Source organism: Cupressus sempervirens, chromosome 11, assembly GCF_028749045.1.
Source record: "Cupressus sempervirens isolate cs-2001-9-10 chromosome 11, ASM2874904v1, whole genome shotgun sequence".
NCBI classification, from domain to species: Eukaryota; Viridiplantae; Streptophyta; class Pinopsida; order Cupressales; family Cupressaceae; genus Cupressus; species Cupressus sempervirens.
This window is the reverse complement of record NC_143128.1, coordinates 734,353,076-734,420,007: the sequence shown is the minus strand read 5'-3', so window position 1 is coordinate 734,420,007 and position 66,932 is coordinate 734,353,076. Positions and strand designations below refer to the sequence as shown.

Sequence of the window (66,932 nt, the reverse complement as noted above, 5' to 3'; positions counted from 1 at the left end):
ATATTGAATATATTATTTAATTTTTACTTGGCTGTATTGTTTCTCGAGCATCTATGGCCATCCTGCTAGAGAAAAGTGGCCCTTCTTTATTATTGAACTTATCGAGCTCAATAATTGCAGCACTGCTATCCTCATCAGTACTCAACCTTTGGACCACTGTATATAATCTAGTGAGAACCTACTCATCTTCCTTGAAGTCAGGACAAAAATGAAATGTCAGATTCAAAAAGTAAGTTGCTGCATGGATGGGTCTGTGGAGCAGATTCTGCCATCTCCTATCAATGATGTCCCAAATAGGGGCATACTTCTCCTGCACTCTTGCATACTGGCCTCTAATGGCCTCCTTGGCCCTATCCATGCCCTCATATATGTAGCCCATAGAGGGATTCTCCCCATCACCAGTTCGTAGGAGAGATACAAGGGCTCAGTGGCCTACATATAAAGTAAAACAAAAATTTGAGTCAAAACTTAAATATAGAATAATTCAATAATATAACTTAAGGTAAAACTAAATCATTAAACAATTAGCATAGTAAACTGTAAAATATTAAATGTTAAATTGCAATAAATTTACCTTAAGGTTTTCTCTAGCAGGTTTTCAAAAACCATCATCATCAAATATGCAATCCACCACATCTATCCCTGCAGTGGTCGTAGCATAGGAAGATGAAATCCACTCCCGCCCAACAAACATGCTCCTCAAATAATCCCTTGATGTCAACAATGACTGCAAGGTGATGAAATTTGAGGCAAACCTCGTGATCCCTGGATGAGCTAACTCTTTCTCTCTTGTGTACTTCGTCATTGTGCTAAGGACAAATGAATGATTATAAATAAACTTGCATATGTTTTTTGCCCTTTCCACACATGACTTGACCCACTCAAGTTTGCCAATTTCCTCCAACATGAGGTCAATGTAGTGTGCCGCACAATGAGACCAAAATATGGTGGGGTTCCTCTCCATCAAAAGTTTACCTACAACAATTTTAAGTTAATTAGAAATTCAAATTTCAAACATTTTAGAACTTAGGAAAATTAAAAATTCTAAGTTAGAATTAGAACAAGTTCAAAATTCAAATAAATTTATTTTCAAAACTTGAAAAGTTTAAAGTTTACTTGTAGCAACATAACTTGTTGCATTATCTGTCACCACTTGCACCACATGTTGTTCCCCCACCTCTGCTATAACTTCCTCAATAACCTCACATAAGTATGTGGCATTTTTTACATGAGCAGAAGCATCAATAGATTTGAGGAACATGGTATATCCTACAAGTAACAAAACAACAAATTATAATTACTATTAGCAATCAACAAATCAAAATTTGAAATAGTCAATCACGATTCAAAATTATGTATGTAGGAAAGTAGAATGATCAATCACCTCCACAAGATACAAGAAAATTGAGGAGTGTTCTTCCCCTCCTATCTGTCCAACCATTAGTCATGATGATGCGACCCTTTTCGATCCACTCCTTTCGGTTGTCCTCAAGCTCATGCCTCATATCCTCAACCATTTCATCCAAGAGGTATCCACTCAACTCAGCCTCAGTTGGGGCTTTAAACCCTGGACCACAAATGGCAACGACATCTATCATGTTCTACCAATAAGGAGCCCTGTCACAAATAGATAATGATATTGATTAGAAATTTAGATGTCAAAAAATCAAATCATAAAAAAAGTAGATATAATTAAAGTTTTACTTTTACTTTTAACTTTAACTTTAAAGATAATAAAGAAAAAAGAATCAATTACCTAACTGCAATAAATGGAATGTTGCAAAAGTACCAGAATTTGCAAATCTCTTTTCTGGTAGCATCATGAATCTCCTTGTTCAAACCCATGCCCTCAAGCGTGGGTTGGGAGCCAGGAGTAGTGCGGGGCACAAAGTAACTATCCATTCTATTTTTCTATACTCTAGGCCACAATAGGTTGGTGTTGGACTCTGTCTCAGTATAAGACCGACTACCACTAGCACTAACACTCGCATGAGCACTAGCACTAGGATGAAAAGGAGGCCTGGAAGAACCCTCTCCAACACAACCTACGGATGCGAAAGCTAATGCAGATGCAGATGTAGATGCGGTTGCGGATGTGGGAGCACGGGAGCCAATACCTTTTAACCCTTCAAGTTGCATTTTCCTATTCAACTTGTCTTGTTCAATTTTTTCTAATGCCACTAAACAAGTGCATTTTGCCTCAACAGTTTGATGAGTGCAAACTGTGACATCATGGCTAGGTATGCCAGCAATGTGGTATTTCAATCTATAGATACCTCCCAAATTTATTTTTTCTTTGCAAAATATACATTTTGTTTGATATTTGGTTCTCCCGGGAAACTCTTCATTATATTTCCAGCATTCATCTTTTTTACCCATTGTGGAAATTGGAAAATGAAAGCAAAGGGCTGCTGCAATAAAAAAATTCATGTAAAATATCAAAGTCTGCAACTAATAAACAAAAACTACAAAACAACAAACCCTAGTCTGCAATTTAATAGAAATAAAAAACATTAAAGATTTGCAAATGAACACTAAAAAATTTTAACAAAAAATGCATAATACACTAACATGCAAAAAAAAAAACCAGCACTTACCTCTTGCAAATGAGTTGAGGAGTGTTGATATTGACTCCTTAATGCTCCCAATGCAATTTATGGCCTCCCCAGATGGACTTCTGATCTCTTTGGTGCTCTTCCTTCTTGCCAGTTGGAAACCTATGGATTTTCTTTTCTCTTCTTCTCTCTCACTCTTCCTCTCTTCTACTCATGTTAAGCAAATAGAAGGCTCTTTAGGGTTATAACAAAGAGGAAAGACAAATTAGAAAGCCACTAAAACATGTTTTTTTTTTTAAAATCCAACTTTTTATGCTTGCTGGCGCGACCGATATTTGGAGATACCCAATGGCGATTCTGGTGATTTTTTCCATGAATCGCCAATTTGGGCGATTGAGGCGATTCACAAGAAAAAATCGCCTTCAGCGATTTTCGATCCCAAAAAATCGGGAGTCATGAATCTTATCGCCAAATCGATGATTTTGACGATTTCAAGGTGACTTTTGAAACTATGATATATATATATATATATATATGTATGTATGTATATGTATGTATATGTATGTATATATATATATATGTATGTATATATATATATATGTATGTATATATGTACATACATGTATATATATGTATATACATACATATACATATATATATGTATGTACATACATATATATACATGTATGTACATATATACATACATATATATATATACATATATATGTATATCTACATGTACATGTACATGTACATGTATATACATCTATATTTATATAAATATATGTATATATATATGTATATATACGTATATATATATATATATTTATATAAATATATGTAAATATATGTATATATGTATATACATATACATATATATATACATATACATATATATATATACATATACCTATACACACATATATACATATACATATGTATGTATGTATGTATATATATGGAGGTCATCCACAAGCAAGTTTTAGGTACCTGATACAGGCCGACGTATGCTTGAAACCTCTTTGACTAAGAGTCAAGGACTAAGGAGTATCCACACTGCCAAATTCGCCGAGGGCACGATCCTGACCTCATCCCTTATGATGTCTTTGGATCTTGCACTCAACAAGACTTGATCTCTGGTGGGCTCTTTGTGAGCCATTCAACTTCACCAGTAGACCAAGGGCTATTTAATCATGTGCATTTGGCTATATGTTTTTTGCATGCATAATTTTTTTTGCCTGAGCTTTTTACATAAATGACAAGTGGTTTGATATGGGTGAGTATGAATAGATATATCATATAAATGATATAATTGAACTTGATATACAAGTGGGAGAAAATGTACACATTCTATATGATTTGGTGGTGCTTTATGTACATTTATTTTTGAAATTCTTGACATATTTAGAAGAGACAAAAATATTTTGTAATGTGAGAGACTACACATACCATTGTATTCTTGTTCTTGATATATATGCACATAAAATTCAATAAACTTAAATTATTTCCTAAAAGTCTCTAATAACTAAGGCTCTTTCTTTGAAATACATTATATGATAACTTAAAATAATATCATCCAACTTTAATTTGATATCTCCTTTCACCTAACTCTTATTTGCCCCCCACGATTATTATTTTTTAAGCTTTGTTTTTCCCCTTACATACATCATTGCTTTTTCACAAAATACTTGTTTAATCATGTCTTTCTTAACCTTCATTTTGTCCCCCTACATCAATATTTTAAGTGTTAGTTTAATGTTTTCCCTTTCTAATTGTCTTCTTCTATCACCTTTTTAACAAAAATATTTAATCTAATATTCCTCTAAACTTTTCAATTAAAAATATGTTTAGATATTCCTTTAATAATTTCTCTACAACATATTTATAGATGACATGTCATAATTTAATATCAAAATGTAGTAAAAACATTTAACTACTAAACTACCCAAAATAAAACAACCATTAAATATATAAATAATTTTAAAAAATTAGAAACAAGATTTTTTTTTAATATGGACATTAAAAAGAAAAATACTTCACACAACCACTTTGGCCCCTTACATCACTTTATGTAACAAAACATGTTCTTTTTAGGCACGACCTTTTTAACCATCGTTCTGTCCCCTCCATCTTTTTGACCAAAAGATTTGTCCGTACACGCACGTTGTATTTTGCATATTAACATTTAGTAAATGACATATTTTAAGGTGGAAATAGACTCGATAGTATTAGAATTCCTTTGGTCACATTCAGCATATTAAGAGTGTGGGAAAATGACGAGGACCTATAAACTTTCCAAAAAGTGCCAAAGCTTCAAACATTTTTAAAGGGCGTTATGAATTTAATAGTGAACATACCTACCTAATGACATGATATAAAGTTAGATTTTTGTAGTCTTGTTGTTTGGCACAACCGAAGAGTTGATACCTTCCATTCAATTTTGTGAACTTTATGGTTTGTATAGTAAACGGAAAGGAAGAGAACTACTAATTGTTATAGTAAATTTCTTTTTGGGTTGTTAGTCCCTCACGTTAAGGCAGAGGCTATAGCTTTCATTTGAAATTTCGGTATTAGTTTGTTCTTAAAAATTGTGTAACATTGTTATATCTATAGTCTTAAGCGATATTTTTATTAAAGTATTTTTTTACAAAGAATTTTTATTTTTTCATTGGCTCTTTACTTTTTTCTCGGTAGTCTTTTTCAAATTTAATTAGAAAATTGAAGAAAAAATACAACCATTGGAAATGTAGTAGTCTACGTGTTTGTTGCCCAGGATTCAATATGCTATTTAGCAAAGTTCCAAACACTCTTTTCACATGTAGATTTCCTAGGCTATTCTCTTCCCACGTGGCTTCTACATGCACCATTGCCCCCACTTCAAAGACTAAAGGCCAAGCTTTTATAAAATCATTTACCCTTTCCTCACTAAGAAAGAGCTTTATTCATGAGAACTATCCCCATTGATCACCTTGTGTACAACTAGGGTTGCAGATTTATGGAGATATCAGTAAGCTTTATGTAGGCCTGTAATTTTGTGTTACTATTATTGTAATTCTTGCACTACTAAAGTGTGTAAAGGTTAGTAATAAATGTACCTCAATTCTAATTCTGCTATTCTTATTTGATGAAAAGCTTTGGCATTTTAGTGTGTCCATTTATAAAAGATATTAGTAATCTTATTTCAGATATTCAATCTTGTTTCTTTTTTCTGAGTTGAGAAATCTATTTCAAGAAAACTAACTGAATAAATGCATTCACATCAACAAAGAATCTATCTAAGCATGAAAATTGAAATTTATTTGGAAGCTTGCATTTAACGTTTATTTAATTTATTTGATAATAGATTTTAACTTTTCAAAGACACAGTTCAATTGCTTTATGTGACTGAATTTTAATTGGTATGTTCTCTTCTTTACTATGTTTTGAAACTCTTTTACAAAGGACCTAATTTTTAAAAAATTGTATTTTAAATTTATTTTCTGGGACACAATTTTCATCAAATTTTTATTTCATTAAGATTTATTGATTGAGTAATTCACTCAAGAAACACTATGCTTCGTTGAGTTTGTAAAGTATTCATTCTTGAGAAAAAAATTCATAGTAGTCAAATATGAACATTGAATTATATTCGAGCACTTTAAACTTCCTTTATCCACAGAGTAGTACAATTGTGTGTTGGCATGACAATTATGGTGGGAACACTCATTTATGACAAAATCTGGGGAAGGAAGCTTCAGTGGCACTTTGAATGATTGCTCCCAAAGATTAATGGCTTGTAAGAGTAGCTGTATTAAATTGAATCTTCCTATCTCGGGTAAATCTGTTGTTGATTTAATGCCCATTGAGGGCTATCCATAGACGACAATGCTATCTCCACCAACTCGATCTTTGGCATAGTCTTCCTTTTAATATTCTTAGAGGATATTTTGAGACCACGACTAAGAAGGACCTCTCTAGGAAGGGAGTTATATGGCATTGTGCAAGCCAAGGGAACATCACCACATCCAGCTATCAATGATCTACCATTCTTTGCAAGTGTAAGCTATTTATAGTAACCAATCGGTTTTCAAACCTCTTTTTAAGATGAGAGAAATTTTAATAAGCATTTTTGATTAAGCAGGTATTTTTAGTTCATGCCTAAACAAGAAACTATTTCCTAGGCCTAGCTATTAAACAGTTATTAATATCTTTTCTTCCAGCTAATCAATTTACAAGAAATTTCTTCATAGATTTATTTTTCCTTATGTGATATTAGAAACTTGCATATATTTTAAGAAAAAAATTATTCAAACCATTTTGGCCACTGCTAATTCGCATTGTAGATGTTGGGTAGTTGCTTTTATATATATTAAGATAAGAGAATGCACATCCTTCAAAGCCAATGCCTACAGAATAAAGTCTTAGGATATTATATTTTCATGGGATTCTGAATCAGAATTATGTTCTCTTATGAATGTTTATGGTTCTTGCCAATGAAAAGGACCTGTAACTGAACCTCTAACTATCAATCTTTGTTAGTGGACATCTATTTCTTTGTGATTTATAGATAAGTATTAACCCATTTTAATAATATATTTATTAATTTATCTATGATTTAGCTTAGTATTACAAAGATTTGTTCATTTTTATTAAACAGTACCAATTAAAGTTGCTTACTTTCAAGGAATATTCACTTTAGACTATGTTAAATAATTTGTTTAGTTTGCATGAGACTTTGTGATATAAGTTATTTCAATTTTAACTTAGGTGAACTAGTGAATTATAATAATCACTGCTATTGGTGAGTTATTATGGTATTTTGGTCATTCATTTAGATTTTTTTTGTTTTGTTTCTTTTTTATTGAAGTTAAATTAGTAGAATGTTTTATTTACAAAAGATTACATATGGCAGTGTTATCTTTGACTTCAATATCATTTTAAATTAGATTAATTTATAATTATGTTATTATGTTGTACTCATGAAAAGTGCATTAGGTCCCATGCTATTGTGTATATATATAATTTTGTAAATGGTATATAGCTCATGATTTCTTGAATAGATTGAGTAATCAGTGACTACTTACCCAGTTTCCATTTCCCCATTGGTCATCCTTTAAAGTTTAATTAAATTTGAAATTTTTTGGGCTCCTTTTTAGTGGTGCACAGATTCAGACCTGCAAAAAAATATTGTAGCACCTTTGTACCCACAACATTTGCAGATGTAGTGGTACAGATCTACCATGAGCATAATGATGACTTGGTATGTAAGGGTACATGCAGTGTTAGAAGAAATTATATATGGTTGACTAAAACTAATCACAAAAAATTGTAATTGGTTAGTGAAATCTATGAAGCTTATTTGGTACAAAGAATTGACATTTCTAGTAATTTTCAAAGAAAAATTAAAATTAAAAACTGTGATTTGACCTAAATGGCATTTTCATTTTTCAAAAACTTATTGCCAAGAGCATTGAGTCAGTAGGTCTTGACTTCTCAAGATATGGTGACACATTTTCAAAGGTTTGGATTTGTTTGTTTTTCTTAATATGTCACTTTGCTCGAGTTATTATTATTATTTGGAAGGAAAAGATGACAATATATGCTTTGAAAAGTGGATTGTGCACATTATCGTCCTTTTTATTCTTGGTGATTATTTTATGAGGTCTATTTATGGTGGAATTTGAGTGTTGGCATTATTTGAAAGCTATAGAAATTTAAGTCTTTATTTTTAGTCCATTATCACTTCTTTTTCATGGATTAACACTCTATACCGCATGGTAGAATAAGCTTCTCTTTAGAATGGTAGTCCATTTTATTATTTTGATGTAGAAACTAAAAAACTATTTCTTCTTTATGGACACTTACTATATGTGCATCTACTAAAGTTATGTGTGTCACCTTGTTTCCTTTGTTAGATTGTTAGACATTCAATTAAATTACAAAATTCATAAGATTTACACATTTAGTAGTAAATATTGGAAAGAATTTATAAATTGGGATTTATCAGAAAATAAGTTATTGATAATTAGTTCCTACAAAAGCATTATATATCATATTGATAAATAATTTAATTAGCAGACAACCATATTTAATGGTATATGCTTCAAACATGCATTTGCCACAATCCTTTTTTTTGGAAAAATAACTAGAGGTTTCTATAATAATGCATCCTTAGGTTTTCTTTTCTAATTGTTTTTGCTAACCTTTATCACACGTCTGAATATTTTTCAGGTGATCTTCATAGGAGGTCACACACAACCTCATACCATAAAGCTTGAAGAATATGTTTGACATACCTTTGTAATGTTGAATTCTAAACCTTTTAAGGTAGAGTATTTTTCCATCTATTCTTCAAACATAGAAGATATTGTGCAGGAGGACTTTTCTTAACAAGAATCCTTTTTTTATCAAGAATCTTGAAAATGTTATGCGAAAGTTCTTGTAGTCAACTTAAACTGTTCAAAGAAAATGAAAGAAAGAAGCTTTCAATTTTCACTACATTCACTCTTGCTGGACATATCAGGACTACCACCATAGAATATTTTTCAACCTCTCCTTGAAATATAATGGCTAAAGGCATTGTGTTTTCAACTTTTCATTCATTGTGGACTTTTTCAAGGACTACTTGGTGGATAAGAACCTTTATGATCTTATAGGACTACTAAAGAGAAAGAAGATGGAATATAATCTCCTAGAAATTTTTCCAATGTAGAAGCGTACTACTAAGGCATTTGTAGAGCACTTCCTGTGGAAAAGTATTTGTCATTGTAAAATATTGTTATTACTTAGCATTTGTATTTTTCAAAGCTGATTGTTTGTATCCATATTATTCATTATAACAACAAGGAGGGTCTTGGAACTCTTGTTGAGTATAATGTAAAGAAAACATTTCATGTGAAGTTGAAGGCTGCCTTAATGACCCTGATTACTGAAAATAGTGACATTGATGATATGATTGAAAATGTTAAACAAAACCATAGATAGTCAAATTTTCCTAACATTAAATTTGTGCATCTCTTTTGGGATTCTATATACTAGTCTGGCAATAATCAACAAAAAAATACAAATTTGGCCTTGCATAAGGTTAGTAATTATCAACCACTTATATTATATCCCTCTTTGTTAGTTCCTTTCTTCCTTGAACCAAAAAAATATTAAACCTATATAAGATAGGGATGACATTATGAACAAATACAGTGTGCTTGGTGATAAAAAATTAAAAATAATGTGAAGTAACAAAGTATAACCATCATTAAATCAGGTGTGTGTAATTACAGTGTCAGTCATTTGCATCAAGGGGTACATCACATTCTAGGTGAGAAGACCCACTTTAAACATGATGTTGACACTTGCCAATGCATGTGCATGTTAGTATCAATGATCACATGCTCAAGTCTCCCTTGAAATGGCATAGATGTTAGACTTATGACAACAGTTTGGCATCATAGTTTAGGGTTCTAGCAATTAAATCAAGAAGCATATAGATGATATTGACATCAGTATGCAAAATACATATTTGGCTACAAAGATTATGCTTCACAAGATAACTCTATTTTCTATTTCTACATTTTCCAATCCTTTCAATATAGCCGACTGCCAATGAATGTTCCTTGATAGAAACCTACAAATAAAATCAAATAATCCATTATGTGACTTTCATATAACTAACATTTTCCTAATAATGGTGTAATCTTGAATTGTAGGATTTTTTTAAGCTTGTCAAAAGTGAATTACAATGGTGTTGAGGTGCAATGTTATTTAACTTGGTGAATTTATGCAGATTTTCAATCTTGTAGCAATGTGGTTTCAGCTAGACCGATTGCTTATGACATTAATGTTTTTAGTATATGGAATAATAGCATAATCACAAGCCCATATAGGAAATAATAGGGATGGGGGAACATGATTGTCTCCAAGCAAATATATTTATAAAAATGAACTTTTAGTGAGCGAATTGCCATGAAGGAATTTTGCAAGGCTTCAAAACATGTAGTCAAAGATTAAAATATATTCATCTTTAGATTCCTAGTAATGAGCTCTAAGGAAAAGGATTTTAAGATCAATGTCTTTTAAAGTTTATTGCCTTTAGGCAAGAAAAAACAAAAAAAATAGGAAGATGATCACTATAAACTTTTGTTTTAATTAACTTTAACTTTTGTTAATGTTCCTTCTATTCATACTTAGTTGAAATTATACATACTCTCATACTCTCTTTTAATGTTTCTTAGTTCTTCTTCCTTGCATAAGGCAGGGACTTGAGCTCCATAAAGCCCTTGTTTGTTTATATTATTTAAATATGTGCATTTAACCTTTTAAATGGTCTATTGGAATTTTGTTATGAAAGTGTATCTCAATCTTATATTTATATAGGATTGTTAGTTTTACTAAATTTTTATTTGAGCATAATTTTTTCCTATCTTTCTTCAAAGATTCAATCCAGTTAGATAAGTGTGTTAGTAATTTCTGTTACAAGATTATGTCTCGTTTTAAATATATTAATATTTTTTCTCTTAAAAACTTCTAGAAGAATCCCACAAAGATAAATTTGGAGGCTTTAGAGGCACCAAAATATTCTCAAATGTGGTTAACAAATGTAGCGAGTTAGAAGATAATAGAGCACTTTTTGATCTTTCAAAAACATCAAACAATTTGTCATTCGACATCTAGTTTGAAAGTTATGACCTACGAAAGGTTGGTCTATTAACATAGGAAATGTAAAAATAGCTTGAAGACACAAAATGACTTGTAAAGGGGAGTTACTCATGTTGTGTGTATTGACACATTACATGATATATTTTGTTGGAATTCTATTGGGAAAGTTAGATATAGAAATTCTAGGGTGGGGGATTGGAGTAAGGGGTAGTGGTGCATGTAGAGGCCCTGCCTGTCAAAACTGCACTTCCTCAAAAAAAATTCCATGTGTATATCTCTTTGAGGATATGTTATCCATTTGTAAATCAAGATCTATAGAAATTTAGCCTTTGAAATGAATAAATATGATAACTTCACCTTAAACACTTATCTCAACCATATCATAAATCACAAAAATATTTACTGCAATGATGTATTAGATGTAACAACTAATCACATCAATGAAATATGAAAGTAAATCATTAACACATAACACAAAAAATTTGGTTACACAGAAACCCTCCAAGGTGAAGGCAAAGCTAGGGTGGGGATGACACTCACAAATCTTCACTACTATAGCAATAAAGTTCACCTATTAGGGCTAAATTTTGATCACTTTTGATGATCTACCTTGTGAGGAGTCTACTTTGTTAAGAGCTTACAAAACTTATTCAGTCTACCTTGAAAAAAGGATTTAAAATCTACAACTAAGCAAGCACCCTGTTATTAGATTTACAAAGGTTTGTTAGGACCACTCTCCTAAGAGATTTATCCTAAAACACTTTTCTAGAATGTATTAGTACATGATCCATCAATTTGTGCTTAATATGTTCATTACAAATCTCCTCTTTCCAATCTCTGATATGATCTCTAATATGATATATCTATATTTTTCCCTTCACTACTCTGCTTAATCACTTTGTCCAATTCTCCTTCAAACCTTGCCTCCCTCACACATACATAAAATTAGTGTTTGGATCCTTCTTTTGTAACCAATTTGGAGAAGTTTCTAGATCAAAATCAATGATCTAGATCCTTCACTTTTTCTACTTATACTTTCCATTTTTTTGATTGGCTGATCACTATGCATAGGGATTAATGATCTTTAAAAAATGCATAATTATCTCCTTAAATGACTCTACAATGATTTACCTCAATATTTTTTGCCATTCCAAATAAATATACCAAAATTGGCTTGCTTGACACATGAACATTTTGACACTCAGTCATAAAAAATATCGATGTTGTCCCTCGACTTCTATTTGCTTGACACAAATTTTATGACTTGGCATGAATTGACTCTAGATAAATTGGCTTATATAGTGTTTTGATCAACTCAACATGTATAGGAGTACTCAGTGACCATAGACTTGCTCAATTATAATTACATACCTTGAGTTCAATTGAAATATGAACAAGTACTATATGCATAGCTCGACCTTAGTAGAATGGCTCAATCATAGTGATGATCAACCAACTTTTTCATGTGAATGACTAAGTGTTTGACACTAATAGACAACAAGACTTAGGGATCAAAAATACCCCCCTTTGACATTAGTGGAAAAACCACTTTGTCATGATCCAACATTACATCCAAAATTAAAAATAGTACTCCCTCTTTGCCTATGACTTGGTCTTCATAAAGACTTCAATATGTACAACATATATACATCACTTCTGACATACACTGACTTCAAAATGAGTATACATGAAAAAAAATTCTTTCCATGAACCATTCCTTTGATCATATCCATATTTGTATTTGTATTTCCCAGATTTCTCTCCAAGAATCATACCTTTGATCATATCCATTTGTATTTGTATTTCCCCCTTGTTTTTGTCATGCATGGCTGTTGGGGTGATGGGGTCAAACCATATTTGTCCAAAAAGGTTTTGTGAATCTATATAATTAGCATCAATGCATTATCCCAACTTGATCTGATGGATTCCAAAAATTGAATTTTGGTTCTAACTGAGAAGCTAGATCAACCAAACTATCAATAGTAGAGAGATGTGAATCTCTTTTAACTATCTCCTTTGCTAATGACAACTCTCTCTGCATAACCTCTAAGTGAGGTATCAACATTGACTTAATGGAATAATTTTTGCTTGCATCTTGTCATTTGTAGCTTGCAATTCATCCAATCTTCCTTGGGAAAATAACAATATATTGTAATGAATAGAACTTGAACTTGCATCCATGTTCAAAGAATGTCCTATTGATTTCAAATCTATTGCAACTTCTGAATTTGATCCTAAATATCCTAAGTGAATCTTGGTACATCACATAATGTTTTATACAAAGTTTTGATATTCATTATAACTCCCTCTAAATAATTTACAAGATTAGAAAGTTCAACTTTCCTTATGGCAATTCAATTGACACTTTCTCCAAAACTTCCTTCTCAAACCATTGCATGAGCTTATCATTAGCCTCAATGTCATCATTATTCACCTTTTCTATAATATGAACTAATTGGGCCATTATTGGGGTTTTTTCATCAACATCTTTGATATCATAAGAATCAACAAAGATATCTTTAATCTCTTGTAGTACCTATTTCTGCTTATGCTCCCTTCTCAATTCTTCTTGCCTGATCTTCCTAGCTAATAGGTCTTGCAAAATTTCCATTTTCTCATAAGTTAAGTTATCAGTGGCATACTTTGGGATCACTATAACTTCATCAAGTGTTACTAGCTTCTAGGTGATCTAGCCTTCTTCAACTTCTTCTTCTTCTTGGACTCTTGGGTGCTACTACTCGACAATGCTAACTATAAAGAGTGTGATGAAACATTCACACTCGATCCTTTCTCTACCACATCTTTCTTCTAGTCTTGACCATGTGCCTTGGTCCTTGCATCTCTTGGTGACATTATCTCCTTTGTTCCCTCAACAAGAGGTCCTAAGACTTGTGGTCTTATTTCACTAGTAGTAGAATTATCTACTTGAGCATTCATCTCATCAGTATTACCCTTTGTGGTATGATCTTCCTTAACATTCTCTCCATCTCTTTTGTCTTCAATAGTCAACACAATCTATTCCTCGATAGCTATAACAAGTGTTTTTTGTTGTAGTTGTGCATTGTAATCAATAGTAATTCTAGGTGTTTCTATTATAGTCATAACTATGTGTTGCTGCAAATCCATCTTTTCAATATGTAGATGTTCTATAATTTTCATAATAACTGGACTGGTGGTGTCCCTTATAGTGTCTTTGATAGATTTAGGAGCTTTCTCCTCTTTTTATAACTCAGTAGACACTAATTTTTCTATCTCTTTGACAACTATAGTCACATTGGCCAAAGTAGTAGTTGTAAGTACACAAAAATGGCCAACTTGATTACGTGCCTTGGTTTCATAATTTATCTCAAGCTTGAATCAATATTTGCATCATCATTTCCTTTGATCAAATTAAATTATTTGAATTATTCAATTTATTTGAATTATTTAATTAATCATTATTGTTTTACATTAGTTTCCTTGATTAAATTAGAATTCATTTATTTAATTATCTTAAATAAATGGTTTGATCATCTTGATTTTTGTATTATTTTATTTAAAGGAATTTTCTCCCTTTTAATTAAATAAAAATCCTCCTCACTTAATATTATGTGCAAAATTAGTATTTTAAAATAAATAATTAAATAACTATCACACACCTTATTTTATAAGAAAAGGAATTATTTTACATTTAAATTAAATAAAAGCACCCCTCATCGTATAATTGTTGGATACAATTTTTAATTGTCTATTGTCTTTGATGCTACACAAATGTCATATCAACCATCAGATAGAGTCTACCGAGCTCAGATAGTTAGCAAAGCAATTTATAGTGACTACCGAGCATTCCTGAACATTACACAATAAGTTAGCTTTTACCGAGCTCACTCGGTAAGCGAAGAGAAGTTAGCTTTTACTAAGCTCACTCGGTAAGCAAAGTAAAGTTAGCTTTTACCGAGCTCTCTTGGTAAGCAAAGGAAAATTAGCTTTTACCGAGCTCACTCAATAAGCGAAGAAAAATTAGCTTTTACCGAGCTCACTCGGTAAACAAAGGAAGGTCAGTATTTACCGAGTTAACTCGGTCTCCGAAGGAAGTTGCAAGGTTTGCAGTGTTTACCAAGCTCCATTTGGTTAACACTGGGGAAACCATTCTGAGCAGTGGTCACCAAGCTGGGTCAGGCAGTGAAGAATTTTATTGTTCTAAAGAATTAAGTTTAATTGTTTTATGCAGCCAACTGATTTATGTTTTTCAGTTGATTGAGCCGACTTGACAATCTGTAAGGTATATATAAAGGGTCAAGTTTTGAATTCAAAAAAAGAAGAAGTGTGTGGATGCATAAAAGTGTGAATGTATGAATAAGAAAATATATGAGTGAATGTTGAGGAAGGATTAGATATCCCTATGAAGCTGCAAAGTTGCATTCGATCAGTGAGGATCTAGTGAAGCAAAACAGAGATCTGTATTCAACAAAGATAAGTTGCATATATTTCGGATCACTTCATTGTTGCTTTCTAATCATTGTAACAGTGATTCAAAATCTCTTAACAGAGTTGGTTTGATAGCCATTTTGTAAATCCTCTAACAAGGTGACAATTCAGTTGAATTGTTTTAAAGACCTCTAACAAGGCCACTTCTAACAAGGTGATCAAATCCTCTAACAGGGTCACACCTAACAGTGTGTTTTGTAACCTTTAATAGGGTTGGCTCCTAACAGGGCTCACTTCAGAAGAGTGAAAATTGGTAACTAGTTACTTGGTAGTTTTTTCCAAATTGGGTTTCCACGTTAAATTTGGTGTCTCTTGTGTTCATGTTATTTCTTTATGCATGCATGTTATCACTTTAAATGCTAAATAAGTTATCAGAACATCTATCAAGTTTCAGATTTATTTGTGAGATTGTCAACAGCTATATTTTAAGACATCTAAGGATCTGTGGATTTATTTTTGTGGTAACTGATTCACCCCTCCCCTCTCAGTTACTCCATCTCTATTTCCAACAATAATTTCTATGAAGTGTTACACTCCACATCTCTTAATTAAATGTTAATTACACATTCTATTCTGTGGGTTATACCCTTTTATTTAATTTTCATTTTCTCTCTAATTTGGGAATGCCTCTTTGGATTGATATATAAAGGAGACCTCCTTCTTTATTTTGATAGGATGATTTCTTTTTCTATGATCATGATGATTTCTTATGCTATAGTTTTAGATTAAGGTAAAAATAGGTTTTGAAGGGGTCCCGAAACCCTTCACAACAAATAGAAAGATAAACCATTAAGCACACCTAGGTTTTAAGAGGACTTGAAACTAGAAAAATAGCTAAACCAGGTTTTACAGGGACCTGAGACCAACAAATGTGACTAGAAAAATCAACCATAAGAACACTGGATTCTGGAAAGTTAACAGACTGGAACAAAGCAACCTCCCAAACCTCCCAAACTAGTTTCTAGCAAACCAGAAACTCGACCAGTTCACCATCACTAAAAAACTAGTCAGCATAAGGGAACATAATATTTTCCTTTTGATTTGAAGTTGTCCTTACATGACTGAAGGATCATATCTAAAGGGGGAGCAGAAGACTTACTCTTCTTCCTTTTAACTGCAATCCAACCATCCTTAAACTTCGCTACCTTAATAACCCAATCCTCAGAAGATAAAGACCCAAGGAATCTAGGGGATAGAGAAGCCACATCAAACTCCCTGAGAGAAATAGACTCCCTAGGAGGCTCATCTGAAGCTGCAGAAAAGACCAAAGCATCCTCCTCAACCACCAACGTGGAAAGAACACAATCCATAGCCACAACATTCGCAGGAGCATCCAGGGAATTCACCAAAGCATTTCTTATGCTATAGTTATTATAGACATTTTTGAAGCTTTCTTGGAGACTTGGAGATATCTTGCATGTTTATGATAATTTTGAATCTTTCATTCATTGGATGTACTTGTGAAGACCAAGACCAATGTTCATATGAGAGCCACCACTTCAAACCTTTAAAGATCTTTGTACATTGATGATAGGAAGCTATGAGTAAATTTTTGAGATCTTGCTTTTTCATGGTGTTATTTTGAAGGATTTTGAGTGTAAGGATTCATAGAAGTGTGTTTGCTATTTGTCCATATTTTTCACACACATTTTTGGCACCTACAATGGTGCAACCCACCTTTACATGCCAGTTTTGGATATTTTTGGAGCTAACCCCTTGTGCAAATTTTCTTGGAGAAGAAAACCTTATATAAATATTTGATCATATCTCCCAAACAACTTGGTGTTTTGGTCTATTTTTTTTTTTTGTAGGTTGGCAACATATTAGAGAAGCTTTAGTTAAAATTTTAGAGTTTTATTAGGTAATTTGTATTTTTAATAATCTTTTCTTTACTTTTCATGAAAACTCTTTTTGGATACAAATTCAAAAAAAATTCAAAAAAGTCTACATTTTTGAAAAGCTATCTAAATTATAAATAGGGTTTCTTTCTTTGTGTTTTGAGTTTAGAGATCATATGAGGGCTCAAACACTCAATATACAAAAAATGGTCTATTTTGACAAAATGGGTCCCTAGGGCACAAATGAAAATATTTTTATAAAATTCTAACATTTTTGTAAATCTCTCTATTTTTTAATATGGGCCTCTTTTCTTCATTTAGGTTTTTGGATTTGAATTCATGTCATATAGGTCCAATCTTGTTGACTAGGTTAAAAAAATAAAATAAAAAAATGGGCATGTAATGATTAGCTTGCATTTATTTTTCACATAGTTCAATGCATGATATGAGTTGTCATTTGGATTATTTTCTGGTTATTTTTTCTCGTAACAATTTATTTTCAAATCTAACCCTAGGGTTTGCATAAGTTGAATATACATTGCATATCTTGTTTGCTTGTTGGAGAGTTTGTGGTTTGTGCATGAAAAGCTCAATAAAAATAAAAATAAGGTAAAATCTACTAAGTGCATTGCTTGGATTATCAGGTATTTTGTTTAAAGCTCTATTAACATTTGGTTTCCTTTCATTAAAATGAACCTCTCACATTTCTTACTTGGGTGATTTCTTTCTTTCATAGATCACATTTCAATTTCTACTCTAAAGGAAAGAAATAACATAGACATTTTCTTGGAATCCCTGATTATTGTTCTATGTGCTTCATTGTTATTTATAAATTTGAAATTGATCTTATTTGGTTAAAAAGAACAATCAAAACTGAGTTCTCCAAATCCAACTTTCTAGTTTACTATCTAGTTGTCAGCTTGCTTATTATGAACATATTTCATAGTTAGAATTCATCATTTGGAGAGTTCAATTCATTAATAAAACTCTAGGGTAACCTTTTTTTTGTCATTCTTGAGTTGATTTGACCATTCTGTACCTAATCTTGAGCATCTAAACTTGTTGACACTTTGGTTCCTTGCATCATAGCTATCTTTCAATTAGTAAATCTTGTCTTATCTTGTTGCCGACATCAAAACTTGCTAAGTTAGAGATTTCCCTAGTGAAGAAGTTTTTCTTTGGGATTCTTTGATCTCATCCTTGGATTGTGGGTATTCACTTGTCTAAACATATCAATTTGTCTCATATTATTAAATTTTTATTACAGAACATTACAACTCTTGGATAATTTCGCATTTGTAAGACCAATAGTGGCATATTGTGTGAACCAATCATGAGACCTCTATTGGCTGATTGAGTTAATGAGAGTGAGAGACAATTACATTATTACACATTATTAACTTGCCAAGAGATTACTTTACTACCCTAGAGTGATACCAACATTTCTTGGAGTCTTCGTATTTACTAGTGTTTTCCCTCTCATGCCGGTTATGAATAGGTTTCAAGTGAGTCATGGTAAATAACCTCAAGTTAAGTTTGATCAATTACCCTTAGTTCCAACTCAACAAAAATGTAAAGGAAAAGAACCTGTCTTTGATCAATCACCTAAGGGAGAAACAAAAATTGAGTTTACTCCTTCTAGTCATCTTAGTGAATTGTACATATCAAGGGCCTCTTCACTTTTTGAGCAAGACATGGTATTCACTAGAAACAAAGATGAAAACATGGATGACATGATGAATGATAGATTATTGAGGCAACATGGAGTTGAACCTTTGGGACCTTGCAAAACTTGTGAGGATACCTATGGAACTACCTCAACAAATGATTTTGATAGAGATTTACATGGAGGAAATAATCACTACTCTCCATTTATTACTCCTCCTAGATTGTCACCTAAATATTTTCACCTAATGGATGATAACATAAAATAAGATTAATTGGAAAAGATAGCATACTTGGAGAAACAAGAGAAACAAGTAGCACAACAGATCAATGAAAGTTTGGTTTAATCTCAAGAATTTGTCAAAAAAACTCCAAGAACCTCTAATGGTCAGTTTAGTAAAGTTAGTAAGATTTATATGGAAGCACAAGCTAAAGAAATATGGCTAAAGACATGGCTCAAAAAATGGTTAATGATATTCTTGCTCAGAGGGATAATATTTCTCCATCTCCTAGATCTCCTAGAGGTGATGAATAGAGATTTCTATGTCTTTTGCAAGAAAAATAAGCTTACATGGATGCATTCATACAATGTGAGGTAGAAAAGAAAGCTTATGAAATAGCCCATTAGAAACTTAGTGATCTACTTTTGCTTGGTAGTGGTAGTGGTTCTCCACCTCCTTCTCCTCCTCCAAGAGTTACTAGGCATATGCCACCTTCACAATCTCCTAAGGGAAATAGGAGACAACCATCTCCTCCTCCTAGATATCAATAAAGGAAAATTTCTCCTCCAAGCAATTTATAACAGTATCCTCAATTTACTACATATGGTTTTGGTGTGGATTATGATTTATTAGAGCAAGACCCAAAATTTCACAAGTACATGAATTGATATATTTAGATTAATAAGGATAAATAATTCATGGATTTAATCAATAAATGTGTTCAAGTACCTTATAATTTTGATGTTAATAAGAATATCAAGAGACAAGATCCTTTATTTCAAGAACAAACTAAGAAAAATATGAAGATGTTAATGGATAAACTTACACCTAAGATTCCATTTTCTCTACAGAGTGAGTGCCCTCTACCTTTTGAGAGGAGTATTCTAGAGGTTGAATTCACTAAGAATATAGAATTTTGACATTATGATAAGTATGATGGGAATGGAGACCCTAGTGATCATGTGAGATGATTTAATGTTTTAAGCTTGGACTTTTCACATCAAGATGCTTATCTTATGAGATTGTTCCCTATGAGTTTAAAGGGCCAAGCTATGGAATGGTTCACTAAGATTACTCCCCCACTTAAGAATTTTGAGGAACTTGTTCAAATTTTTTTCCAACACTTCTCTTCCAATGTTCAAAAACTAGTTTCTATGTTGGATTTATGCAACCTCAAACAAGATCAAGGAGAACCTTTTGTTACCTTTTTACAAAGATGGAGAAAGTTATGTTCTTTTTACTCTAGAGGAATTCTAGAAAAATAGAAATTGATATACTTGTGAGTAATTTGGTTCCTAAATTGAGAAATAAAATTGGTAAATGGGTGTTTAAGCATTTTCATAATATGGTAGAAACAACTTTTTGTATTGAGGATGTTTTGAAGAATCAAGGAATTATCAAGCATAATAGCAACAAGAGTAACCACAATAATGGAAATAAGAATATGAGTAATTCTTATAAAGGAAATCAACATGTGGTTAATGATGGTGTAGTTGACACTTCCAAGTCCAGTGGTCAAGCTATTTTTAGATTATCAAATGGCATCCATGCTGTGAAACTTCAGGCACCTTCTCAACAGAATGATAGAGGCAATTCTAGCTCCAATAATAAAAACTCTCAAGAGAGAAGAAATTTTACAAATATTAGTAGACCTTATGAGGATGTTTTGAAAGGGTTGGTTGATAGCAAGATTTTAACTTTGATTGAGAATTGGAAATCACCACTTGTAAAGGGTCCATGTTGGGATGATAATGCCTATTATAAATAGCATCAAAGCAAAACTGGTCATACTATAGAAAATTGTCAAAGGTTAAAACATGATATTTAGAATTTGATTGATAATGGAAAGTCAACAATTGATGGTATTATTCATGCTACTAATAATGATCATCAAGTTATAAAGATCCATTGCCTAAGTATGAAAAGGGTGAATCATCTAAGAATGGGAAAGCTCAAGTGAATTATACTTATTCCAATCAAAATTATGGATATTCTAATGCAAATAATGTTATCAACATGGTTTCAATTAAGGAAAATGATAAGGATTTGAATCATCTACATAATCTTGCCTTATATATTGAGGTCATGATTCACATAACTCTTGTTAGACGTGTGCTGATAGATGGGGGTGTCGGGTTGAATATTTTTCCTTTCAACATACTTGAAAAGTTGGGATATTTAGAGCAAGATATTGATACTAGACAGAAGGTTACTATAAGAGCTTATGATGGAAATGCAAGACATTCTAATGGATTGGTTGTTTTACCTATTCAAATTGAGTCGCTTGAGAGTGATATTTTGTTTCATGTGGTTGATACTAGTACCCTTTCTTATAAAATTTTATTGGGTAGACCTTGGATACATGAAATGAAAGCTGTTCCTTCCACATATCATCAATGTGTTACATTTCCACATAATGGGATCGAGATGTCTATTTTAGGAGTTAATACTTTGGCTATTAATAATATTTCAGTAGAATCACATATACCTTTGGATAGAGTTTTAGATGAGAAAGTTGAAGAACTCGTAGTATATGTGACAAAATCCAAGACACTTAACAATGAAATAGAGGGATGTGAGGTTGTTTCTTCAAAATTTTCAAATGAGATACACACCAATTTCAAACTTTGTAAAAATGAAATCAAATATCATGACACAAGAAAGGGAGAATATAGGATGGATTATATTGGTACTCTTCCATTTTCACCTCATTCATATGAGTTATCATCACATGAGATGAAATCCTCTTCTTTTACTAAGATTGAGTGTGATACTTTGGTTGAACCTTTACTTCCTATGGAAGAAGAGGAAGAATAAATTGTTGTTAGAAATTGGATTTAAATAATGATGGACCCATCTTTGATGTTTATGATGATGACGATGAGGAAGTGTATATACTTGATCAACATGATATATGTGATAATTTGATCCCTTTTACTAATCTTCTTTGGGGAGATAGACATGGTTTGGTTAATGAAGCTTCTACCTCAAAAATTAAAAATGATTCAGATATAGAAAACATTAATGAAAGAACATATCCAAATAAGTATGAACTGGATTTATTTTTAGAGCCTTCTACAGTTGATTTGGGTATTGATATGATTCATGCTTATGATGCTCAATGTAGTACAATTAATGAGATTTTGAACTCACACATTCCTCAAGAGTTAGATTCTCTAGTTATTGGACAACTTTATGATTCAAGAGAAATTGAGAGGAACTTGATAGCCTCTAATTCTTTAGTTTCCAATGAGGATGTTATTCATATTTACAATCTTGAGTCTTTAGAGGTTGAGATTCCATCATTGAGGGTTACTCTTAACATATTAGTGACAAATGAAGACTACAATGTTATGAGATTACAAGAACTTTAGTTACTTGATGAGAAGAGAAAAGCTTCATTTGATCACATGAGATTTTATCATAAAAGATCGTCTAAGACTTATAATAAGAAAGTTTTCCCTAGAGAATTTTTAGTGTGAGATCTTGTTTTGTGTGAGATCCTAAGAATCACAAAAATAGAGCTCAAAGAGGAAGATTTTAGCCTAATTGGTTAGGTCCTTTTATTATTACAACTACTTTTGGATTGGGTTCAAATTTTTTTTCTACACTTGAGGGAGATCATCTCCCTGATTCTATCAATGTGCTTCATTTTCTATCCCTGATGTCCATTCTTGCTCAGGGCATCTATACATATTTATGGGTCTTTATTTTTTTTTAAAGTGATATTTTCCAAAAAAAAAAATATAAAAGAAAAAAAGAAAAGAAAACGGTATTTTTCAATATCAACAATAGCATTCCTTAAATATCTTAAACACCAAAACAATGTTCCTCAACACTACCTTGGGAGTCTTGTCTTGTGATCCTTGACTACTTGTGAGATCTTGAACTTTTCCTCAGAACTTATTGTTGATTATCACACTTTAGTTTATAATTAACGTTGAGCTATACTTTGATCTCTCTTTGTATGCTAACTATTCATTTCTATATATATGTTTATTGCACTATATCTGCATGTTTTTATTCCCTCCCTAATCATTTTTGCACTAGGGGCATGTGGTTTATTTTTTTATAAGTGATTTGATTAGTATTGATTTTCAATAAGTGTCTTTGTGGTTCTCTTTGGATGTATATTGAGAGAACCATGGACCATGAGACAAATTTTTTATTGATTTCTTGCTTGTGTGATTTCAATCTCAAGACTTGCAATGTTTTTCAACACTACCAGATCGCATTCATATCATCATAGTTGCCTTGGTAACAAGTGATTATTGTGGGAGGATTTTGATTACATTCATATCTTTAGATTAATTTGGTGATTAGTGATGATTGTGTGATCTTTTCGATAGAGTTACATTCATATCTTCATGGTTCCAACTAGTGAAGGTTTTGTAGCTCGGCTGAATGATTACAACTAGGATCTTAATCATGGCTAAAATGAGTAAGTACATAAAATAGATAGAAGCATCATATGGACCTGAACATGCATCTTATCCCCTTGTCTTTTTGGAGGTTTTGATTTGTTTGTTTACCTTTTGGAGGTCTCCTTCATCTTTTCTTTACTATCAATTGTGATCATGACTGTACTTTTTTTAGTACGTGTCTCTTGTTCATGATCTCAATCAAAATTTTCTATCTTGCATAGTTGATGGTTTTTGAGGCATTTTCCCATCTTCTTCTTTCCATATTCTTGTCTTTCATTCACCCTCCTTCTTTCTTCTGATTTGGGGCATGCTTTTCATGCTTGGTGATTTAACCTTGGTTTCTTGATCTATATCTTGCTTATCTTTCATCATGAACCTTTTTTCTGATTTGATCATATCTATCTTGTTCTTGCTTAGCCTCTCTATCATATCAATTTCAATCCCAAGGGAGTAGGAACAATCTATTGATCTTCATTGTTTGCCAACCTGATTTGAAATCTATCAATCTTTTCTGCCTAGCTTGGGGCAGATGATTATTGTACTTGGGGAAAGTTAATGTGTGATTTGTCATTTTTTGGGTGTTGATATTTTTCTTTTTCCTTTATATATATTTCATGAATTTTATATTTGCTGAAAAATCCTTGGGCGAACCTATAATTATAAGAATTGTAGCGTTATTTTGTGTTTCAGGCACTGTAAGACCCTTGATGGAATGTTGAGGGAACAAGAGTTGGATGCTTAATCTTTATATTTTTGACATAGATCAATCTTTATACACACTTTATCTTATGGTTCTTTGATGCAATGTGCTTGTCATGTATGTGGACACACATTAGTCAAAGATGGGCAAATGTAAGTACACAAAAATGGTCACCTTGACGATGTGCCCTAGTTTCATAATTTATCTCAAGCTTGAATCATCATTTCCTTTTATCAAATTAAATTATTTGAATTATTCAATTTATTTGAATTATTTAATTAAACATTATTATTTTATATCAATTTTCTCGATGAAATTAGAATTCATTTATTTGATTATCTTAAATAAATGGTTTGATCATCTTGATTTTTGTATTATTTAATTAAAGGAATTTTCTCCCTTTTAATTAAATAAAACTCCCCCTCACTTAATATTATATGCAACAATTATTATTTTAAAATAAAAATTAAATAGCTATCACACACTTTATTCTATAAGAAAAGGATTATTTTACATTTAAATTAAATAAAAAAACCCCTCATCTTATAATTTTTATGGAGTGTTACACTCCACATCTCTTAATTAAATGTTAATTGCACGTTCTTTTATGTGGGTCATACCCTTTCATTTAATTTTCATTTTCCCTCCAACTTGGGAATGTCTCTTTGGATTGATATATAAAGGAGTCCTCCTTCTTCATTTTGATAGGATGATTTCTTTTGCTACGATCATGATGATTTCTTATGCCATAGTTATTATAGACATTTTTAAAGCTTTATTGGTGAGCTGGAGATATCTTGCATGTTTATGATAATTCTGAATCTTTTGTTCACTGGATGTACTTGTGAAGACCAAGACTGACCTTCATATGAGAGCCACCACTTCAAACTTTTGAAGGTATTTGCACATTGATGATAGGAAGCTATGAGTCAATTCTTGATATCTTGATTTTTCATGGTATTATTTTGAAGGATTTCAAGTATAAGGATTCATAGAAATGTGTTTTCTATTTGTCCACATTTTTCAGACACAGTAGTAGGGGTTCCATCCTCAATGATGATTATCTCTATCCATTGTGCCTTTTCTTGAGCCATTTTCACTACTATTTCTACTAATTTTTTAACATCATTGTAGATGACTTCTATGTTGTTCAATTCAACTCTATCATCTTATTGGCATTATGTTGTATTTATCATTAGTGACAACACTTATTCAATTCTATATGGTTACTGAGCTCATCACTTAGTCTCCAGTGTTTATTGAGCAATCCAGTGATAACCAAGTTTTACAGTTCACATTGAGTATTCCTAAAGCTATCGAGTGAATATAGATAGTGTGTAGTCTAGTAGTGTTCACTAAGTAGATAGTGGTCACCGAGCTTCATAGTGTCTACCAAGTCATTAGTTTGTGTGATGAGAAGCCAGTGTCTACCAAGTGATGGAATGAGCAGTGTTTACCGAGTGCAAGCAAGGTAAATAAAGTATTCAATATCTACCAAGTAACACTATATCTACTAAGTCTCCAATGGTTATCGAGTTCAAAGCTATGTTGTGTGATTAGTATGGACAACACCTCTACTTCTATTGAGTGTATGATGATGCCAAGTAATGCAATAGACATCGAGTATCAGAAGTTCACCAAGTCAGCTTATAGAACTTGAGTTTCTACTATTTGGTCGACTCAGTAATATTTTGTTCACTTGTGTTTTAGCCAACCTTGTAATTGTAAATATTGGAATGATATATATATATATAATGTATTGTATCATTCGCAATGTATGCATGAACGAAGGAATATATGGAAGTATGGACATGTAATGCTTTGAGAAGAGTAAATGCGAATCAGTAGCAGAGTAGAGTATTCAACAAGGTCTACAAGGAGCAATAAAGTTATACCAATCACAAGAGGTGATCTATACTTCAAGGATCTAATCAAAAATCAAGTTGTATGTTAGATCCACTATTTCATCCTAATAGGTGAACCAATTTTCTAAATCCTTTAACAAGGTAGACTTAACAATCTTTCTTTAAATCTCTTAACATAGTGCATACTTCATTGTATGTTTGTTAAACCTCTAACAAGGTGGATCTAGTAGTCCAAATTGCTCTTAATAGGGCAGATGATCAGAAGTGGTCAATGTAAGCCTTAACAGGCCAACTTTATACTGTAGTAGTGAAGTTTTGTGGGTATCATCCCCACCAGTTTTACTTTCTATTTAGAAGGTTTTTGGGTCACCAAATATTGTGTTCATGTGTCATAAAAGTTTATCTTTCTTATGCATGCAATATATTAGATGAATGAATGGTGAATGGATTAAGTGCTGAATTAATTTAAAGTTTTTTAAGTTACTAATTCACCCCTCCCCTCTCAGTAACTTAGCTAGTCTTAATTATTTCCAACAATTAGTATTAGAGCTTTGTGGTTCTCATGATAAAGTTTGATAACTTGAGCAAAGATCAAGGACATTGGAGATATTCATACTTGACAAAGCTATTGAAAATGAAAAGATAGATCTTGAGATGACCATAGATCAACTCAAGGAAGCAAAAGAACATCTTTTCCAATCCCTAAAAAGAAGGAAGGAACTTGCAAAATAGATGAATGAACACTAGTATGTTGAAGAAAAGATTGAAGACTTTTTCCCTTCAAGCAGTTCAGATGAAGCAAATGAGGCAATCAAAGAACTCCTAGAAAAGAATGGCTCTCTGCAAGAAGAGGTAAGAAAATTGAAAAGAGAACAAGAAATTATGTCAATAAGATTGTGTGAAATCTTGGAACAAAGGAATAAGGAAAATGAACAATTGGAGACAAGAAATAATGAAACTCAAAGTCAATCCCTTCAGCAAGAAAGTCTTATCAATCAACTTTCTGATGAAAATGAGGAAATCATGAGTCTGAGATTTGAAAATGAAAGTCTAAGGAATGATTTAATCACTGAAAGACAAATCAATGAAAGATTGAAGGCTAATCTAATTTCTAAAAAAAAACTCAATGAAAGGATGATGAAATCTAAAGTAGATATGGATCAATTGAATCAGCAAGGCGAGCACAATATTTATAGGCAAAAAGGTAAAGTAGGACTTGGATACAAAGAAGAAGGTGAATCTTCCAAACAAGGTGCTCAAAGGAATCAAAGACCTACTTGCAATCCCTATGGTAAGTTAGGTCATACATCAAAAAAATGTTGGAGCAATGGAAAGGAAAAATTCAATGGAAAATGCTACAATTGCAGTCAACATGGTCATAAAGCCAATGAATGCAAGGAGAAACCAAAATTTGAAGGTAAATGTAACAAATGCAAGAAACAAGGTCACAAGGAAACTAAATGCAGATCCAAACCATTCGATCTAGCTGAACAAATTATGAAGGCAATATTTGGTTGGGACCACAATACTTGGTGTAGATGTCATTATTATGCAGAATATGGACACATTGGGATAAATTGTGTAAGGCATCACTTGAGAAAGAAGGATTAAATAGTAAGATGTTATACATGCACTAAACTTGGTCATATAGGTAAGAATTGCATGAATATAAGTAGAGTTGAAGATGAAAAGAAAGCTAAAGCTGATAATATTAGGAAACAAATGAGACAATAGTGGATTCCCAAATCTACCAAGCAAGTCAGTTCAAATGATGGCCATGTCACTTAAGAAGTGGGTGACTCCACCATTTCCAATTAGATTCTTAAAGGAGGAACTTGAACTATATCTTCAAGTCATATCTCCAGTAGTTCCAAATGAAAGAAAGTAGAAGATCCAAATCAATATTTTAGATACAAAGGGATCACATGAAATTAGCATTCATTAAGCAAGGTTGGTCACAGACTCAACCGAGCTAGGTTGGGAGTAATAAAAGTTTTGTTTGATCATTGAGTCACAAGCTTCTACCAAGCATAGTGAGTGGATGACAGTTTTTCACACACTACGTCATTATGGTACCAAGCATTAATAGAGAAATTTTATCAAAGAGTGTAGACTTTGACTTCATTTTTCACTATGACTTCAAAATACAAAGAGCAAAGCGATTTCCTAGTGCATCCAAGCAATCTTGAGCAAATTTATAGCAAAGAATTTTTTAAAGAATTTCTCTCATTTACTGAGAAACCATGGCATCTAGGAGTAGCAGCAATAGCAAAACAAAAATAGGTTATGCAATGTTAGTAAAAGGTGTGAAATGGAAAGCGCCAAATTTCAAGTTAGTACCAATAGTTGTGGATTCACTGGACCCTAATAGACCTCAATCAAAAATTCCTCCAAAGGTACTTCTCATTAACAATATTTGCACTCATTTTAAGTGTTCTATTCAAGAAATTGGAACCCTAGAGATGGATAGTGCCCTAGGAGAAATGTGTGTTGATGGTTCGTTGAAACCTGAGCATAAGTATTTAGAAGTCAAAGGATTAACCTATATCCTGCATATGCCAAGTAGCTTTCAAATTAAGTGGATTAGGTATATTCTTAGTCATGTGCACAATGGTCAGCTGTGGTTAGAATAGCTAGTGTTGATCACAAAGAAAATGATTCATAAGATCACGAGTCTCCCTATGCTGAGTAAGGCCAAAACCACCATAACCCTTGAGAAGAGCTTTAGAAGAAAACCCTAGCTAAGTGGGATGGTAAAGGTCTAAAGATTAGCATAGTTTCTAAAATGGAATTAAGGTTTGACATTCACGTCATTGTATACAAGATTTATAGCTCCATTCATTTAAATAGTGTACTGTGTGAGGCAATTGATCTGGCATATAAGGTTGTGAAGAAGAATTTGGATTTTGATCTGTCAAAGTTATTATTGAAGTAGCTGAATAAAAACATGGATAGCATCAGAACATCAAAGAACAACCCCTGTAAATTTGGTTCTTTGTTAACTTGTCTTTTCTTTTATGTTCAAAAGTTTTTTCGATCAAAAGGTTTAGTCATATGGAGGAAAGACACTCCAATTTTGTATCAGATTAATGAATTTATTGCATAAATGAGTGAAAATTTTGATAGCATTATGGACAATTATTTTGAAGTTTTTAAGGAGAAGATGAATAGCAGGTTCAAGATTCCTCCTAAACTTGTTGAGGACTATATAGATGATGTATGTTTTATGGTTGATTGTGATAGAGTGTATATTTAGGCAGTCAAGCCTAGAGTTGCATGGGTGAAACCTCTCCCATATGAGGTTAACATTGATGAAACAAAAGATATCATTGAAGCCCTAGTAAATGAACTAGTAGATCCAAAGCTACCTATTTTTGGAACTTATGAAGAGGCCAAAGCTAGAATTGAGCTTGAAATCAAGCTACCCTAGGCTATAAGCAAAGGCAAGAGGAAGGTACCCAAGTTGAAAAATGAAAGTACCCCTCTCATTCTTACCAAGGGAAAAGGAGAGGATGAAGAAGAATCTAAAGAAGAAGAGCAGGAATCTAAGAAGGAGGAAGGGCTAGTTAAAAAGAAGGGCAGGGTAATTATTTCCAAGCCACCCAAGGCCTCCATAGCTATATTTACAAGGAGATCAAAGAAGAAAAGTGTGAGAAAAGTTGTGTTCAACAAGGCCCCACTTACCTTCCAAGAAAGGTTGAAATAGATGGAAGAAGGTGCAGGCATCACAAACTTCAAGGCACTAAAATTTGAAACAAGAATAGATGCTGAGAAGATGTAAATTGAGGAGTTGGTACTCAATAAAATGGGAAAATAGAAATATTCCCCTGATAAGATTTCTCCTCAAATCTCAAATGAATTGTTGGTAAGATTGAAGCCAAGGTGGGAATTAGTTGTGCAGACAACTAAAGACATATATGAGCAATCACTGAAGCAATTGCTACCAAGTCTTTCAAATGTAGAAGTTAAAGCAACAATGAAAGAAAATGAAGGTAAAATGATGATTAGATTCCACACATGTCTAATTTTAATCAAAGACATTGAGCATGTGGTTAGGGATGCAACAAACATGTGGAAGAACATCTATCATTTGCACAAGCCAAGTGAAGATCCAGTAGAGATTAAGGATGATGATGATGATAGTGACAATGAAGAAGAAGACAACATTCCATGTGTCACCATTGATGCTAAGGAATGTCAAGAGTTGATAAAGGATGATGAAGAAGAGAAAGAGGAAGAAGATAATGAGGAAGACAAGGAAGGAGATGAATAAAATGATCTAGTAAGAATAGTAGCACATGTTATAGCCTCCCTTCCTCATTCTCCACCAAAGACTACTACATCATCTAGGTTGGAGACAACTTCAACAAATGTGATAGCAACTACAACAAACACATCGTCTATTCGGTCACTATTTGCTCCCTCTCAGCTCTAGGTATCAATAATGGGAGTGTCTACTACTTCATCTATCAAGCTACAACCCTCTTCATTAGCTCCCAAGTCATCTACATCAATAATATGTGAAGCATCCAGTTCTACAATTATGACTACTATAGCTTTGTTAGGACCAATTTTTGTTCCAGTAAGTTCTTCTATTGTAAGTACTCTAGTTTTTGCTCCACCTATTGTTACTTCAAATTTGGATAGTCTATCATTTTTGGATTTAGTTAGAACTTCTCTTAGTTTTCCTTCAGTTGGTACTATTCAAGTTTTCACTACAAGTCCAACTATCTCTACAATTATTTCTATTTCTAAGCCCAAGGTAGTAAGGTTAGAAGTAGAACCAAGGAAACCCCTAAAACTTCTACTTACTAGTAAGAAAATTGATAAAGATATTGATTTGGACAAGGAAATTGTAATTCCTAAGCTAGATCTGGATACTGCTATAGTTGATGAAATGAGAATGGTCAATCAACTTTTGGAATAGAAGGCAAGGTAGAAACAACTCAGAGAGGAAAGAGATAAAGAGTTTAGAATAATTGAGAATGCTAAGAATATAATAACAAAGGCTATAGGTGTTGATGTGGATTCACCTCAACACATTTTGTTACAATTGGAAGAAGCAATCAATAAGTTCAATGAGGATACATCTGGCCAAGAAAAGTTAATTGAGAAGGCAGAGAATTTTTTTGATAATAAGGTGCTTGAGCACATTGCTTAGCACATTGCCATAAACTAGGTAGAGCTATCTTCAATTTTGAGCAATCTAGAACATTCTTTCACCGATGTGACATCACTTTTTGCTAAGTTATGTGATGTTACTAAGTTTACTAAGGAAATAAAAGAGAAACTCAACAAGATTGATGTAGATATGAAGGCTAGTGCTCAAAGGCTACAGCTTGACCCTAGCTCAAGCTTAGCACATCAGTACATCAGATTAAGGTAATATTTTTGTCAGATATGGAGGTAGAATTGCTAAGAGAAGAAGCAAAGATCAGGTCCACATTGATAGATATACAAAACATGATCCTTCTAGTTATGGACACAATGCAAAGACATATTGCATATTCAAAATCATTAGTCTAGGATAACCATTTTTCTATTGCAGATCATATGATTGAACTTTTAGCAGAAGTTCAAGTGGCACTCCACCTGCAAAATTTTGTAAGACAACTAGGATAAGACATTAGCTCTTATTCTCAAGGTACATTCCAAATTTCACTCAGATTTTGGTGTCTCTATTTGAATATATTGTATAACTCTTTGGCATTATTGTCAAAAAGGGGGAGTAAGAGATGATAAGAGACATGTGGAGAAAATAGACTGATATATGTACAGAATAAAAAGGAAGAGAGACTATGTATATGCTATGTCTTATGTATGGGGGAGATATGTGAAAATGTATATATAGTAGCATTACAAAGATCAATTTTGAAAAATAAAAACAAATTAGTATGTCAGTGTACATAAGTCTTGGATTATAAGTGTTTTTGTCACTAATTCCAAAGAGGGAGATTTTTGGCATTATGTTGTATTTGTCATTAGTGACAACACTTATTCAATTTTGTATGGTTATTGAGCTCATCACTTACTCTCCAGTGTGTACCAATCAATCCAGTGATAACCAAGTTTCACAGTTCACATCGAGCATTCCTGAAGCTACCGAGTGAATATAGATAGTGTGCAGTCTAGTGGTGTTCATCGAGCAGATAGTGGTCATCAAGCTTCATAGTGTCTACTAATTCATCAATCTGTGTGATGAGAAGCTAGTATCTACCAAGTGATGGAATGAGTAGTGTTTACCAAGTGCAAGCAAGGAAAACAAAGTATTCAATTAACAGTAACAGATTTCCACAATCCATTTGTAAAGTACTAAGTTTTTTGGATTTGATTGTGTTTGTTTATTTCATCAACGTTTCGGATCACACTACATGATCCATCATCAGGATAAGAAAGTGCAGGGTAGTAAGATATGCAGACTGGACCTTTCTCAAGAATTATAAGAAGAGAAGGGGGAAGCTCGTAAAACCATGCAATACCAAAAAATAGAAAAAATAGCAAAAAGGTACACCCACCAAAAAGTATAAGAAAGAAGAAAAAATAAAAGAAAAAGGTTTAAAAGAAAGAAACTAAACAGAAAAAATAGCTACATATATATAGAAACAATAATTAAAATATATCCTGCCTATATATATATATATATATGTATGTATGTATAATAGCTATTAATATATTGGCTATTATATAATAAAATAGCTATATGAGTAATGTATAGCTATGTAACCACTTACAATAGCTAATGGATCATAATATAGCTATATATAAGAAAAAATACGATATACTATAAATGAAATATATAAATAAATAAGATATATGTATATCTAGGATATATATGCCTATATATATATATATATATATATATAAAGGGCTGAAAAAAACAACAATCTATATGTACACCATTTTTATGAATATAGGAAAATAAAAATGACCAAAACTAAATAGAGAAATGAATAAAAATAAATAAGGAGGAGGAAAATGCCATGCATGTAGGGATAAAGGAGAAAATTCTTACCTGCTTAGTAGACTAGATAACAAGGAAAGAACAGAAGAATCGGTAGGAGGACGCACAAAAAAGAAAGGAGAAAACCACGTGAAAAAATAAACAATACTAGAGATAAAAGGACACTAAAATAAAAGAAACCACGGTGCCTAAGCACAAAACCCACTCACAAGAAAGAAGCAAGAAGTGTGGCCAGGAGAGAGAGAGAGAAGAGAGAGAGAGAGAGAGAGAGAGAGAGAGAGAGAGAGAGAGAGAGAGAGAGAGAGAGAGAGAGAGAGAGAGAGAGAGAGAGAGAGAGAGAGAACACTGCCCACCATGGAAGAAGAAACAAGCACCAAGAAGGAAAGAGGAGAAGAGAGGGGGGAAAAGGAGAAGAGGAAACCGCCAAACAAAAGAACTAGAAGAGCAAGAAAGAAGGGAAACCGAGAAAGCATCAAGGGTGGTGGAGTTTGTTGAGCGTGCTCGAATGGAGGTTGTCAAGGGTATCAAGAAAGGGGCGCCACGAATGGTTAATGGACCACCCATCATCCCGATTGAGGTTAATGGGATGATAGCTAATGGCAATAGCCTCTTTTAACTTCCTTTTGAAATGATTGTCCTCTTTTGATAGGATTTTGGTATTCTCCAAACAAATATGATGCTTGGTGGAAGTTGAGTGCTCAGCTAGGGCGGATTTTTGTATCCTCTCATGCTTGATGTCAACACTGTGTTCTCGGATCCTCGTGATGACGGAGTGACCAGTTTCACTAATGTAGGGCATGCCACATGAGCACTCAATCTTGTAGACCCCTGAGTCTAGAAGAGATTTTTTTGAATCCTTGAGTGGGGGGATACAATTTCTTAACTTGGAAAGGGGTTTGAAGGCTACCTGGATGCCCTTTCTGGTCAAGATTTTGCCAATTTTTTGGGAGATGCCCTCAACAAAAGGAAGAGAAGCGAGAAGGGGAGGTGGGTTAGAGGAGATCTTATGACTGTTGCCAGAAAGATAAGAGGACTTGGCTTGGGTGAGGGCCTTGGAGATTTGCTTATGAGAGTACCCGTTGAACTTAAAAACTTGGCGCAGATGATCAAGCTCTTGGGGTAAGTTATCAGCATCACAAATTCTATAAGCTCTAAGGGAAAGAGTCTTGAGGATACCAACTTTCTGGGATGGGTGGTGGTGGGAAGAAGAATGGAGGTATAGATCGGTGTGGGTGGCTTTACGGTACACTCGACGACCAAAGGTACCATCAGGTATTCAATATCTACCAAGTAACACTATATCTATCGAGTCTCCAATGGTTACTGAGTTTGAAGCTACGTTGTGTGATTAGTATGGACTATGCCTCTACTTCTACCAAGTGCATGATGATGCCAAGTAATGCAGTGGATTACAAGTATCAGAAGTTCACCAAGTCAACTTACAAAAATCGAGTTTTTACTATTTGGTTGACTTAGTAATATTTTGTTCACTTGTGTTTTAGCTGACCTTGTAACTTTAAATATTGGAATAGTATATATATGTAATGCATTGTATCATTTGCAATGTATGCATGAATGAAGGAATATATGGAAGTATGGACATGTAATGCTTTGAGAAGAGTAAATGAAAATTCGTAGAAGATTAGCATATTCAACAAGGTCTATAAGGAGCAGTAAAGTTATATCAATCACAAGAGGTGATCTATACTTCAAGGATCTAATCATAAATCAAGTTGTAAATCACATCCACTATTTCATCCTAATAGGTGACTGAGTTTTCTAAATCCTTTAACAAGGTAGACTTAACAGTTTTTCTTTAAATCTCTTAATAGAGTGCATACTTCATTTTATGTTTGTAAAACCTCTAAAAAGGTGGGTCTAGCAGTCCAAATTGCTCTTAATAGGGCAGATCATTAGAAGTGGTCAATGTAAGCCATAATAGGCCAACTTTATATTATAGTAGTGAATTTTTGTGGGTATCATCCCCACCCCAGTTTTACTTTCTATTTGGAAGGATACTGGGTCACCAAATATTGTGTTCAAGTGTCATAAAAGTTTATCTTTCTTATGCATGTAGTAGATTAGATGAATGCATGGTGAATGGATTAAGTGTTAAATTAATTTAAAGTTTTTGAAGTTATTGATTCACCCCTCCCCTCTTAGTAACTTAGCTAGTCTTGATTATTTCCAACAATTGGTATTAGAGCTTTGTAGTTCATAGGATAAAGTTTGATAGCTTGAGAAAAGATCAAGGACAATGGAGATATTCAGACTTGACAAATCTATTGACAATGAAAAGCTAGATCTGGAGATGGCCATAACTCAACTCAAGGAAGCAAAAGAGCATCTTTCCCAATCCCTAAAAAGAAGGAAGAGACTTGAAAAATAGATGAATGACCACTAGTATGTTGAAGAAAAGATTGAAGACTTTTTCCCTTCAAGCAGTTTAGATAAAGCAAATGAGGCAATCAAAGGACTCCTAGAAAAGAATGGAGAGGTAAGAAAATTGAAAAGGGAACAAGAAATTCAGTCAATAAGATTGTGTGAAATCTTGGAAAAAAAGGAATAAGGAAAATGAAGACTTCGAGACAAGAAATAATGAAACTCAAAGTCAAGCCCTTCAACAAGAAAGTCTTATCAATCAACTCTCCAATGCAAATAAGGAAATCATGAGTTTGAGATCTGAAAATGAAAGTCTAAGGAATGATTTAATCACTAAAAGACAAATCAATGAAACTTTAACCTTTAAAATAGATATTCAATCTAATAACTTCACCTTAATACCTTATCTCAAAAATATCATAAATCATAAAAGAATTTATTGTAATGATGTATTATATCTAGCAACTAATCACATCAATAAAATATGAAAGTAAATGATTAACACATTGTTGCTATTTTAAAACTATAGGTCTAAAACAACACCAAGATACAAAATAAAAGTAGATGCCTAGGGGTTAGCTATTTCCCATATTCAGATGTGGACCAACTTAACAAAGCACAAGGGCTTTCCAAAATTTAGGCTCTATAGGGCCAAGGTAGGTACACCTAGGGATTTTATCATTACTGACTTTCCTTACCCATTATTCATCCCTTATACTAGAAAGTGGTCTAAAACCTTCTTAAAATTGAAATGAACTATTGATTTACAATAGCCAACCATATTTTCAAAAGTTATCACAATAAGTGAAAGACCAACATGTAATTCATTCTCGCATACTTTAGGTAATTGATTTGATTTGTAAAGTGAATTATGTAACTAAGTGATTGCTTCAATTTTCATCTAAATTGATGACCAGTTCCTTATCCATTCTTATGTAGAGTCATATCAATACATTTTGATCTATTCAATTGACTTGCAATTAAATGTATCAATTGTTAACCCTAAATCCCATTCTTATGATACCCATACCATATACTTAGAAATCCTATCAACTTATAGAAGTATTTACTTGAATCAAAAGCAACAATGGATTGACATACAACCTATCCAAGCTAAATTAAACTGAAATGAAATTTACTCGTTAAGACTCAAAGTGACAAATATATGAAAATGGCAGCAAAATTTAAAGACAAATATTCAAAAAATTCCCTTTGTATTAATCTTCTTGAGAACAATACACATATCTGATACACAAATTAGAATATAACTTAGAACTTGACCAATTTGTCATTCAATATCTATTATATAACACTAAAAGAAAATAGAATTCAAACCTCAACTCCACATCTTGGAAATTGTTTTATAGAAAAGGATTTCCAAAAGCTTCAAATGGGAGGACACTTGTCAAATTCTGATTGAAAAACAAAACACAAAGACAATTCATATATTTTCTCTTTACAAACATTCCTTTGTACTTGGTAACAAGATAGGAAGTAGTTCCAAAACTACTAGGTAGCAATTTCTCTTCAAGTGTCTTCAAAATGAGCATGTGTGCAACTTTGACAACCTATCATTATCAATGTCTTTTACTTATTTTTTCCCTTCTACTGTTTACTTATGATTTCAACTACTTAATCACTATCTCAGGATGGTAAGGCATTTATACTAGCTACGACCTCCCAAATGGAAATATCAATTTTAATGTTTGGCCAAGTGGCATCCCTAATTGCATTCAGTTCATCAAGGCATTTATTACATTTTGCATCCGCTATGGCCTTAACTTCTACATTTACCTTCCCCATCTTTGATTCAATTTTATACAAAACATCAATCATGTCATAGACTATTGAGACATCTACCTCATTGTTATAATAGGCAATAAATATAGCATGCCTTAAAATGTCGTCAAAGGAAGATGACCATTCCTTCCACTCCTTTACACCTCCATTTTCATCAACAACACTAGGCACAAATTAGGAGTCCCTGTGGAAATTGATTTCATTTTATTTTGGATCAGCTATAATTTTCCCAAAAAGAAGGCATTTAATTCTTTAACCTTTTGAATCAATTTTATAATAGAGATAATTACCACCTTGGGAAACTCTTTCTTCTATGCTAATATGGGCACAATATTTTCAAAACACTATGTGTATGGGCCCCATGTTGTGAATAAAAGAGATAACAATGAAATTGCCCCAAAATACTAATATTCAGCTCCTTGCAAAACAATATAGCTACTATATACATTTTGTGAGGAATGTTTTAGAGAGTTTATGTTATAAATCAACAAATTTTGCATTGTTCTAATTTTTTTTCTCTTTTCTTGATTTTAGCTCTTCTTCATTAGTAACCATAGGATGGCCTTCTAAATTACCAACATCTATTGCATGATCCTCTGTTTGCACACTTTTATCTTCTACCTCAACAACATGTCTAACAATATCTTTTAATGTCTTTACCTTATTTTCCATCAAGAGATTCCTCTATTCTAGCACATAAGTCCTTTTCATTTCATCCTCATAGTGTTTCTTGGCATCCACATACTTCCCAAAAGATGCACAATTGTTCATCTAATATATCAATTCTATTTTTCCCCAGTGATGGTGCTAAGGTTAATAACCCATAAATTTGACTACTTGATGTAGAATGAACATTCCAAAAGATTACATTATCAGTAGGAGAGTCTTTAATTTCAATGAGAGTTGGTTTTTCATGTTCTAGAGCTAAGCTCCATATTGCTATAGTTTGAGCATCAATTCTATAACCATACCCTCTCAATTCTCCTTGTTGATTCATATCTATAAAAGAGATAGTGTTTTCTTGTCTCCTCATTTGGTCCCACAAGAATGAAGAACTAATTTTCAATCTTGGAAAGATAAGCATACCACTTCTTTTTATCAATTATCTTTCTTCTTCAATAGTTAGTGTCTCACTTTCACGATCATACGCCTTTAGCCTTTTGACCATTTCTGCCACCTTTTCATCAGAGTCACCTAGTTGTAATTTTAATGATAAATCACTTATAATTATAATGATAAATCAGTTTGTTTTAAATTAAAAATGAAGCTTTTAAATTCTATTATCTTTATGAAATTATCATCTTTCATAAACTCTCTAGCTTCTATGATCCTTTCATCTATCATTCTATCCTCTATCTCCAATTTCTTTGCCCTTTGTTCATCCTCACTAGCTTGTGCAAATAAGAATATTTTCATTGCATCATTGAAGTATTGGCTACCCCTTGGCATAATTTGTAGGGCTTTCTCCCTTACCTTTTGAGAAATTTGAATCATTTTATGTTTCTTCTTCCTTTGTTGAGACCATGTTGATTTTTCATGCTTTTCCTCATTGTCTTCTACTTCTATTACAATGTTAGGTTTAGGAGATTTGAGGTTTACTCTATTATTTATTTCATAAGGGACTTGGGCTATAATTTCATCATAATTTGCAATGAATTTATCAAATCTAAGCTAGTACCCTTCATCATAATATAATCCCTTAAATGATGGGTCTATTGTCTTCATTTCTTCCTGAAAACTCATTATGTCTCTCCATTTTACTATCTTATCTCTGCATACATTATCATCCAAATGATTTGTAATGACATCCTTTTCCTAATATCTTTTTTCTCAATGATAGGTTATATTCTCTCATTTTCTTTAAAGCATTCCTAACAATATCAAAAGGATCATATGTTCTTGCAGGAGAACTTGGCAATTTATAATTTCTAAGAAATGCATCAGTTTCTTCAATTACATTCTTGCCAATTTTAAAAATCCTGACACTTACAACATCTACAAAAGAATGTCCCCTTTCTGACATTTCTGATGAAATACTCCCTATTTTTTGATATCAAATGCTAAAGGAATTCAACAATTTTTGACCTTTCTAGAACAAATTTAGGGAGGACATGTGGTGGCTGAGGGCTCCCAAAAACCCTAATAACTATGTATCTTTCAAATAGAAAAACACTTCCCCAATCATGCCCTAATTATGTTCCTTCATCAAATCATCTAGAAGGAATAAATCAATTTCGTAACATGTCTAGGAACCTTTTCTACTATAGTGCCCAACATATTTAATACAAGGTAAACAAAATCGTAGTAATATAAAATAGTATTTGAATATGGGTAGAATCTTTTCTATACCCTAATCTATTGTTTAATAGGGAGATTCTCTCCAAATTCTTCATTGCTTTCAATGAAGCTTTGACAATGTATCCCACATTTTTTTACATAATCAAATGCATCAATAGAGAATAATGACAAAATTTGAAATTCTTCAATTTTTCCTTCCTAAGCTAAGACAATCTCATGATGAATACAATTTTCTATGTAGGTGACAGAGTTGTACCAAATGTTGGTGTATGGGTCTTGAATATTCAATGACATGAGCTAGAGTCCACTAGAAGCACTAGTCCCATCTAAACCTAAGATCTTGTTCAATCCAAATACTATATTTTGAAGGTATCTTTGAAAATAACCTAGTGGCATGTAATCTCCCACTTTCTTTGGTATGTCTTCTTGTTCCTTCTTTGCTTTTGTAATATGTCTCAACATGACCTTCCTAGTGTAGAAATTCTTGCAATTCTTAGAATCTTCACCAATTTTTTCTAAGTCAATATGGAATGCCATAAGTCCTCCTAAGTTAAAATCCTCAATGAAATTTTCTTTGTCTAGTGTACAAAGTATACTTCTATCCTTTTTAAGGAATGTATGATTCCCCAGATTGTATGTTTTGATCAGTACCTTTAGTGAATCAACATCGATAAAGACCTTAGGCACAACTAATTTTTCCCAACCTAGATTTAAACTACTTTCTAGTAACCCACAAAGTAGATAACCTAGTTATGTGACCCATTTCACAGTTTCACAACCTTTTTAGACACTCATCTTACTAACAATAGTGACCTCGCGATTGAAAAGAATGAATGGTTACTTAACCTTTATTGCCACATCTCTTCTTTAAAATCTCATCATGAATTTTTTCTTAAAAAGGCATGGTAACTATTTATCTTTTGATCACAACTTGTTACCTTTACTCACCTTTTAACCTTGTGAAGCAACAAAATGTCTCTTTTATGTATATTGTTAAGTATCCATGGTTTATGACTTAACATTTTTCAAAATGTAAAGGTTGCAAAACCATTTTCTTTAGTCATCTCATGAATTCATGACAAGCACCAACATATCATCCTTAACTTGTGTGATTATGCAAACACTAACTTTAAAGCTAAACTTTATCTTTTTCATGATTCTGCATCCACAAACTCTAACTCATGATTTAACTCACAATGCTTGGATTACCAATCATTTCCACTTCTCCAACCTAAACCCACCTTACCTCTAACTGCATGAGATGTAGTGATGAGCTATAACATAACCATTGTAATTAAATTTTGTGGCTTCACAACTTAAAAATTATCTTGTAGATCACAAGCTGCGACCTTGTGATTTTAAGCTTTTCTCCACTCCATGACCTTAACTTAACTACTAGAGCTAACACCTAAGATGTAGCATGGACCTCATGATTGGCTTCTTTGCAACATCACTACCCTCAACATGGTTAGAGAACAAAAGGTGATATCTAGCAATCAAAAGGCTCTCGCGACTTCACAACTTAAAGCACTTAGGACCTCAACATTATAAGATATGAAATATAAGAAAGAATTTAGTAATAAGGAAATTATATGTATAATAAATTTTTTTTCATATCCCTTTTTATTATTTAAAAATCATCTCATAAATGATCTTGCAAATAGAAAGATGTGAGCAAAATTTAGGGTTTTTTCTTGGATAATGACAACATTTTAAGAAACCCTAAACATGAAAATATATTTTCTTGCCAATTTTCACAAAAAATCAAAGATTTTTGCTTAGTGAAATTTCAGGCCATTAGTGGCTCTATCTGGGGATGATGGATAACTTGTATCCATGCAAGAATTCAAAATTTCTAGTTTAAGAAGACCACATACTTGACAACAGTTAGAGAGAAATTCCTAACAAAGTATGGGAATTCATAGAACAAATAGGAACCACATGACTAAACAAAAATTACAAAATATACAAACCCAAAAGTAGTGTTCATGGAAAAACAATTATTTCAACAAAAATACCATTTTTGGAAATGACCAAGAACTATAAATTCTAGAATACCTCCTAATAGTTATTTTATGAAATAAGAATCCTCTCCCTAATTCTCATGAATCAAGTATGGACCTAACCAAATAGGATCAAATTTTCCATGTTTCCCTTTTCTTCTAGCCTAGCATTCCATAGTAGCACCAAGTCCTTAGGCTGAAATTTTCTTGCCACTATCTTCTTATCATACAGGTGCTTCACTTGGGCTTGCAACATTGCATTTTTGGTAGAAGAATCTCTCCTTATATCATCTAGTTGTAGAATATCATCCATTATAATTTTTATTTCATCAATGATGTGTTGGAAATATTCAAGACTATGCTAGGTTACTGAGAGGGGAGGGGTGAATCAGTAAGCTTAAAAACTTTACCAATTTTAGATCTTAATTGTAATACCATTTAATCCATTAAATTAGGTCTAACTATATGAATGAGAAACTAAAAGCATAAAACATTCATAACATTTGAATATAATAATTTGGTGACCTAGAAACCTTCCAAATAGAAAGTAAAACTAGGGTGGTGATGATACCCAAAAAACTTCAATACTGCAGCATAAATTTGGCTTGCTAAGGCTTACAATAGTTACTTCTAATGATCTACCCTATTAGGAGCAATTTGGACTACTAGGTCCACCTTGTTAGAGGTTTTACAAACACACAATTAAGTATGCACTCGGTAAAGAGATTTGACAAAAGACTGTTATGTCTACCTTGTTAGAGGATTTGGACTAGTTCACCTATTAGGATGAAATAGTAGATCTCTAACTTACAACTAGATTTTTGATAGAGATTCTTTGAAGTAATAGTCACCCTTATGTGATAGATATGGCTCTATTGCTCCTTTGCTGGTATGGCCTTAAAATACACTTTGTTTACTGCTAATTCACATTTGCATGCTTCTATTTCATATTACCATTACACTTTCATACTTTTTCATCATATCATGCTCATTTGGATATGATACAATACATTACATATATATCAATCCAATTTACATAATTACAAAGTCGGCCCAAATGAAGATACTTGGGTTATGAAGACTGACTTCATGAAGTTCTAATATACAATGTCCACTGTCACTACTTGGCATCATCATACATTCAATAGAAGTAGAAGCTTGGTCCATACTAATCATCTTAGAGTAGTCTTGAACTCGGTCTACATTGGTGACTCGATAAATACTGTGTAACTTGGTAGAAACTAAATTACTCATTTAGAATGATTGCACTCAGTAAACACTAATCATCACATAGCTCAGTTAACACTAACTTCGCTTCACATGAACTACTAGCTTAGTAGAAATTGTAAAGCTTGGTAACCATTGAACTACTATGCTTGATACTACCTAATTCTGCTTGGTTTGAACTATTACACTTCACACTAACTAAATTTACTTGGTAATCACTGAAATGCTTAGTAGGAACTATAAAGCTTGGTGGCTACTAAATTACATGGCAAACACTATAGACTATTTAATGAGCTTGGTAGCCATACAAAATCTGAATAAGTGTTTTCACTAATAACAAACTTGAATGAATGTCAACAATCTCTCCCTTTGGCATTAGTGACAAAAACACTTATCAGCCAAAACTTATATACATCACAATGTGGTACTGGCTTGGTATGGTATGAGATTTTTCAAAATTTGTCTAGTTGTAAGTATATATAGTATACTATATCTGCAAATTCTTTTCTATATACACTTTCTTTCCTTTGCATGATTCTCCCCCATACAATATACATAGTATAACAAGTATCTCTCACTATATATGGCATATTAAGTGTCTCTCCCCCTTTTATCGTCTCACTCCATATATACATAGTATCTCTCCCCCTTTTTGACAATAATGCCAATGATTTATTCAAAATGTATTTATATAGAGACACCAATATAGGAAAGAAATTTAGAGTGTACATTAAGTATGAGTGCTAGAGTCTTATCCCAATTTTATTGCAAAACTTTGCACGTGTGTAGAGAAATTTGCACTTCTGTAGATAGTTCTATCATGTGATTTGCTATGGAGAAGTTGTTGTCATGAATCAATGTTTCTAAGTGAGCAATGTGCTTCTGCATTGTATCTATGATGGGAGGGATCATATTTTGAATATTTATCAGTGAAGGCCGGATCCTTGCTTCTTCTCTCAACAACTCTACCTATATATCTAACAAGAATATGATTTTAATATGATGTGCAGAGCTTAAACAAGGGTCAAGTTACAACTATTGTGCACTAACCTTTAGATCTTTATCAATCTTTGTTAGTTTGCTCTTTATTTCCTTTGCTAACTTGGTAACATTACAAAATTTTCCAAAAAATAATGCTACATTTGTACAAGAGGTTTCAAGATTGGTCAAAATTGAGGAAAGCTCCACTTGTTGAATGGAAATTTGTTGAGCAATGTGCTCAAACACTTTATTATCAAATTTCTTTTCTACTTTCTCAATCAATTTGTCTTGACCACTAGAGTCCTCATTAAACTTCTAGACTGTCTCTTTTAATTGAAACAGAATGTGTTGAGAAGTATCAACTTCTACATCTATTGTCTTAGTCAAAATATTCTTGCCATCTTCAATGATTTTGTATTCTCTATCTCTCTCCTCTCTCAATTTCTTTTTCTTTGCCTTCTTTTGGAGGAGTTGATCAGCTATATGCATTTGATCTACGGTGGCATTATCAAAATCCCATTTGAGAATCTTAGTCTCCTCATCTAGGTCAATATCCTCCTCTATCTCCTTTCCACTCAAAAATCTTGTACTTGGTTGAGCATAAGGTTCAACTATCCTTATACTTAATGCCTTTGAATCCAGAATGGAAACAATTATAGAGATAGTAGGACTAGTAGTGAAAATTGATATAGTACCAATAGATGGAATACTGACTGGTACACTTACTAAATTTAAAACTAAAGTACTTACAAATGTATCCAAAACTGTAGTAGACAAAACTATAGAATCCAAAATTGAAGTACTTTTTACTGAGGAACACAAAATTGTGGAACATGCTATACTCATTGTTGATGATGTTGAGTCAGGAGGTGAAGAAGAGAGAGGCTACAACTCAGTCAGTGAAGTGGTAGACACTTCTATTAGTGAAATGCTAAGCTGTGAGGGATTAAAGAGTGATTGGAAATTTGATGTATCTTCTATGGTCACAATCAAGCTTGTTGAAGCTATCTTTGAACTTGATTTAGTTTCTGATTTGCTTAGAGAGTGAGGAAGTGAGGCAATGACTGTGATTGCTATCTTCATAGTACTAGTCTCCTTATGATCTTCTTTGTCTTCCTCAATAGCTTCTTCCTCTTTATCTTCTTCAACTTCTTCATTGTCAAAATGTGTTGGCTCAGAGTATGTTTCTTCTACTTCATCATCATTGCCATCATCCTTGACTTCTACTAGAAAATCACTTTGTTTATGCAAGTGAAAAACATTCTTCCACATACTTGTGGCATTCTTGACCACATACTCTATATCTTTTAACAAAATTAAACAAGTATTGAATTTGAGAGTCATCTTATCTTCATTTTTCTTCATAGTCTCTTTTACCTTAGCATTTGTGATGCTCAGTATTTCTTTTGCTATTTGCATAGTGGAGTCCCATCTTGGCTTTAATTTCTCTAATAATTCATTAGAGATCTAGGAGGCTATCTAATTAGGGGAATACTTCCATTTTTCCATCTTGGTTAGCACTAATTCTTCAACCTATTTCTTCTTAGCCTCTGTATTGGTTTCATACTTTAATGATTTGAAGTTGGTTATGCCTGCTCCTTCTACCAATTATTTCAATTTTTCTTGGAAGGTGGGAGGAGTTTTTCTAAAGAAAACTTCATTTCCTTTCTTCCTCGATCCCCTTATGAAAACTGTAGTGGATGGCTTGGTGATGATCACCATGCCTTTCTTCTTCACTAGCTCTTCTTCTTTTTCTAATTTTCTTCATCCTTTGCTTCTTCCACATCTTCTCCTTTACCCTTAGTTAACATAAGAGGTGTGCTAGTTTTGAGTTTTTCTATTCTCCTCTTGCCTTTGTTAACCACCTATGGAAGCCTGATTTTAAGCTCTATTCTTACCTTGGCCTTATCATACATTCCAAAGTGTGGTGCCTTTGGATCAATAGGTTCATTTATCAAGGCTTCAATAATGTCTTTTGCTTCATCTATATTCACCTCATAGGGAAGAAGTTTTACCCATACAACTATGGGTTTCACTACCTGAATGTAGACTTTGTCACTGCCTACCATGAAGCAAACATCATCTTTGTAATCTTCAACCAATTTCCAGGGTATCCTAAATCTATTATTCATTTTCTCCTTGAAGACATCAAAATAATTATCCATTATACTAACAAAATTCTCACCCATTTTTGCAATATACTCATTTATTTGATATAGGGCTAGCACATCCTTTCTCCATACTACTGTGCCTTTTGAAGGGAAAAATTCTTGAACATAGAAAAATAAACATGTCAACAATGAACCAAATTTGCAAGGGTTATTCTTGGAAGTCCTTATACTTTCCATGTTTTTGTTAAATTTTTTCAACAACAAATTTTCAAGATCATATGCTAGATTATTCTAAACAACTTTGTATGCCAAGTCTACTACTTCACATGACATACTGTTTAGATGACTAGAACTATATATCTTGTGAGCTATCACATGTATGTCAAATTTTAGTTCTACATTAGTTACACTATTGATCTTCATACCTCTACCATCCCATTTGGCTAGGGTTTTCTTTTCTAACTTCACCTAACTTAGGGTTTTGACCTTTGTTCTACCAAAATTTTAAAAATACTTTGAAAGGCTTCCCTAGCTTGAGATATGTACAATATACAAATTATTCTACCAATGCAATATAATAGTCTCAATCATCTCCAAACTTGGTCTTGATGCAATGAATCATCTTCTTAGTGATCAAAATTGGTTGCTCAAGACATAACTAACCATTGTGAACTCAACTTAAGATGTATTTGATCCATTTGATTTGGAAAATTTAGGGCAGGTGGGGAATGTGGGTTAAACCCTTATCTTTCAAGTGCTTATGTTCAGGTTTAAGAACACCATTTACACACAATTCACCTAGGGCATCATCCATCTCTAGGGTTCCAATTTCCTAAATTGCACACTTGAAATGAATTCATATATCATTAATGAGTAGTACCTTAGGAGGGATTTGCGATTATGCTTTGTTTGGATAGAGGGTTTCCATAATTGCTAGCACAAGTTTGAAATTAGGTGCTTTCCATTTGACTCCTTAGACCAGCATTTCTGACCCTTTCCTTGCTTTAGTATTGCTACTTGATGTTGCCATGGCTACTTGGTAAGCTATTAAAAAATACTATGAAAATTTTTAGCTTTAAATTTTTCTTGAAGTCGCTTGATTGTTTTGCAATTTTCTTGATTGCAATAACACTTAGAATTCTTGGTGAAAATGATTTTGATTTCCTACTTTTTGTTAAAACTTCACCATTAATGCTCAGTATAAAGGTAGCTATGATGACATCATTATGCATGATAGGCTATCATCCACTATCTATTTAGATCACTCGATGAATGCTTCATAACTTGATAACCAAACATGTGTGACTAGTTACTCCTGACCTTGGTCAGTAAAGTCTATGAACCAACCTTACTTGGTAGAGAAGGTAGCTTGGTGATGATTGATACTGATCTTCCTTGATGATCCTTCTATATCTTGAATACTAATTTGGATTTTTCACCTTTCAATTGGAACTATTTGGATGTGATCATGATAACGTAGTTCCAGTTCTTCCTCAAGGATTTAGTTGGAAATGGTGGAGTCACCCACTTCTTGAGTGACATGACCATCATTGCTTGAACTAGCTTCCTTGGTGGATTTAGGAATCCATTGCTACCTCATCTACTTTCAAATATTATTTTATTTTTCTTTCTTTTCATCTTCAATTCTACCTGTATTCATGTAATTCTTGGCTAGATGACCAAGTTCTATACAAGTGAGACATCTTATGGTGGTATCTCTCTTCCTTGTGTGATGTTTAACATAGTTCATGCCAATGTGTCCATATTCTCCATAGTAATGACATCTACACTAGGTGTTATAGTCCCAATCGAATATTGCTTTCACAATTTGCTCTTTTGGATTGAATGTCTTGATTCTACAATCTGATGCCTTGTGACCTTGTTTCTTGCATTTGTGACACTTGCCTTCAAATTTTGGTTTCTCTTTACATTCATTAGCCTCGTGACCATGCTGATTGCAATTGTAGCATTTACCATTGAATTTTTCTTTACCATTACTCCAACATCTATTTGATGTATGACCTATCTTACCATAGTGATTGCAATTAGGTCGTTGATTTCTTTAAGCACCTTGTTTGGAGGATTCACCTTCTTCTTTGTATCTAATTCTTGCTTTTCCTTTTTGTCTATAGAGATTTTTCTCATATAGTTGATTCAATTGATTCATGTCTACTTTGGATTTCATCATTCTTTCATTGATTTTCTTTTGAATTTTTAGGTCATTTTTCAATCTTTCACTAATTTTCTTTTCAGATCTTAGCTCACTTCTTATTCATTCATTGATTGTCTTTCTAAATTTAGATCATTTCTTAATCTTTCATTGATCTATCTTTGGCTCATGATTTCCTCATTTGCATTGGAGATTTGATCCATAAGATCTCCATGCTGAAGGGATTGGTTCTAGATCTCATCCATTTCTTCTTTCATCTTGTTTCTTTGTTCCAAGATTTCACATAGCCTTACTGATTGAATTTCTTATTCTCTTTTGAACTTTCTTACTTCTTGTAGGGAACCATTCTTGTCTAAGAGTTCTTTGATTGCATCATTTGCTTCATTTGAACTGCTTGAAGGGAAAAAGTATTTAATATTTTCTTCAATGTATTTATGATCATTCATTTGATTTGCAAGTTCCTTCTTTTTAGGGATTGGGAAAGTTGCTCCTTATCTTTCTTGAGTTGTGCAATGACCATCTCTAGATCTAGCTTTTCATTGTTAATTGCCTTGTCAAGTCTAAATATCTTCATTGTCCTTGATCTTTGCTCAAGCTATCAAGCTTTATCCTGAGAACCACAAAGCTCTGATACCATGTTAAAAATATTCAAGACTATGCTAGGTTACTAAGAGGGGAGGGGTGAATCAGTAACCTTAAATTTTTTACCAATTTCAGATCTTAATTACAATAATCCAATTACCATTTAATCCATTAAATTAGATCTAACTATATGCATGAGAAATTGAAAGCATAAAACATTCATAACACTTGAACACAATAATTTAGTGACCCAGAAACTTTCCAAATAGAAAGTAAAGATGGGGTGGGGATGATACCCAGAAAACTTCAATACTGCAACATAAAGTTGGCTTGTTAAGGCTTACAATGATCACTTTTAATGATCTACCCTATTAGGAGCAATTAGGACTATTAGGTCCACCTTGTTAGAGGTTTTACAAACACAAAATTAGGTATGCACTTGGTAAAGAGATTTGAAAAAAGACTATTAAGTATACCTTGTTAGAGGATTTGGATTGGTTCACCTGTTAGGATGAAATAGTAGATCTCTGACTTACAACTGGATTATTGATAGATATTCTTTGAAGTACTGATCACCTTTATTTGATAGATATGGATCTACTATTTGTTTGCTAATATGGCCTTACAATACACATTGTTTGCTAGTAATTCACATTCGCATGCTTCTATTTCATATTACCATTACACTTTCATACTTTTTCATCATCTCATGCTCATTTGGATATGATACAATATATTACATATATCAATCCAATTTACATAATTACAAAGTCAGCCAATATACAAGTTAACACCAATATTAAAAAGTCATCCCAATTGAAGATACTTGAGTTCTAAAGACTGACTTGGTGAAGTTCTAATACATGGCATCCACTGTCACTACTTAGCATTGTCATGCATTTGATAGAAGTAGAAGCTTAGTGCATACTAATAATCTTAGAGTAGTCTCAAACTCGGTCTGCATTGGTGACTTAGTAAATACTATGTAAATTGGTAGAAATTGAATAACTCATTTACCATGATTGCATTTGGTAAACACTAATCATCACATAGCTCAGTTAACACTAACTTCACTTTACATGAACTATTAGCTAGGTAGAAACTACAAAGCTTAATAACCACTAAACTGCTCAAGTTGAATTGTTGGGCTTCAAACTGCCTGATTCTGCTTGGTTTGAATTGTTGCACTTACACTAACTAAATTCGCTTGGTAACCATTGAAATGCTCAGTAGGAATTGTAAAGCTTAGTTGCTACTGAATTATATGGAAAACATTGTAGACTATTCAATGAGATCAGTAGCCCTACATAATCTAAATAAGTGTTGTCACAAATAAAAACCTTAACTAAATGTCAACATGATGTCCTCATCATATTTTTGGGAAAATGTATACATCCTCCTTAAATTGTTTTCAAGGTAGCCTAGCTTGTATTCCATATACTAAATGAAATGGTACACATCCTATGGCCTTTTTATTGTTACTCTATCAACCCATAGTGCCAATGATAAGTTAGAATCCAAAGCCCTCTTATTAGCATCTAATATCCTCTCAATGATCTTCTGTAAACTCTTATTACTTGATTCTCCTTGTCAATTTCTTTGGGGGTGATATGGTGATGAAGTATACTTGGTAATGCCATACTTTTCATAGAAAATCTTGTATTCTTTAGATCTAAAATACATTGCATTATCTATGACTATCTTCTCAGGGAAGCCAAACCCAACAATGATGTTTAAAAAAAATAAATTACTAATTTGCTAGTAGATTTCCTAGTAGGGATTACTTCTACCCATTTTGTAAAATGGTTGTTGGCCATTTTTGCCTTCTTACCAAAATTTCCATATTTGAATTCAAACATCATAATGATCACATATTTAAAAATTTAAATAAAATGGGGCACAAAAAATACTTTATGCTAAAACCTTAGGTCAGAGTTTAATTCCTAAGTGACTACACACTTTAATATTTTCTCGAGTCCCCATCTTCCCCATCATTAGATATTTTTGCAATCTACAATCATCACAGTATCATTGTACAAAGATGCAAGGGAGTTATTTTATGTGACATAGTGATGACTTGACACATGGTTTTTGGTGGACCCCCCTTTCTTGTCAGAGCATGTCAGTACTTTGTTGGTTTCTCATTGGCTAAGGTGATGACTATGCAAGGTGTGGTCTAGTTCCTTTAGTGCATTTTACTTATCATTAGATCTTCCTAGAATTTATGGTCATCACCTTGTCACCTTATAAAGTTACAAGGATATTATGGAAGGTGACATAGTGAAATTGTGACACATGTATCAGTTTTCTAGTGCATTCATTAGAAAAGAAGTAGACCTACATACTATTTGTGTGCATCACCCTCTAAATTAGGTTAGGTAGTTTTTCTTACATGCACTTCTTCTCCCTTTTTTGGTTGAAGATTAGTTAGGTGCATCCTAATAGTAAAGGAAGCTAGCCTTCTTCGGAGACTCAACCTCATAGTTCAAGTCCTATAGCTTGGAGGTTGTTTCCATGTTTCACAAGGTTGTCCTTAGGTAAAAATTTTGGACAAGGGTGCAAACTTTTGTGACAACAGTTTTTAGCATGCTTGGTGGGACAATATTCAAGAATATTTCAAGTCTACTAGTGTCAAAAGGGAAAAATTTCAAGTTGATATTGAGAAGATAGTGTTGCTCTCAATATTCCAAGCCTTCAAGAGGCTCTTTTCTACAAAGAACTTGGTGACTCTACACCCTTCATATCTACTTTCAGACCAAGGATGTTGTGATTCATGCCCAAATTTGAGACAAGGGCATCTTCTAGGGGTAATTTCCAATACCAAGAGCTTGCATTTTCAAATCCTAGAAAAAGAAAGACTAGATTGTCTCTATCACCAGTTAGGAGTACAAAAGATATCCATACCCCTGCAAGATCAATTTCTACTCCTATTTTTAGATGTTAACCAAGGATACCATTTGCTCATATTAATAGATCACTTGCTTATATGTCTAGAGCTCATACTTTTGCCACCTTTAATGGTGAAGTCCCCTATTTCTAGCTCAAAGACATGACATACCAATATCAACTCTTAAAAGTATATTAGCTTTCATTGGTGAAACCTCCATCTCCCCTATAGAATATATTCAAGAAGTCACGAGTATTTGTAATATTCATGGTGTATATGAGGATGATGTTGCAATCAGGTTTCTAGCTTCATCTTTAAAAGGGAAATCACTTCAATGGTATAGAAGATTGCCTCATAACTCTATAAAAAATTGGGATGGGTTAGGAGCAGCCCTATGCAAGCACTTTGAAGATAAAAGTGGTTTCTTGTCACCATTAGAGAAGTTAACCACTATAAAAAGAGCCCCCCATCAATACATGATTGACTTCAATTATAGGTTCCAAAAAACATAGGATAGAATATCGACCTTAGTGAAACCTACCCCTAATAATGCCTTCTTGCATTATCTAAGAGCCCTAGACAGTGATATTGCCACTATAATCCAAACTATGGGAGAGGATACTCTATCAAGTGCTTATGAGATATCCATAATGGAAAAGAATATTTTGATCCAGGGAGGCAAGCTAACCCCAAGGCCTCCTATTCCTTTCTTCCCTAATATGCCAAATCATTGGTTAGTGATAGTCCCTATTCCCACATCCTCCACATCACAATCTCTTTTGCTAGCTCCTCAAGCTTCCACATTATCTAGTGAGCTAGGAGAGTTGAAGGCATTAATGCAAGATATTGGAAGAAAGTTGATAAGAAATTGGAGGATAGTTTCTTTGAGATTCAAAAAGTGAGCAATAAAGTGGTCACTTTGGAGAGACAACAAGCTCAAGTGAATAAGGCTCCTCAATTGTAGTATCAAGCCCCTAAAAATAGTAGGCCTCCAAATCAAAATTCAAATTATGTCCCCTATAATCAAAATATATCTAATGGTCATGCTTTTGCTGCCAATACAAATTAGGATAGAACCTTGGTTCCCCAAAATAATTTTCTCAAGAGAAAGATTTCTACCCTTCTTGCAACTATTCTTATGCCCAGTGCATGTGTCAAAAGGTATAATCTTATTTGGCATTAACTACCTAAGGGGGGAAACCATATAGTGTTAGTTAGCCTACTAATGTTTCATATCTATAGTGGCAAAATGATTGTTCTTTTATGAACCATCAAGTAGAGGAACATTGCCATGCTAGTTATGATGCTATAGCTCATAATACTAGAAGCAAAATTAGAGCTGTTGAAGATGTTATGCCCCTATCACCTAATCAATCTTCAACTTCAAATATTGTTCCTTAGGTGCCTATAATGAATGTCTAATCCAATGATACTCCTCAACACAAGAAAAACAAAAGTAACAAAGACCTTGTTGAACCTCAAGTTACTCAACCTTAGCCACCTACCCATACAATCCCCAAAGCTTCAACCAAGGTAGTCGACACTCCTTTTAATGTAGTGGATAAAATGAAAAGGACTAACATAAATATCTCCATGTGGAATGTTGTTGCCACTATACCATTACAAACAGAATTGTTGTAGAAGGAGTTAGAGAACATAGAGGCCAAGGATTAACTACCTAGAGAAGAGAATGCAACAAGCTTGGTGTAGCCAATAAAGGGAGGAAAAATAAGTAAGAAAATTAGCCCTCCCCAAATAAGTAAGATAAACTAGTCCACAATTGTACGATAGATTTAGGGGCTAGTAGTTTTTTAGTGCCCAAGAGTGTGGCTGATCTCCTTGGTATCAATTATGAACCCATGATCAGGGATGTCTTTCAATTGGATGGTAGCTCTGTCAAGACTATAAGGGTCCTAAAAAATTTGAAGATGGTATTACATGCTTGTCCTGGTTGGAAAGTAACCCAAGATATATCAATAGTAGAAGTAGAACCTTATTTTGCTGTCTATCATTCTAGAGACTTCAATGCATAGATAGGGGGTCATATTGCAAAAGATAGGTCATGTATTTTCTTTAGGACAAGATATGGAGCAAGAGCTTCCCTAAGGATAGATCCTTTAGCCCTTAACCACATAGAGACTTATACTCCAAGACCTATAAGCATGAATTGTATGATTAGGGAGGAGGAAGAAGTATACACATTCCATGAGCCTGCTACTTCATTGGTAGAGGCCCCTAATTTTCTTTTGGATGAACATGTCACTACCTATTAGTTTGATCCAATACAAGAAGCTAAAGAGATAGTTCTTGGAATCTATTGTATATTTGAGGAAAGGGTTTCTATCCCCAATCTCATGAAAACAAATGAGGATACAAATAGATTGTGGAAGTTGTTTTCTGATGGTTCAAGAAAGAAAAAAGGTTCAGAGTCTAGTGTTATGGTGATCTGTCTTGAATTGGAGAAGTATTAATTTTCTTATAGGGCTCCAATTTAGTTGCACAAATAATGTAGCAGAATATGGAGCCCTAATCCAAGGTCTCTAATTGGCACAAAAGAGAGGTATTAAACTCTTAAAGGTGTATGGAGATAATGAGCTAATTCTAAATCAAGTTAAGAACTAGAGAATCATTAAGAACAATCTCCTTAAGTCATATAAACATAGAGTATGGGATCTGCTTGAATTTTTTTAGGAATTCAATATTCAAAGTGTTCCAAGGAACAAGAATAAATATGCTAACAAGCTTGTAGCCATTGGTGTCCGCTATGACATACCAGAGCATGTTGTTGATGAGAAAGAGCAACAAATCAGGATTATTGTAAGACTTTTTGTCCCTACAAATTGCACAAATTGGAAGGTGCTTGATTCTGATGTAAAAATTATATTTTTTTTGCAAAATGATGCAAAATTATTTGCAAAAAATCAATCCAAACTCCAAAGTTAATATGAGGACTAGATTATAAATTTGAATTCTAATAAATTACCTAAGGGTCTCATTACCTTGTGGGGGATTTTGAATTCTAATGGTCAAGTAAGGAACAAGGCTTCAAATCTAACTATAGGTAAAGATGACTACACACCCATCACTGTTGCTGATGGAAAGACTCTCAATTTAGGAAAGGTATGTATTGAAGCTAAATAGGAAGTTTTCATTAAGCTATGTCCAGAATTTAATGATGTCCTTGCATGGACATATGAATACTTAAAGGGTTTTGACCCAAGATTATTTTAGCATACTATAGATTTGAACCAAGATGCCAAGCCCATTAGACAAAAATAGAGGCTAGTTAATCCTAGGATTGAGCCATTAATGAAAAAGGAGTTATCAAGACTCATAGAGGCTAATATCATTTTTTCATATGAAACATTCCTCATGGGTAGCTAATTGTTTTCCTTTTAGGAAGAAAAATGGAGAGATAGGACTATTTGTAGACTTTAGAGACCTTAATAGGGCCTCTCTTAAAGACCATCACCCTCTTTCTTCTATGGAACAAATTCTATCCAAGGTTAGTGGATCATAAATATTTTCTTTCTTGGATGGTTTTTAAAGCTATAATCAAGTACTTGTCTAGGAATCAGACTGACATAAAAAAAACCTTTACCACTAAATGGGGTACCTATGCCTATTATAAATGCCATTTGGAATAACTAATGTAGGTGCCACATTTCAAAAGGCAATGGAGATGGATTTCAAGGGTGTAATGGAGAATTTCATGTTAGTATATCTTGATGATATAATTGTCTTCTCCAAACATGCAACAGATCACTTTGATTAATTGAGGTAGGTATTTCTTAGATGCAAAGAATATGGTGTCTCCCTGAGTCCCAAGAAGTGTGTGTTTGCTACTAAGTAGGGAAAGATCCTAGGGTGTATTGTATCAAGTAATAGATTAAGGATAGATCCAGAAAGGGTAGAAGTAATTCTTGCTCTCCCACTTCCTACTTATGAGAAAGGGTTGCAAAGTTTCCTTGGTAGGATTAATTTTTTTAGAAGATTCACTCCAAACCTCCCTGCTATGGCCAAAACCTTGACAACCATGTTAAAAAACAATTTAACCTACACCTGGACCAAGGAAGGGAAGGTGAGTTTTGAAGAGATCAAAGTAGCCATAGCCTCAACCCCTACTCCCATCAATGTACATTTTGATAGGGATTTCATTCTTTATACCTTAGGTAGTGATGTAGGAGCATCCTTGATTGCCTTGTTATCCTGCTCATATTTGTTCATTCTACATGTTAGTCATGAGTGCTAGTGGTTTCCAATCTTTTGTTGTTGTCATAATGTTTAGTGGATGCCAAGTTACTATAGCTTTGGTGGATGTTGATTTACTATAGCTCTAATGGATGCCAAGTTACTGTAGCTCTAATGGATGCCAAGTTATTGTAGCTCTAATGGATGCCATGATACTATAGCAATCTAGTGTCGACCAAGTGCTCCTTCATGTGCCAAGTGAATCTATTGGTGTTGAGTGTTACTATTGGTTCTGAGTGTTCCTATTGGTATAGAGTGCCAATATTTGTCTTGGTCCTTCTTTTATGAGTTATCTATATTTGGTTCTAGTTTGGGCCAACCTTGCATGTATTTAATTATGATATTGGTAGTTTATATTTGATTAGAGCTGACTTGTGGCTATGTATGCATTTAATGTAAGGTTTAATTTTGTGATAGTCTAACCTAAGGTTGCACAAGTATTTAAGGAGGTCTAGGATTGAGTTTTAGGGAAGAAATTAGAGGATGTAAAAGTTGGAAGCATATGAGTTTGGAAATCTAAATTTGAAGTTGGATCATGGTTTTGAATGTATTTTGTATCTAGCTGTAACCCAGAAGACCTTACAGCTGGGCATGTATGCTAATTATTTGATAAATCAATAAAAGTTTTTTCTCTTCTCCCTCCTTTGGTTGATGTTCTTTGAGTTGAGTTTCCATTAATTTAACTCTTGCATGGTGGTTTTGATAGTTGGGTGTGCTTGTGGCCCTTGTTCTTTATCCCTCCCTACGTCAAGTGGTGAATCAAGTAAATTTGCTATCTTGGCTCAAAAAAATGATAAGAATGAATTACCTTCTTTAGTGAGGGGCATAAGGAATATGAATACAAATATAGTTATGTGGAGAAGCAAGCCCTTGTAGTCATATGAGCTTTAAATAAATTCAAACACCTTTTTTTCTCATAACATGATCCATTTGTTAGTACCCCATGCCAGTGTGAAGGACTTTCTTTTGAGAAAAGATATTAGTGAGAAGAGAGCATTTTGGATCACTAAGGTAATAGAGTATGATGTTGAAATCTAGATTATTGAGTTGGTAAGAGGGAATGGATTGTGAAAATAGATGATCTCATCTCAAGAGTTAGATGAGGAAGTCACTATGGTAGTGACAAAACAACAGGAAGGAAGAAATGATAATCCAAGGAATTAGATGAATGAAATGATGAACTTCTTGTCAGGAAATGGATATCCTCAAGGACTAGATAGAACTAAAAGGAGATGGTATAGGTTGTAGTTAATTCTTTATTCCATAGTTGATGGTATCCTTTTTAGGAGGGATTTCAATGGATCCCTATTGAGATGCATTGATATAGACCAAGCTAAAAGGATCATCAAAGAGCTTCATGACAGTCCTGATGGTGGCCACTTTTCAACAAGAACAACTACAATGAAGATTTTGAGGGCTGGTTACTACTAGCTATCCTTGTTCCATGATTGTCATAACTATGTGAGGAAGTGTGAAAAATGTACTTTATTTTTAGGAAAGAAAAGTCTTTTAGCTCTTCCACTCCATCCCATTCAGGTAGAGCAACCTTTTACTCGGGGATTAGACTTCATAGGCCCCATAAATTCTCCTTCTAGCTTTAGTCATAAATGGATCCTAGAAGCTACAAATTACTTCACTAGATGGATAGAGGTAGTTGTATTGAAGGATGCTATAGAATCTTTAGTTGTTGAGTTCCTTGATGGAATTGTGACTAGGTTTCATGCCCCTCCAACCATTATTTTAGATAATGCAAAATATTTTGTAGAAGCTCAAATTTGTGCATGGGCAATTGATCATAATATCTACTTGAGTACATCCTCAAACTACTATCCTTAGGGAAATGTATTGGCTAAGTCATCTAAGAAAAAACTACTAAAGATTATGAAAAGGACTATAGAGGATAACTAGAGGTGTTGTCATTAAAAGTTGAAGACAACACTATGGGCTGATAGAATAACACCTAAGAGTCAAAATTGGAAATTTACCCTTTATGTTAGTATATGGTAGGAAAACAAGGCTTCTAATTTCATTAGAATTCCCATCTCTAGAACTAGCTCATCAATTGGAGTTAATGGAATATGATCCCATAGCAATTAGATTTGCAAGATTGATTAAGTTAGAGGAAACAAGGTAATAAGCCATGCTGACTCTAGAAGCACATCAACAATAGATGAAAAAGAGCTTTGATAAGGACTAAGGTCAATTTTTTTAGAGAGGGTGACCTTGTGCTCAAATGGGATTTAGATAGGGAAAAACTAGGGAGGTACTCAAAATTTGATGCACTATGGAGTGGTCCCTATGTGGTAATTAGTTGTAAGCAGGCCAATGATTTCCAATTAAGAAGGCCTAATGGTGAAATTCTACCTATTCCAGTTAATAGAATATATCTTAAGTCCTACTTCTAATAAAACATGAGTATTTCATGTATATAGTTAGGTTAGTTTCCTTCCTTTGGTTTCTTGGTTTCCAAGAAGTGCACAAGCATGTGTTTTTTGCATAGGATTTTGGTTCCTAGTTTCAGTTGCAAAGAGGTAGTTTTGAGGTTTTTGGGTATGTTTTCTATGATTTTAGGGTTTTTTTGGGAAAATATTCATGACTTCTCTAACTCTTCTACCCAATGGATGCATAGGGTATTGGCCTATGCATAGTTGGTTTGCTTCCTCCCTGAGTCACAAGATTTGTTGGTCATTTTTGCCTTCCCACCAAAATTGCCATATTTGAATTCAAATATAGTCACGACCACATATTTGAAAATTCAAATAAAATAGGGCATAAAAATACTTTATGCTAAAACCTTAGGTTATATTTTAATTCCTAAGTGACTATGCACTTTAATATTTCCACGGGCCTGCATCTTCCCCATTGTTAGATCTTTTTGCGATCTATGGTCATTGCTATGTCATTGTCCAAAGATACAAGAGAATTATTTTATGCGACATAATGATAGCTCAACACATGGATTTTGGTGGACCCCCCTTTCTTGTTAGATCATGTCAGTAGTTTGTTGGTTTCTCATTGGTTGAGGTGATGACTGTGCAAGGTGTGGTCCAATTTCTTCAATGCATTTTACTTTTTGTTAGATCTTCCTAACATCTATAGTCATCGCCTTGTTACCTTATAAAGTTACAAGAATCTTATGGGAGGTGACATAGAAATTTTTTGATATGTGTATCTAGTGACATCATTTCCTTAGTGGGTTGTAATATCAAACATTGGTCAGACAGGCTGGTGTATGAATGAGTCCTCATTGGTTTGGATTCTAGCATGGTCAGTAAGTTGGTTGCATGTTCTTGGCCATCATATGGAGGAAGATCAAAAACTCTCATTATGTTGCTATGAAAAAATGATTGACCCTTAGTTATGGAAACATAGCGATGTTCTGCCATGTATCCATGTGGGCCCATTTCTTTAGTTCCTATTCATCATAGGATCACAAGGGTGAACAACCAAAGCTACAATGCCACAACTAAATTTCTATGCTATGATCTTATGATCTGATGTGAGGTCCTAAATATAGTTGTGGGAGTTTTCAATGTTATGATATTCATATGTATCATAGGTTTGTAGTACCAAAGGGGATTATAAGATCATGAACCAAAAAGGATACTTGCTAGATGCTATGCCATTATTGGTGATCATAAGATCATGATGGTCAACACTAAAAGATCCCATAAGGTGGAAGAAAGATATAAACCATTGGTATACGTGGCTATCTTGGTTGTATGACTCAGTTGACCTACTAATTTTGGCTGATTTTTTGAGCCAATGGGGAGGGAGTAATGACATTATTGCGTGATCTAATCTCCATGATCAATTCCAACCATTCTAGAGTTATGATCATGCTAAAAAGATGTGAAAGACATGCTTCCTACCTCCTAGTTATCTATTTTGAGGGGGATTTTCAATAAAGGGCATCATTTCATGTCAAAATCAAGTTTCTTCAAGTTAGGGCTGATGATTTCCATGACTCTAAAAGGTGTATAAGATCCCAAATATTACCCAAATTTCATCCAATCATCCTCTGACAATATTAAATTTATGAATGGAATTGTGAAGCAAGTGGGAATTATGCTTGAACTATAAAAGTAGGTTTTATTGTTTTCTGAGGGGGCTCTTTTTTCTAATTCTCAAAGAGTTCTCTCTTTTCAAAGTTTTGGAGGTCTTCTATAATTTTGCCTATGCTCAATAGAGACTTTCTCTGTTGTATCTATTCTTTGTCAACCAAGTGTATGTATAACCCTATGGCCTCACTTGCTAAATATGCTTGACAATCAAAATATCATATAATCATGTTCATACTTGGTGACTAATTAGATCAAGTGAAACCATTGTATTCCTTCTCTGATTGTGTTATCTTTGGCGTGTTATGATATAGAAATTGAAAAGTTGTAGATAATGGTATATTATGAAAAATATATTAAGTTTTTAGTGCATTCATTGGAAACATAGTAGACCTACATACTATTTTGGTGCATCACCCTCTAAATTAGGTTAGGTAATTTTGCTTATATGCATTCCTCCCTTTTTCTCTTGAAGATTAGATAGGTGCATCCCGATAGTAAAGGAAGTTTTCCTTCTTTGAAGACTCAACCACATAATTCAAGTCTCATAGTTTGGAGGTTCTTTCCATGTTTCACAAGGTTGTCCTTAGGTAAAAACTTTGGACAAGGGTGCAATTTTTTTTGACAACAATAGTCAGTAGCTACCAGAATCCAAGCATGTCTACCACTTGACTTATTTGTAATTTCAGCTATAAAATCTATTCCCCATTGCTAGAATGGTGCTTGCACTTCTATTGGTTTTAATGGTAAATTAACAAAGGATTTTAGCTTACCATATATTGAATCATTAACAAGCATCACATTTTTTCACAAGTTTCTGTGCATCCTTAAAAAGAGTGGGCCACTAAAGTCTTTCTTTGATCACCTTGTGAGATGTAGTCTTAACCATGTAATGGCCTCCACAAATTCCTCCATCTCATTTAGGATTGTTGCAAAATATTTCTCATCAACACATTTGAGTAACACACCTTCCATACTCCACCATAGTTGCCCACTTAAAATAACATATTTGATAGCCTACCATTTGAAATTTCTTCTCTAATTATCATTCAACTCTAGTGGAGCTTTCATTTATTGCAAATAAAGTATAATTTCCTTATACCTATCAAAAATATCCATGTGATATAATTTATTTCTACAATCACCATTAAGCTAGTTTATTTTGTTTACTTCAAGATTAGCTTTTGCCATCAACTTAGCAAGTCCTTATCCTCTTACCAACTTGGTAATATGAATATCTATGTCAAATTATTGGATCCTATTTATCCATATGCATCTTCTACCATATACCTTCTATTGAGAAAACATATCTTTGACTGCTGCACTAGGCACAAATACAATTACAATGACACCAACTAGACAACATTTGAAAGATTTCACATCTTTGAAAAGGGCATATGTTTTCTTCTCATCAATCTCACATTTTAATTTTGTAGGTTGAAGTGAGTTACTAAAAAATACAATAGGTTTTTCATATTCCTCTTCATTCTTTTGAAGTGAAACTGCTGCTATGGTATGGAAAGTGGCAAAATAAAATATATGCATTGGCTTTGCATAATCTAGTGTCCTTAGCACTGGCACATTTTTTTATAGAATCTTTGATTTTTTGGAAAGCAACAAATGATTCACCTTCCCAATTAATTTTTGCTCCTTTCTTGAGCATTTTGGAAATAGGTTTGCTGATCTCAACAAGATTTGTCACAAATCTTCTCAAGAAATTGACTTGGCCAAAGAAGGATTGAGTACCTTTAACTTTCTTGGGTTTAGGGACCTTATCTATTTCTGCCACCCTTTCAAGATCAATCTTCACTCTAGATTTGGATAGCATATGACCAAGAAATTTTCCTTCCATTACTCCAAAAGAGCATGTCTTTGGATTTAATGAAACTCCATACTCCAAGGATTTCACAAAAATATTCTCTAGATGTCTACAATGGTCCTCAACCCTTTTTGAATAAGTTATCAAATAATCCTGATAAACCACCATAAAATTATCAATGTATTCCTTAAATGCAACATTAATCGTACCAAAAGGCATCCAAACATACACATATGTCCCCCAAGGAATTGTGAAGGTTGTCTCGAACCACTCCTTTTCATCAATAGAAACTTGGTTATATCCATAAAACCATCCATCATGGACATTAATTTAGAAGCAGTTACTTGCTGCAACATGGCCTCCATGTTTGGAAAGCCATAGTTATCTTTTAGAGAAGCAATACTCAGATTCCTAAAATCAACACACAACCTAATGTCACCATTTTTCTTTCCAACTGGCACTAGGCTGGACACCCACAAAGAATGTTTGATGAGCTTAACAATTCCCCCATCTCTTAGCTTCATAAGCTCTTCTTACATCTTGGAGGCCAATGTGGGTTAACATATGTTTACTGTTGTCTAAAAGGCTTGACATTCTCTCTTAGTGGTATTACGTACTGAAAAAGCTCTTCCCTATAAGCTTTAAGGTCATCATATGACCATGCAAAAAAATACCTAAATCTTATTAGCAAATCAATGAAAGATTTTCTAATTGGATGTGATAGAGTTTTACCTATGTATGCCTTCTTAGGTGATTCAACTATTCCAAGGTTCACTTTTTCAAGTTGTTGTGGTTTTTTTCTTTGACTTCTAAATGAACTCTATCATAATTGTCAAAGATGCTCCCTAAAACCACCAATCCTTTGGGCACTTTGTTTATTTTTAATAGCAAAATTTCTTGGCTAGAAATGGTCTACTTCTATTACAATGTCAAGTTCATGAGATTCAAGGTTTACTCCATTCTTTATTTCATCAAGTACTTGGGCTATAATTTTATAATAATTTACAATGTATTTATCAAATCTAGGCTAGTACCCTTCATCATGATAGAATCCCTCAAAGGATGTGTCTATTCTCTTCATTTCTTCTTAAAAACCCATTATATCTCTTTGTTTTACTGTCATATCTCTACATACATTATCATCCAAATAATCTACAATGGAATCCTCTTTCCAATATTTTTTTCTTAATGGAAGGTTATATCCTCTCATTTTCCTCAAAGAATTCATAAAAATATCAAAAGGATCATATGTTCCTACAAGAGCATTGGAAATTTATAATTTCTAAGAAATGTGTCAATTTTTTCAGTTGCATTCTTACCAATTTCAAAATCTCCACACTTAGAAAATCTACACAAGAATGCCACCTTTCTAAAATTTCAGCCCAAATACTCCCTATTTTTTGATATCAACTACCAGAAGAATTCAATAATTCCTAACCTTTCTAAAACAAACTTAGGGAGGACATGTGGTGGTTGAGGGCACCCAAAACCCCTAATAATTGTGTAACTTTCAAATAGAAAAAAACTTCCCCAATCATGTCCCAATTAATTTCCTTCATCAAATCATCTAGAGGGCTTAATCAAATTCTTAACATTTCTAGGAATCCTTTCTACTATAGTCCCCAACATATTTAATAGAAGATAAATGAAATTTTTGTAAAATGAAATAGTATTTGAATAAGGGTAGAATCTTTGCCATACCCTAGTCCATCATTGTACAAGTACATTCTCTCCAAATTATTCTATAATTTCAATGAAGCTTTGATCAATGTATCCCACATTTTTGTATAGAATCAAATGCATCAACAAAAAATCATGATAAAATTTGAAATTCTCTAGTTTTCATCCCTAAGCTAAGAAAATATCATCATGAATCCAATTTTCTATGTAGGTGATGAATTCATACCATATGTTGGTGTGTGGTTCTTGAATATTCAATTTCATGATGTAGAGTCCTCTAGAAGCATCCATAGTCCCATCTGAACCTAAGACCTTCTTCAATCTAAATACTATATTCTGAAGGTATCTATAAAAATATCCTAGTGGAATATGTTGAAAAAAATTGTTCAATTGTATATTGTCTTTGATGTTACACAAAATGTCAAGGCTTTACCAAATAGTGTCTATTGAGTTTACTTGGGCACTACAGGAAGTTTGCAAGAAGATAGTGTGTACTGAGTTCAATTGGGTACCAAAGAGAAGTTAGCATGAAACCAATGTTAACTGATCTCACTTAGTTACCAAAAGGAATTTAGTTGTATATCTAGTGTTAACCAAGTCCACTTGGTTACCAAAGGAAGTATGAAGAAAGTCTTTTCTGAGTTAGTGTTGACCTAGTTGAGTTGGCTAATGAAGGATTTTCTTAAGTCGGTAGATTTAGTTTGATGAATTTATTTGTTAAGTCTAGATGACTTAAGAAATGAATATTGAATATTTGAAAGTGTATCCAAGCTGAATTGACAAGGTAAATGATATAAGTATAAGGTCAAGTTGTGGGATTGAATGAGAGAAGCATGGGATTAAGAAGATAAATCAAAAAAGAAAATTGGAAGGATATCAAAGTATCTTGAGTTGATTGAGCTGAAAAGTTTTATCTAATCAAGGAGGATCAAGTATTCAAGTTAGAATAGAGATCTGAAATCAGCAATATAGTTGCATCAGCAATTAGGTTGTATCATTGTTGCTCTCTAATAATTGTAGCAGTCTAACAAATATCTTAAGAGAGTTAGCTTAATAGCTATTTTCCAAATCAAATAACAAGGCCACTTCTAATAGGGTAATTTAAATCCTTTAATAGGGTCACACCTAACAGTGTGTTTTGTAACCTTTAATAGGGTTGGCTCTTAATAGGACTCACTTTAGAAGAGTGAAAAATAGTAACTAGTTGCAATTGGTGGTTTTTCCCAAGTTGGGTTTCAACATTTAATCTTGGTGTCACATGTGTTCATGTTATTTTCTTTATGTTTTTTCAACTAAGTTAATTAAGGTTAATCACATTTAATATCATAAGATTTTTATGTTCAATGTTAACCAAGTAACAATGCATGTATTCAGTGCTAATCAAGTTAGAACAATATTTTGATTTTGATTTGTATTGATATCTAAGGGATCTGGGATTTATTTGTGTGGTAACTAATTTAACCCTCCCCTCAAAGTTACTCCTCCTATATTTCCAACAATTGGTATCAGAGCTTTTGGTACTTATAAAGAAGGTTTCAAGGACCTAAGCTAGAGATAAAGATGTCTTACAAAAGGGAGATTCCTAAGCTGAACATAGATAACTTCAAGGTATTGTAGGAACTCATGAGATTGCATCTAGAAACCATTAGAGAGTTAGGCCTAAAGTACCTAGATACCAAGTATGTGGAACCTACTAGAACTATGACTATTGAAGAAATTATAGAAAAGAAGAATCATAACATTATGATGATCGATATTGCCTCAACTCTCAAGTATGTTGAATTTGATGAAGTTAAAGACTGTGGTACTACTTATGAGATATGGATAAGGTTGAAAGCCATCTATGGAGAAGAGCTAAGGTAGAAAGTCTTAGAGGTAAATTTGATCAAATCAAGATGAGACGAGATGAGAACATTTCAAAATACAATGAAAGATTCAAAGCCAGTATGTGTGTAATCAGAGCCCTAGAAGGAAAGATAGAAAATGAAATATTAGTAAGAAATGTTCTCAGAACACTTCTTCCTATACATGGAGTTAGAGTTTCAACAATTCAAGAGATGAGATGTAATCCTAAGAATGATATAACATTGGATGCACTAGTGGGAAGGTTGACAATATTTGAGTTAGATAACTATGATAACTATGTTCCTAACTCTAGCAACCTTGAGTTTGCATTTCAAGCCAAGCTATCACTGAAGAAGAAAGATGAAAAATCTAAAAGGTAATCTAATAGTGAATATGAAGATAGTTCTGATGAAGATTCTGAAGTGATTGAAGCATTACATGCAAGAAGATTTCCCAAGGGCAAAGAAAAGTACAAACACAAAATTTCTTTGATTTATTTTTCTTGTAAAGAAGTTTGTCACATTGCTACAAGGTGTCCAAAAAGAGAAGGCATGAATCAAGAATAAGTTTTTAATTTTTGTCAATTTTCATGTTATTGCTGAGCATGAGAAGTTTCATAAGGTTGCTCAGTGAAATGTTAGTGGATGTCGAGCTACCAAAATTTTTAGTGAAGGATGAGCTCATAGTGGTTGATGAGCATATATGGAAAAACACATGGATGTTGAGTGAGCCAATAAATTTAATTGAAGCCAAGTTTACAACTGTGTAAGCACTTAACATCAAATGTAGTGTTTTAAGGGCTATTTGATCGATTTATGTTCATTTGACATCATTAGAATTTGAAGTAGAGCACAAAGAGCTAAAGATGATATGGGGGAATTGATCTAAGTATTTGCAAGAGGTTTAAAAGTTTGTTCAACACCATTACAACAAGATTCATTAGGTATTTATCGTGTGGAGAGCTACACAATTTTAAATTTTGCAAACGTTAGTTTCATGTAATGGAATCTAGTCCTTCAACAACCAAGGTTTTAGAGGGAAATGTTTTTTTAAATGTGTAATTGATAAGTAATGAAATAAAACAACCTACTTTTAGGGCCATGCTAGATATAGCTTACAAATAGGATCCCTCTGGTGCATTATCCATGATACCCCTGCAAGTTTTGATGATACAAGTGTTGGCAATTAGCTAATAAGGATATGAAATTATTGACATTTATGGTAACACATGATGTACATGCTCACAAAAAACCTCAAAAATAAAGATACATAGCTTTTGGTACTCAAAAAATTGTCTAAGTATGAATTTGGTATACAATAATGTATTGCTTTGTTTATAGCTTGTTGCTAATGTCATATTATGACTAGTGAAGTTAGATGGAGATTGTATACATATTAATGATGATGTGTATAACCTTGGAAGCTAGTACGGATTATATGGATAAAAGATACTTTTGTTTCAATGAAACAAGATAGTGAAATTGAAGGAAAGGATTATTTTGTTTACA

General features: G+C 33.2%; 1 pseudogene; it reads left to right on the top strand.

The window, feature by feature from the left end:
• Window positions 1-6,323: 6,323 nt before the first annotated feature.
• Window positions 6,324-34,450, top strand: LOC149531723 (uncharacterized; annotated as a pseudogene).
• The last annotated feature ends 32,482 nt before the right edge of the window (window positions 34,451-66,932 follow it).